Below are 72,089 nucleotides of genomic sequence, written 5' to 3' on the forward strand. Positions count from 1 at the left end.
GATGTCCAAATTAATATTGTCTTCATTCCTCCCTTGGTTGTGTCCAACATTGGAGCACATATGCCACTAAAATTCCTTATAAAATTTATATACTATTGAGCTAATCCATGGAAACTCCTCACATTTGATGCAGTCTTCAGAGTAGGCCAACATACGATGGCATCTACCTTCTCTTGGTCCATTTTTTGGTTACCTCAAGATAGAAAAAAGCCAAGATATACTAACTCTTGCTTCCTAAAGTCATACTTCTCCAAATAGCTCATTCATTTTTCATCATGCAATTACTTTAAAACAATCTACAAATGCCTAATATGCTCCTCTTTAGTATTGCTAAAAATCAAGATGTCATCTAAATAGACAACAAAAAACTTACCAATGTAATCTGCTAATACCTCATTCATCAGCCTCATGAATGTAGATGGAGCATTGGACAAAACAAATGCGATCACAAACCATTCATACAAACCTTGAAATATGTCTTCCATGCATCGCCTTCATTTATCCTAATTTTATGATAGCCAATTTTCAAGTGTATTTTGGTTAAATACTTTGCTTCCCCTAAATAATCCATTAGATCTTCAATTCTAAGTATTAGAAACCCATACCTAAAGGTAATTCTATTTATGGATCTATAATCCATAGAAAGCCTCCAAGTCCCCCGCCCACCCAACCCCTTTTTTCATGCTAAAATAGTAGTGGTTGCACATGAGCTCATTCTCTTCCTAATTAATCCTTGGTTTAGAAGTTCTTGGATTTGTTTAGCAATTTCTTAATTTTGTTAAGGAGTCATCTTATAAGAAGATTTATTTGGTAGGGTAGTTGCTAGGATGAAATTTATTTGGTGGCTAACAAGTTCTTTTAGAGGCAAGTTGATAGATTTTCCATCACAATTAATGGCCTTATACTCCTCAAGTAATTATTGCACTTCATGTGGTATCTCTGTCTTCTTGGCAACATTTTCAACTTTAGGTTTTAGAACTAGTGTAAAATGAACTCCATCTCCTTCTTCTTGGGTTTGCAAGAACTCCTTCTCATCAATCATAAGCACACTTGGTCCAGAGGTCTTCAACTCTCCTTCTTCTAGCAAGGATTGGATCTTGAAAGAAACTCCATTCTCTTTTAATGAATAGGAATTCTCAGTCCCATCATGTATAGCTTGATTATCAAATTGGCATGGCCTTCCAAGTAGAAGGTGGCATGAATCCATGGGATGAAGATCACATAGTACTATGTCCATGTACCTTTCCATAGTGAACTCTACCATGCTATTTCTCCAACAAGTATATGTTCTCCTTTATTTAACCATGTGACCTTCTATGGATTTGTAAGAGGGATTGTGTTTAACTTCAACTTGTTGAATATCTCTATTATCATCTTCTCTTTTATTCGTGTACTTGTTTCATTCTTTGTAGTTCTTCTTCTATGTACACCTTCCAACAATATGTCTTACTTCATTGCAATTAAAAAAAATGATAGGAAGCTTACCTTTGAATTTACATTTGCCTCTATGAAATCTTTTGGCCAATAATGCTTTCAATTGTTCCACATCTTTCTCATTTGTACTATTATCACTAAATGCATGTTTTCCTTTTCTATTCTTCTTCTTTGATTTCACCTCCTTAGTATCTTTCAATGAAAGCTTAGCCTTGAAAGCAAATTCAAGATTTTTTAGGTCTGTAGTTATCATAATTGGAAAACTCAAAAGCAGTGAGTCTCCCTACTATTCCTTCAAAAGTTAGCTAATTTCCTAGGACACATCTTAACTCTTGGATGGCTGAAACTCTAATAGCATAAATGGGGAGAAAAGTTCTTAAGTATTTTTTTTTTTGATAGTACCATCTTCCAAATGACCACCCAAACTTCTTATTGCACTTACTACTTCTTTCATTTTGGAGGCATATTGAGCAACATTCTCACCTTCTTCCATTTTCATGTCATCAAAATTTCCTCTAAGGCTTTCTCTTTTTTTCTCTTTGAACATTTTGATCTCCTCCATAGATATCTGACAAGGATTTCCACATCTGGAATGGAGAATTGCATCCTTTGATGTCATCAAATTCAGCATAGTTTAGTGCAGAGGCAATCTCCAACATTGCCTAGTTATGCTCCATCCTTTTGTTCAAATCATCTGCAGTAAGGGCTCCAACTGCATCTACATATTCAACTTCCACTTCAACTAAGGTTTTTGCATAATCACCTATTGATCCAAGGTGTAATTTCATTAGGCTTTTCCATGTAGTGAAGTTATCTCTATTGAGCGTGGGAACTTCTCTCTTTGACATCTTGATCTTCCTACTTCTAGTACCTTTAAGCTAAACAAGTGGATGGCTCTAATACCAATTGTTAGAAATGCTTTAGAATAAATAAGAGAGAAGGTGGGGAGGGTGAATCAATTTTTGAAGGTCCAAATATCCAATTAAATTTTTTTCATCAAATACACTGAGCCTATTAAACTGTTCTTGCATCCAATCTTAAACTTTCCTAGTTAGCAAGTTACTGTGAATAAACATGCAAACATAACAGATGAAAGATCAACACATAACACAATGATTTACGTGAAAACCCAATTAGGGAAAAACCACCAGTAACATGCTACTCAATTCTCACTCTTCTGAAGTGATGCCCTATGAAAGGCCTACCCTATTAAAGGTTACAACACACTATTAAATATGACTTGGTTAAAGGATTTATCTATCCTATTAGAAGTGGGCCTGGTTAGAGGAGTTTAGAACATTCACTTGGAATGTCACCTTGTTAAAGGATTTATAAATGGTTTTAAAACCAACCTAAGTCCATAGGATTTTACCCTAGCTTGCATAATTGTTAGAGAGTAACAACAAGGGCTTTTGACCTGATACAACTGACAACTTAACTTGCAAATTTCATATCACAGTTCAACTCTTCACAATTTTCCTAGTTTTCAGTCTATATAGTTTTGATAGCATGTCCTTCTTTCAAGCTTCATCTCCTTAAGTCTTCATGCTTCATGTACCAATGCAATCTTCTTTCTGACCACTTATCGAAGCAGAGTCTCTATGCTCTATTCTTCCTTCTCCTCTTGATGTCTTCTCCTTGACACCTTTTAATGACTTCACAATTTGGCACCCGCACAACTCTTACTTTTTGGCCTATGACTCCTTAAATAGAAGTCTATAATTCCTTTTCCCACTTGATTCTTCCCTCCTTTAATTTTAGTTCGAATGGATTAGGTAGGATTCATTGAATCTAACCCATATCTTTTTCTTTCTAGAAACATCATGGAGAATCCTCTTGAATTTGCTCAAAAATAGTTTACATAAAATTTTGTGCCACCAACTCATTATCCTTATCCTTCAACTAGTTCACAAAATTCAAGATAACAAACTTGTCTACTCAAATTTGGAAAATCTTTGACTTTTCAAATAATGCAACAACTCAGCACAATTGAAATTCTGGTGCTCGACACATACTATGTTACTCGACATCAACTACATTTTATTGATTCTTGGCACCTACTATGGATTCACTTGGCATCCACTAAGTTCTTCTAATGCTCAGGACCTGAACACGCTCGGCACCTTCTGTATCACTTGGCACACACTAGTTTTTTTCATTTGCTCAACACTAACTAAAAATCTACTCTGCTTGAACTAGCTTGCTTGGAACTCACTAATGAACTTAGTTAAGCTTTTTAGACATCCTTGTTACAACTTATTCTTCCAATGTTTCTAAGTGTGACCAAAATCTGCATCTTCAAGTATATTATCAATAGATCATTTTACCATTATCTTAACTGATCCTTTATACTTCATTACAAAATCATAACTCAACCTTTCACTTAGGTACTCTTGTTACATATTTTTGATTAAATCCTCTTCATCAATCAACTAAGTGATAATACTTGGATCTTATAAGCAATTGTCATAGCAGGTTTAAGATTTGACATCAATGACAAAACAATGATTGAAAACATTCTTTATCAACCATCTTCCTTCTTTGCAACAATCTCCCTCTTTGATTTTCAATTATATTTCCAACAATTATTCCAAGTTTAACCCAAGTTCTTTACTCCTAAGTCAAAGTTGCTCAAAACAAGACTACTACGCTTAGCCCTCTAACTTGAGTTTTGGGGTTTTATTTATAAATTAAACATAAGGAGGTAGGAAAAAAATTATATTCAAATAGCCTTTTGGGAAATCTTAAAGATTTTGTGGTTCTTAGATCTCTAAGGTGTCCATACACTAGAAAGAAACTTTATAGCCTAGTTTTAAGGGCTTTTTGCTTGAATAGCAGGGTTAGCTAGGGTTTGAACTTCTAATCATCAAACCTAGTCATGAAACCTTACCCTTTGGAATATATATGTTGGATACAAATTATTCATTATGTGTTATCTTTGATGTTACAAAAATTTAATATCATTATCAGTCAATATATGCTGAGCTCACTTGGGCAATAAAGACAATTTTCTATGTCTATCAAGCATTCCTATGTTTGCCTAGTTCAGAAGGCATTGTCTACCAAGTTCACTCAGGTGTCCAAGGAAAATATGCAGAAGATGAGTGTTAATTAAGCTCACTTGGTTAATGAAGGAAAGTTGCATGGAACTAGTGCTAATCAAGATCACTCAATTGCCAAAGGATTTTCATGAGTTTACAGTGTTAACTGAGCTCCTATTGATTAATAAAGGAAATCATTCCTGAGTTAGTTTCTACCAGGCTAGGTCAGCTAATGAAGGATTTTATCATTTTGAGATATTAAGCTTAATTGATTTACCTATTGATTACAGGAGACTAAAGTGATGAATATTAATTATTCTAAGTTGTATTTGAGCTAACTTCACAAAGTAGAAGATATAAGTATAAGGTCAAGTTGTGATTTCAAAGTGTGAGTGTGAGAAAGTATGAAGATGTTATTGAAGATTTAATGATAAGAAGATGAAGCAAATTTGAAGGATAAGTAGAATATCCTTATGGAGCAACAAAGCTATATTCAATCAAGAAGGATCAAGTACAAGCTAGAACAAAGATCTATAATTAGAAAATTAGTTACATTCAAATCAGGTTATATCATTGTTACTCTCTAACCATTGTAGTAGTGATCTAAATCTCTTAATAGAGTTGGCCAAACAGCTATTGCAAATCCTCTAACAAGGTGGCAATTCTATTGAATTGTCAAAAGACCTCTAACAAGACCACTCCTAATAGAGTGGTTAAATCATTTCACAGGGTCACACTTAACAGTGTGTTTTGTAACCTTTAAAAAGGTTTCCTCCTAATAAGGCTTACTTCAGAAGGGTGAAAAATAGTAACTAGTTACAATTGGTGGTTTTTCTCAAATTGGATTTCTATGTTAAATCTTGGTGTCTACTATGTTGAATCTATTTTCTTTTATGTGTTTGCAACTAAGTTAAAGTAATGGTAGTCACAAATAACATCTAAAGTTTATATGTCAACCTTTTATTGAACTAATTTAGTTATTACCGAGTTGCAAGATTTTATGTGTGCTTACCAAGTTTCAGCAATATTTAGTCTTTAGTTTGCTTTTCTATAATAACATCTAATGGATTTGGGATTTATTTTATTAGTAACTGATTCAGCCCTCCCCTCTCAGTTACTCCTCTTATATTTTTGACAATTGGTATTCGAGCATTTGGTGCTTGCAGAGAAGATTTCAAGGGCCTAAGCTAAAGATCAAGATGTCTTATAGAAGATAAATCCCCAAGCTAAATAGAGACAACTTTGCAGTATGGTAAGGACTTATGAGGTTACACCTGGTTACCATTAGTTACTTAGGATGCAAGTATCTTGATACTAAATACAAGACTCCTACTATAACATTATCTATTGAAGATATTTTTGAAAAGAGGAATCATAACATCATGATGATTGATATTGCATCTGCTCTTAGTTATGTTGAATTTGATAAAGTCAAAGATTGCAAGCCAACTTATGAGATGTGGATCAAACTAAAAGATATATATGGAGGAGATGACAATGTAAGAAGAGCTAAGGTTAAAAGTCTTAGAGGTCACTTTGATCAGACGAGAATGAGAGATGATGAGAACATTGCCAAATAAGTGGAAAAAAATCAAAGCAAGTGTGAGTGGAATCAAAGTATCTAGAGAGGACATTGAAGAGAAAATAGTTGTAAGAAATCTACTTAGAACTCTTCTTCCTATTTATGAAATTAGAGTATCTACTATTCAAGAAATGAGATGTGATCCAAATAATTAAATATCCATGGATGATATAGTTGGAAGATTTATGGCTTTTGAGTTAGATAACTTTCATAACTATGTTCCTAGTTCAAAGGTTATCAAATCTACTTTTAAAGCTAAACTCTTACTCAAAGAAAAGGGTAAGAAATCAAAATCTAGTCAATTAGGAAGTGAAAAAGAAGTAATGTTAGAAGAAAGTTTAGATAGTGATCTTGAAGTTGTTGAAGCCCTACTTGTAAGAAAGTATTCCAAAGGCAGAGGAAAGTATAATGGTAAATTTCCTGTAATCTACTTTTCTTGTGAAGAAGTTGGTCACATTGCTGCTAGGTGTCCAAATAAGAAAATCAAGGATGAAAAGAAAAGAAATAAGTAAAAAGGCAAGAAGGATTCCAAAAACTAAAAGAACTACAAGGAAAAAGGTAAGAAATCTTATTTTATAGCTAAAAATTCCGATAATAGTGAAGATGAAATAGTATATATTGTTGTCAAAGATGACTCTGATGATGAAGGGGATAAGATGGCACTTATCTCCCATGTTAGAAAAAATGATATATGGACTATTGATAGTGATTGTTCACATCATATGACTAGAGAAAAATTAAAAATTAAAATTTGAGCACATCGAATATTATGATCGAGGTAGTGTGAGATTTGGAAATAATGAACCTTGTAACATAAAAGGAAAAAGATGTATTTTATTGACTAAAGAACTTGTATGTGACAATGCTTACTGGGTTGAAGGACTAAAGCATAATCTACTGAGTGTGAATAGTTGAATAACATTGGATTCAAGGTAGAATTCATGAATGGACAAGCCAAACTACAGGATGGAAAAGGAAATCTGGTTGGATCTGCCAAGCAAATAAAAGGTAATCTATTTTATCTTGATCTCAATGATTGTTCATGTTTTGTTGCTCAAGTATAAGAAAGTTGGTTATGGCACAAAAGGCTATGTCATGTAAACTTTGATAATCTAATTAAAATAAGAAAACATAGAAGAGTAAGAGGTATTCCTAGTTTGAAGAAGCCTGACATGGGTCTATGCAACAATTGCCAAATTGGTAAGATGGGTAAGACTAGCTTCAAGAGCCAAAATTATCAGTGAGACTAGTCTTGGAAATTGTTCATACAAACTTATCTGGACCTATTGGAATAGAAAGCTATAGTGGAGAAAAAATTTTCATTCTTTTTGTTGATGACTATTTTAGAATGATGATACCAATGTATCTAAAAGAAAAATTAGAAGTCTTTCAAAAATTCAAGTGGTATCTAGCAAGAGTAGAAAAGGAAATTGGAAAGAGGTTGAAATGATTAATATCAGATAGAGGTAGTGAGTTCATCTCAAATGAATTCAATAGTTTGTGCATTGAAAGAGGAATCAAAAGACAAGTATTAACCCCTAGTACACCATAGAAAAATGGTAGAGTTCAAAAAATTAATAGATCTATCATGGATTGTGCAAGAACCCTAATGATTGAAAAGAAAATTTCTCTCAAATACTGCATGGAAGCTACAAAACTGCGGTTCATACCTTAAACAAAGCACAGTTGAAGAAAGATTCAAACAAAATTGCTTATCAGCTATGGTATGGCTATGAACCTAATGTATGTTACTTGAAAGTATTTGGAAGAAAATGTTATATCTTAAAAGAATCTAGAAAAGTAAAATTTGATGTAAAAGGTGATGAAGGCATTTTTCTAGAATAATCCTACAAAAGTAAATCATACAAATGTTTGAATTTGTTTACTCATAAGATTACATAAAATGCACATGTTAGAATTCATGAGTTTATTAGAAAAGAGTGGAGAAGAAAGCAACAAGGAGCTAGAACATTAGAGGAGATTTATTTACTATGAACTTGATACCCTACCAAATCTATTTGAAAGAAAAGAAGCTTCATCTCCCCAATCCCTAGAATCCCCAATAGTTACCAAGTTATAGACAGTGTAACCTGAGCTATAGTTAGAAGGACCCGAGTCACAATTAGAGACTACCAAGCTAGTTCAAACTGAGCATGACAAACTTGAGTCATAGGAAGAAGGACCTGAGCTTGAAACTAAAATTCAAGATGAAGATGGTGGAAATCACTCAAAGACCAAATAACCTATGTTAGCAAGATATGTCAAAAGGCATCATGCACCTATCATGCACCTAATTAGATCATTGGAGACAAATATGATGAAACAATGAGAAGAAGAAAATTAAAAGTTACATGTTTACTCGGTGAATTTGAACATATAAATCTTAAGGATGCTCTCAAAAATGAAAGCTAGATTGAGGCAATGAATGAAGAGATAGAACAAATATAAAAGGAAAAAACTTAGGCTCTTATTCCTAGACCCAAGGATACAAATGCAATTGGTACAAAGTGGGTATTTAGAAATAAGCTGAATGATGATGGAAAATTTTTAAGGAATAAAGCAAGATTGGTGTGCAAAGATTATTCTCAAGAAGAAGGTATTCACTATGGTGAGACTTTTACTCCTATGGAAAGACTAGAAGGTGTTAGAAATTTGCTAGCATATGTAGCACATAAAGGATTTAAAGTATATCAAATGGATGTCAAATCTACATTCTTGAATGGATTTCTTGATGAAGAAGTCTGCATTCAACAATCAAAAGGTTTTGTAGATCCTAATGAAAAGGACATGGTTTGCAAATTATACAAAACATTATATGGTCTCAAGCATGGTATGAAAGACTTCATAATTACTTGGTACAGATTGGTTTTCAAAGAACAAATGATAACAATAGTCTATATATCAAGGAAGAACCAAAAAAGAAGATTGTGTTGCTAGAAGTATTTATTTATGATACTCTATTTTAAGGAAATGATGACTTGTGCATAGTATTTTTAGAAGAAATGAGTAAAGAATTTGAGATGTCTATTTTTGGTGAGATAAAATTCTTTGTTAGATTACAGATACAACCTAGAATAAAAATGGTATCAACATCATTCAACTAAGTTTATCAAGGAAATACTAAAAAAATTGGAATGGAAGATTCAAGACCAGTTGGAACCCCTATGTCCACTGGACATAAGCTCTCCAAAAATGGTGATTCCAAAGAAGTAGATCCAACCACATATAGATGAATGATTGAAAAATTACAATACGTAGTACACACAAGGCTTGATATTGCTCTAGCAGTTGGAATAGTGGCAAGATTCTTAGCAAATCCCAAGGAAAATCACATGATGGAAATCAAGAGAATAATGAGATATCAAAAAGGTACTAAAGACTATGGTTTATGGTATAAACTTGGAAGCAATTTAGACTTGAAAGTATTTAATGATGCTGATTGAGTAGGAAGTATTGATTTTAGAAAAATCACTAGTGGTGGAGCATTCTTTCTTGGTAAAGAAATAGTGTGTTGGACAAGCAAGAAGCAAAATTGTACATCTCAATCCACAATAGAAGTAGAATATGTGGCAATAGTAGTTAATTTTTCTAACATTGTTCAATTTAATCAATTGTTGGAAGGAATGAAGATAGAGATCAAGGATCCAATAGTCATATATTGTGATAACACCAATGCAATCAACATATCAAAAAAATCTAGTGATGCATACTAAAACAAAGCACATTGCAATGAAATATCACTTCTTAAGAGAATTGGTGCAAGAAAAAGAAGCTAGATTGGAATATGTTAATATAAAGAAATAGATTATAGACATATTTACCAAGCCATTATCCAAGGATAGATTTTTGTATCTAAGAGGTAAGCTAGGGGTCATTTCCCTATTTGAAATTCACTAAATTAAGTTTTGTGATGCATCAACTAGAACTTGTTGAAGATCAATCAGTTGGTGCGGAATTGGCAAGGGCATATTGCAAGTGTATCAGTATTTAAGGTACATTGGTATTTATAGAATTATTGTCTTCAACATGTGTTGTCAAATAGGGAGAAGTTTTTTTTCATATCTCTAAGAAAATTTTGGAACCAGAATAAAGTAAGAACTAAAGAATGAGAAGTCTTCCAAAGAAGGAGAAGTTTACTATAAGAGGGAGAAAGTTCTGAATGAACTTGGTAGAAGTCATTGCAGACAAAGAAAGAATCCAATGAAAGGAAGAGTTCATACTAATAGAGGAATTTCTCAAAGAACCAATCCAAAATTTCATTATGCTATGACATGTTGTGTTGCCATTAATGCTAAAGAGGGAGATTGTTGGATGCAATTGATTAATTGTGTGTTGTCTTTGATATTACACAAATGTCATATCATTATCAGTTAGTATATGCTGAGCTCACTTGGGTAGTGAAGACAGTTTTCTATGTCTATCAAGCATTCCTATGTTTGCCTAGTTTAGAAGGCAGTGTCTATTGAGTTCACTTGGGTGTCAAAGGAAAACAAGTAGAAGATGAGTGTTAACTGAGCTCACTTGGTTAATGAAGAAAATTTGGATGGAACCAGTGCTAATTGAGCTCACTTAGTTGCTGAAGGATTTTCATGAGTTTACAGTGTTAATCAAGCTCCTATTGATTAATAAAGGAAATTGTTTCTAAGTTAGTTTCTATCGAGCTAGGTCAGCTAACAAAGGATTTTCTTATTTTGGCATATTAAGCTGAATTGATTTACTTATTGATTCTAGTTGACTAAAGTGATGAATATTAATTATTCTAAGTTGTATTTGAGCTGACTTGACAAAGTGGAAGATATAAGTACAAGGTCAAGTTGTGATTCAAGGTGTGAGTGTGAGAAAGTATGAAGATGTTATTGAAGATTTAATGATGAGAAGAGGAAGAAAATTTGAAGGATAAGAATAATATCCATATGGAGTAGCAAAGTTATATTCAATCAAGAAGGATCAAGTACAAGCTAGAATAGAGATCTACAATTAGCAAGTTAGTTGCATTCAAATTAGGTCATCTCATTGTTACTCTCTAACCATTTTAATAGTGATCTAAATCTCTTAACAGAGTTTTCTTAACAACTGTTTGTAAATCCTCTAACAAGGTGGAAGTTCTATTGAATTATCAAAAGACCTCTAACAAGGCCTCTCCTAATAGGGTTCTTAAATCCTTTAATAGCGTCACACCTAAAATTGTTGGCTCCTAATAGGGTTCACTTCAGAAGAGTGAAAAAAAGTAACTAGTTGGAATTGGTGGTTTTTCCCAAATTGGGTTTCCAAATTAAATCTTGGTGTCTACTATGTTCAATCTATTTTCTTTTATGTGTTTGTAACTAAATTAAAGTAGTGGCAATCACAAATAAAATCTAAAGGTTATATGTTAAGAATTTACAGAGCTAATTCAATTATTACTGAGTTACAACATTTTATGTGTTTTTACCGAGCTTGAACAATATTCAGTCTTTAATTTTCTTTTTTGTACTGACATCTAAGGGATCTAGGATTTATTTAAGTAGTAATCAATTCACGAATCCTCTCTCAGTTGCTCCTTTTATATTTCCAATAATAAGGTCACCACTCACCACTCCTCCTTATACAACACCTATTTTGAAGTATCTCTCACTTTCAAACCTCAAATCCTTTCTTTCTCCCCTATGATCACCTAACCAAGTGTCAAAACTTTCCTAGGCCATCACATCTAAAATGTTTTCCATGCTTTCCAGGGTAGAAAACATAGTATATATTATTTACATAGGCTCTACTATAATTTCCCTTGGAAAAATGAAGAAATCATGACATGAATTCATGGAAGAGCCATTATTACTCAAAAACCCAAAATTGGAACAACACACTAGCTATTTAGAGAAGACTTTCAAAACATAAATAAATGAACACTTAACACCTAGAAACTTGAAGAGAAAAGTAATGTACAAGAATAAGTGACCAAAATAAAACACTAGATAGGTCTGTTGAATATTGTCTGTACAGGTCAATCAAATGTATCAAACTATTTGGAAAAATGTTCATTCACTTGCTCAAACTTGCTTCTTATGATTCCCAACCCCTGGGATGTGTTTGAATGATGATTATATAGGTTTTCAAGGAGGTTGTGGATTCTTTTCATAACCACCAATTTCATTCTTGCATTTTGCAACTTTTTCCAAAAAGTTGTCAAGCAACTTTTCAAAAAGTTGCACAATCTTGACAACTTTTGGTTTTAATGACAAAATTCTCTCCTTCATGTTGGAAGCCCCTAAACTATGTGTATTTATACAAAAAAAAATTCTAAACATTATTTTGTCCCTAACAAATCAATATGCATGTTTTGAGGCTATTGTGCCTATTTGACAACTTTTGGTAATTATTGGCCAACTTGACATGATAGGAGTCCTTAGCCATAAAAAAGAGTTAAAACACACCATAGATGACAATTTTTCTTAAAGGTATGCCTTCTCCACACTTTCTAAGTTCCTAGACCTATGCTCCTTGACACAAATCAAAACTCATAAATAAACCCAAAATACCTATGTATCAGCTCCTAACTTACACCCCTAATTTTGCTAGATTCAGTACAAGCCAAAAACTAAAACAAAAATGAAAACTTGGACTAAACTTGGACTAGGTGCTCCTACACTAAACTATTTTATTATAGTTAGTAATCAACTTCTTCTTCATATTAAACTTTCACTATTCATGTTTCTTCCTTTAATAATCATGTTTATAGTTTTCATAAATGGAAAGCATACAACTTCCTTATGTGTTACATCTTGAGCTACCATCATAAGTTTAATAATCTCTCCTTTGGTACTAATGATAAAAATACCTTAATCCAAATAAACTATGCTTATCTTCCTTTTTCGGATATTCTTTTGCTTAACTAATTCTCTCAATTTATTTAGTCATGTATTCTCCCTTATCTTATTCTACACTTATTATCCTCTTTCAATTCTTACAATTCCCCTTTTCTTTGGTTATCCATCCCCTTTAAAAATAATGCCAAAGCTTTAATACTTAGCAATATGTAAAACTAATTTACAACCTATCAAAGGTTACCCTATACTTTATCTTTGACACTATATCTCTCCCATGTTTTTTTACATGACTTAAATCATTAATCTTACATTATGCATTTTTTAGCTATTTTATCTAAACTATCTATAGAATTTGTATTAGGAAATGCAAGTGTTTCTTATGTTGTCTTCATGTTCTATTGCACAACCTCCATGGTATGAGATATATGTGATTTTAAATCAACTAGATTCATCATTCTTTATTCATGTTCCTATTATATTTATCTCATCTTATGTTGTATATTCTTTACCTCTTTACTATATGCAATAGTTTAGTTTGACATAGGATCAAGTTGACTACATAGCTTCTCCAATTCCTCTTGTGATTCATCTTTCTATGATTCCAATTAATTGAGAATGTCTAAATTTTTGGATGTTTTTGTGAATAATTGTCCTTTATTTTGATTTCTTATGTCCTTTACTAGATCTATTAGATTCTCCCAATCTAAAGTAACTTTATCCATAAAATTTCTTACCATTTTCTTCTCCAAACTCTCCTCAACAATATTACCTTCAGTTTTTTTTCAAGCATAGAGCTTAGTGAAAGCTTATTTTAGTCAATGTGTTTAATTGATCTATTACAAAGGATTCTTCATTTTGGGATGTATCATGAACTAATTATGCTAAACTATTTCTATTTTGCATTGGGACTCTTTCCTTTTCTTACTTAAGCCTTACCTTATCTCATATGGACTTCATCTTTAACTTTCTAAATATTAAATTTTCCTTATGCTTAAACTTAGAGATGTCTACTAGTGTAGGAATGATTTCTTCTTCTCCTAAATCTTCTTCTTTTTTTATATGAAGCTACACTAGTTTGTGCCTCTTATACATACTCGTTTCAAGGATTAGATTTACTTTCACATTATACTAGATTATTCAAGTTTTCTCTTTTCTTTTTGTTTCTCTCTTTCTACAATCTTTTATTCCCTCTTCTCAAGTACCACTACATCTTTTTTTCCTTAGGTGATTCTTGTTAACTCATTATGTCAACTTTAGTTCTAGTTCCATGAGTGAGTGGGTGCTCCATACTTTGACTATTAATGTCATGTACCTATTCAAGAACACCATGAATAAAATCATCAATTATGTGTTCAACTATAAAGATGTCATCTATTTGAATAGGTGAGTACCCATCCTTTCTTCCTTTCCTCAATCATCAATATTATCTTCTACATATTAAATTTTCTACCACGTATACTTTGTGTATCCTTAATTTAAGAACTCTTCTTTCTCTATTTTTTCACACCAAACTACTTATTTTCATCTTCATACATTGTTTTAGCATCCTTGGAGCTTAGTTAAGGTTGTCCATTAATTATTTATTTGTCTATAACTTCTTTATCTTTATATCTATATAAAATGTATCTATCTAACATCAATAATTGATACAATTCATGAGGAATGAATGAATGTATTTCAAGGGTTGTTTTATTTGATAGAAATCTTATTGAAAAGATCAGTGATGAAGAAGATTGAAGAACAAAGAGGGAGATTTTTGTAAAGAAGGAAGTTGGTTGTTCAAAGAATATTTTCAATCATTATTTTGTCATTGATGTCAAACTTGTTATTTGTAGGAATAACAATTGCTTATAAGATCCAAGTACTCTCACTTAGTTGATTGATGAAGAGGATTTGATCATTAAGATGTAACAAGAGTACCTAAAGGAAAGGTTGAGTTATGATTTTTTAGTGAAATACAAGGATCAATTAAGACAATGGTTAAATGATGTATTGATAACATACTTGAAGATATAGAGGCTGATCACACTTAGAAACATTGGAGGAAAAATTTGTAACAAGGTTGATTACAAAGATTAACTAAGTTCATCAATGTATAGCAAGCAAGCTAGGTGGAGCTGAGAAAATTCTCAATTGGAGCCGAGAAAAAGGAAAACTTAGTGTGTGTTGAGTGAACTTCAGGTGCCAAGTAAAGTTCAAGTGCTAAGCAAAGTAACAGGTACTAAGCATCAGAAAAGCTTAGTAGGTGCCGAGTGAACTTCAGGTGCCAAGCATTAGTAAAAATGTAGTTGATGTTGAGTAACATAGCATGTGTTGAGCATCAAGATTTCAATAGTGTCGAGCTGTTGCATTATTGGAAATAAAGAAGATTCACCAAATCTGAGCTGACAAAGTTGTTATCTTGAAATTTGTGAAACAGTTGAAGGATAAGGATGATGAGCTGGTGGCACAAAATTCTATGTAAACTATTTTTGAGTGAATTAAAGTGGATTCTTCATGATGTTTCTAGAAGAAATAAAATATGGGTTAGATACAATGAATCCTATGTAATTAAAATTAAAGGAGGGAAGAATTGAGTAGCGAAAGGAACTCCAAGACTTTTATTTAAGGAGTCATAGACAAAGAAGCAAGAGCTGCTAGTGTGCCAAATTGCGAAGTAGTTGAAGGGTGTCAAGGAGAAGACATCTAGGAGAAGGAAGAACAGAGCACATAGGATCTACTTTGACAAGTGGTTAGAGAGAGATGATTACACTAGTAAATTGAGCATGGAAACTCAAGGAGACTTATCTTGAAAGGAGGGCAAGCTATCAAGAGTTGCAAGGACTGAAAGCTAGACAATGTTATGAGCTGAGAAGTGATTTGAGATCTACAAGTTAAGTTGTATGTTGTAATCAAGTCAAAGACTTTCTAATACTCTCTACCAATTGTATTAGATATGAAAATCCTATGGACTTAGGTTGGTTTAATAGCCATTTGTAAATCCTTTAATAGGGTGTCATTTGAAGTGAATGTACTAAAGTCCTCTAACTATGCCCACTTCTAATAGGGTGGTTAAATCCTTTAACCATGTCACATTTAACAGTGTGTTGTAAGCCTTTAATAGGGCAAGCCTTTCATAGGGCATCACTTCAGAAGAGTGAAAATGGAGTAGCATGTTATTGGTGGTTTTTCCCAAATTGGGTTTCCACGTAAATCTCTATGTTATGTGTTGATTTGCTTATGTGTTATGCGTGCATGTTTATTTACAGTAACTTGATGAATAGGAAACTTAAAGCTTGGATGAATGAATGGTTAAATGGGCTCACTACACTTGATAAAAGATTGAATTGGACATGGTGGACCTTGAATAACTGATTCACACTTCCCCCCCCCCCCCTCAGTTATTCTAAATAATTTCTAACATCATTGAACTTATGAAGATGCTAAAATTTTGAATCTTCAATCTTCCTCTTATCTTATTCACTTCCAAAAGTGTATTTTATCTTTAATAATTCCAATTGAACAATTTATATTATACCTCTTGTAATGTCATAAATACTAGGTTAAGATCTTCTATTTTCACTCTTCTTTTGTAATTTTGATGCTTCTTTAATTGATTTTGTTGTTTTCACTTGTTCACTTAATCCTTTTTTTTTAAATCACTATTCTTGTTTCTAGACATTCCCTTTATGGAGGAAGTAGATTGATTTTTTTTAATTGGTTTAGTCTTTTCTTCTTTGTCTAGTGATCTATTCTTCTTTCTTTTTACTTTTGTGTATATAGAAGGAATATTGAGTCTTCAATCACCATTTAATAGTTTCTTATGTTCTTGTTTCTTCACCATCAATTTTCTTGTTTCGATTGGTTGACATCCTTCCTATCTCTAGGGTCTTCAACTATTGTTCTGCTTTTAGCATGGGCTTCATAAAATATCCCAAATTTCTTTGTTTTCTTCTCCAAAAGTTTGGACCATAATTCATCAACATTTTCAGGCTTATAGAATCATCTTCGACCTCATAGCCCAAGGTGGAAGCCAATGAGTTTTAGTTTCTATAGCCTATAATATACATTAATAGGTGTCTACTAGGAAACCAATATCATTCTTATACTCTTCTACAATTCTACTGAGGATTCTTTCACATTGATGCATGTTAGATTAGAAATATTTAAATTAATCACACATAACATAATTCATATTTTCACTTACCTCTATTAATTTATATATTTGTTTGATCTTCACTCTGACAATAAGCCATGGATATAACTTTACCTTCTCCTAGAAAAGATTTTTGGGTGTAGAAACAAATACCTACCATTAGGGATCCTTTTTTTAAATATAGTTTCTTATCTTTCTTCATCATTATCATGTTTTGTAGTAGTTGAGTCATCAAATTTAACATAGATCATAAATTGAATGTCTTCTTATATGATCTGATTGGTTGTAGGAATAATTCTTCTTGGTATATTATTTGTTTTGCTAGATTGGAATCATATATAAATAAAACAAGAATATGAACTATTAGCTTGTCATACACCAGTTAGTGATGATAGTAATTCTCTTCACCAATCTTAATTTGAGTAAAATAATTGCTTGGCAATGCTCAAGATTGTTCACACATGTACAAATGAAAGTAAAGGTGAAAAATAAAATTTATTTCCTCTATTTAATGTTGTGAAATAAATATTTTGGTCATAAAGATTCTAAACAATTTGTTTACCAAGCATATGAATAGTTTATTCTCATTGATTAATGAAAAATATCTGGTTAGTGCTTCTATAATAGTTATGACCAATAATAGCTAGATGTATATCATGAAATTTTTTAGTGATATCATCATATTTTTATTCCCATTTCTCAAAATATTCATAGAAACCAACATAATACAATCTTACACCATAATATGTAAATTGATTATACCACTCTTGACTATAAAGGATCAATAAACAATTTTTATTTGTGTTATTGATTTGACTATGAACCCTTTGCTTCAAAGGATGGTTTTTTTTCATTCAAACAACTGTGCATGTTCTTTCTTTTTTCCCTTCTTTCTTCAATCGATTCTTCTTCATCTCATTTATGATTTCATCAAGGCTTACAAGATTCTTCATTTTTCCCTATTCTGACCAATTAGGGGATTGGTTCCCAACCCTACAAACTCTTACATTATGGCCAACCTTCTTCAAACAAAAATAAATTATTCAAAAATAATCTCCAACATTACCTATTTGTGCTCTTTTTTAAGGGAAAATGTGAATCAAGGAAATAACCATAACTTCATTACATAGCCTCATAGCTCAAGAGGATATGATCAAGAAGAATGATGCTTTCCAACCAATCCTCAAGGTGATTAAATATTAGTAGGTGAATAAAATCCAAATGATAATGGACCACTAACTCAAACCAATATCTAATGGTTATGAAGATTGGTAAAAGAATACACTATGTCCTTGAAATCCAAGTAGAATACTTATAAATCTATGAATTATAATGCAAAGGGAAGTGAAAATTACTAATTTGAAAAAAGAAAGAAAAAAGTAATCACCTTAAAGGATTCAAATAATTGAATCTACATTTATGTTTGTTCTATTGATCTCATTGACAAACAGAGTTGGATCTAGGCCTAAAACTATCAAATCTTCAAAACCCATAAGACTTTTGTCCTTCTAGAAGAGTCATCTTTTTTGAGAATAGATGACTTTCCCTAAGAAGGGAAGAATTAAAACCTTAACAAGTTGTGTTTGAGTCTGATTTTACACATTCAAAGTTCCACAAAAAGGGTACTTGGCTCTATACTTGATTCTACCTTTTAAGAAATGTTGATATCCAAAATATGATTTTTGGGTGTCTATAGATATAGGGGTATCTCTTAGTGACCCACATATTTTAGTGATTTTCACCTCAATGGATAGACATTAAATCAATTATAATGTGTGTGATGCTTGTCTATGAGCTTTGAATGTACAATGGAATGATCTTAATCCCTAGATCCAAACCCTGGCATGAAGTTTGAGCTCGAAGGATGATAAAGAAATAATTCATAGATTTCCAGATAACCTAGACAACATACCAAGCCCATAAGGCTAAAGTACTCTAGAAGACATACTCATAATTGGTATTTTATATTCTATAATTGAACCTTGAATGCTTAAATAGAATGGAGAAATAAAGAATTCTTTGTCTTCAAAGGAAGTTTCTAAGCCTCCTTTCTTTTACCTTGCAAATATACTAAGATGAATTGGGATGTCCATAATGCCTTGTCGACATAAAATATGTGTGTTTAATTTTTATCTCTTTCTTATTTGATTTCTTATGGAATTCTCACCTGCCATCACATGTGTATGTGCCAAATGAAGCAATTGAGAGTGCTTATAAAAGATTTTGGATTAATTTTCTCATGTCAGCCAATTAGGAAAGAAGTTAAACCTTGGATCAATCGCTAATGTATGACACAAAATGGGATCTAAAAAGGGAAATATTTGTGTCCCTGGTTGGTTCAGTAGGGACACATTGTATCGTTGATTGAGTAGAGATGCACTATGCCACTTCTAGTCACATGCAACAATCCTAAGAACTACCTTGGGGTCTGAGAACATGTCACAAAACTTAGAAATCATTTGCAAATTTTGAGGAAATCCACTTTTGGTGTTGAAAATGATTTAATATAATTGGAAGAATAGAAAGATGGTGATGTAAGAAAATAGATCCTACCTTGAGTTTTGTGTTATAAGATAGTAACAATAAGGAGGACCTATGAGGTCCTACCTAGATCCCATTTCTAAATAGTTGAAGGGAGATGTGCGAATGCAACTTAAATGCATATTCAATATTAAATTTCACTAAACAGGTGCCTAATGGTAATAAAGTAAAATGCTTCTAATTTAAGATGGTATGACTCTAAATCTGCAATTCTTTGTAAGATGTCTAAACTTACCACATCTTGCTCATGTAGGGTTAAACTACCACTCTCTTCTATAAAATTTTGATGTTTGGATAGGTGACCTAGGGACTTTAACCTTGGATCTACATTCCTTAGCTTTTTGTCCATACTCGTTGCATGTGTAACAATATCCATTGAAATTTATATTATTGGATCTACTTTTAGGTCAACATCCACACTCATATGTTGTATGACTATATTAACAATTATACCAATGACCTTCAAATAAATTGTACTTATTCACTTATTTTTTTCTATAACCATTTTTTGTATGACCAATCTTTCCATTGTTAGAAAGTGTACATTTGTTATATCTCTTACCTTATTTTTGTGAGGAATCCCTTTAGTTTTTGTGTTTCTTCTTGGATTCACCCTTGAATGCACTACCTATCATGAATGTTCCTTGGTTTGTGTAACTAAGACCAGTTATATCATTATGCCTCCTTTGTTTTTTAAATTGATTATCAAGTTTTCATAAGCTATACTATATTGCTTCATTTTTACATTTGCTCTATGTTTGCAGTCCCTTCTTCAAGTTTTCATTCTCTCTTTCAATCTTTGATTCTTAGTAGCCTTTTCATGAAGATATTCATGCATAATATATTGCTCTTGGGATATGTAGAGAAGTTGTTCATCATTTTCTTTTAATGCATTCATATTAATCCTCTTTGCATTTTCAATGGATTTCCTAGCGTTATTATTTTCTTTTTTTCCTTCAAAATCTTCATAAATCCTAACTAATTGGCTTTCAAGTTCTCTCTTCATGTTTTTCACCCTACCTTTGAGATTTTAATTTTCTTCCACTTATTCTACAATTAGTTCCTTAGATTCCTTGCACATGTCTCCTTGATAAAGGTGATCAATCTAGTGCTCAATTTTATTTTTCTCATCACTAATCTCTCTTCTTATGACTATAGACATTCTCAACTTTTCTTGTAGCTCTTGAATTATTTGGTTAGCATTTTCAAGTTACTTATGATAATTACAACTCTCCATGATTGTGGACCTATCCCTCAAGCTCTTAGGCTTACTATCAAGTGGACTAGAGCTTTGTTACCATTTGTTAGTATTCTAAAGTACTAGGGAGGAGGAGGGAACAGGGGAATAAATACAAACAAGTCATGTAAAACTTCAACCATAAATTTTCTAAATTGAAATATTAACTTCTATAGACACATATAACCAATGCTCAAAAATAAAAGATAACAATATCAAACCACCACAAACTCATCACACATAACATAATGATTTTGATATCCTAGAAACTTTTAATAGAGAGCAAAAACCATGATGGGGATGATACCCACAAGCTCACTATTGTAGTAATTGATTCTCTATTAGGAGCTTACAATAACCCTTTTTGAGGGTTCACCCTATTAAGATTAATTTGTACCTTGTTATGTACAAAAAAATCTTCCAATCTTTACCTTGTTAGAGGATTTCAAATGCTTTCTTAAGAGTGTGTTTAATTAAGGGATTTATAACTTGATCTTGTTAGGGTTGACATGATTCAAGTATTTATTTATTGTAACTATTAGGAAACAAATAAATAACATATTTGGATATGGCTCTCCGTTCCTATTTGATCTAATAAATAGTCTATTCTTTTGTAACTATTCACTTCTCTCTTCTACTCTATATCTTGATCAAAATTTTCCTTCACTTCACTAATCTCTCTATTCATGCATTTTCCTATACTAAAAAACACTAAGCATTTCACATATATTAATGTCTCAGTATATTTTATCCTAACTATTTCGGGCTTGAAGATCCTTTTTGTCTATTACTTAAAATAGTCACAACATATTACCTTTCCACTAGGATTAATGATCTCAAATATTCTAACTATCCTCATTCATAATCTTCCTTTTTTCAATACTTGTGATACTGAAAACTTTTTACGCAAATCAACTAATTAGGTCGTGGTCCTAACTATGCAATGAGATAATCATGTATATATTTTACATAAGATCGCATCTCTAGATTTCTCTTCTACCTTGACTACTGTAAAAGAGCTCTATATATTGTCAACTGATCTGTTGCAGTCATCGATCAGCTTCTATCTTTGTGCTACTTTCACTAATCATGTTCTTTACTTCATCGATCATGTTCAGACTTAGTTCTTATCTAGATAGTTGTCATAGTTGCCATCAATGATGATAATACATCTTAATTGTGCTTTTCATCAATCTTCCATCATAATGGCAACATAGGTATGAAGCTTGAGGTTTCCAAGAATAATGATGTATGTATTTGAAAGCTTATTATACATTTAAATATAGAAAAGAAATTGAAAATATTATTTTTAATGGGAAGACACCAATCCATAAAGAAAAAGTAACTTCAAGTCATAAATTGAAAATATTGTTATATTATATTGATGTGCTATCAATAAACTAAAAAAATATTAAAAACAATAACATCAGAAAATTACAAATGAAACTTGTTAACTACTAATTACATGTGATAAACTTCGTCTTCAAACTAAACTTAATGTATACAATCACCTCATGAATCTTACTATTGATTCTCATTTGTTTATAATAAGGCTATTTGTGGGGTTAGAATTGCTATTGTTTAAACAAAAACAAACAGCACTCGGCTCTGAAAGCTATCATTGAAACGAAAACGAGCCCTCCATAATTGGAAAGGGATGTTTGATAGCATTTTTCAATTTTATATTCATTCTTTAATGTTACATTCCTACTCAAAAATCTCGACGACTTGACCAAAGTAACTTCCATCGTTGAAAGCATTGATGTTTCAACAGAGGGTCCAGATTCCCGAACGGTAGTTGCATTTTTCTCTTTTACCTATAAGAATGGCAGTTGAGAGTGCATTCTCTTGTTTTATTTCATCTCGTGCTCTTCCCACGTTTATTATACACGTACAAAACTTTAACAAGTTTTGCAGAAGACAGGACATTCTGAAATGAAATACTCATCCCAAACATTTATATCAGAGATTTGTTTGTAGTACCTTGGAATCTCGTTTACAGTGCCAAATTTGAATTTTTTTTGCCGTTGTCACTGTCAAAAATTAAACACCCATTAAGCATTGAAGAATTTGAGGCATTGTTGACACTACTTTGGTTCTTCTAAAGCAGCCACTTCAGCAACACTCTAATCACCAAACCAAGAGTTAAAATTATTTTATTTTCTAAACAAAACTTTTAAGAATCCATCAAACCATGAGTAAAAATAATTTTATTTTCTTAGAAAGTTAATAAACAAAACTTTTAATAAGAGTTAAAATTATTCTTTTAAAGCTAGAAACAAAACTTATAAGAATCCATTCTTCTGAGAGTGTGACCATCATAACATGTAACTCGAATGTCATTTTAATGTGCACGTAAATGGACGCTAAAGAGCATTCACATTTATCACATGCTCACCAACTCGTTTGTTGCTGTTTGAATTCAACCCTGTGCTCCATAGGTTGGGTATATATATAATGGGTTGGAAGAGAATTGAATTTGTCTAACAAAGTGGGGATTTGTCTACTTTGAATACACTCAATTACATATTGGGCTTATAAAATGGGTAGAGCTCCTTGCTGTTCCAAAGATGCAGGCCTCAATCGTGGGGCCTGGACTGCTGAGGAAGATTTGATTTTGAGTGAATACATTGCAATTCATGGCGATGGCGGATGGAAATCTCTACCACAAAAAGCAGGTGAATTATAACTTCATTTCATCTCAGATAGACATAAGCTTGACAGTTCATTAGAACCAACTTACAAGTTCTCTACTAGGATTTTACTTCAAGAGTTTTGAGGATTATTTGTTTGGATTTCAGGTTTGAAGCGGTGTGGGAAAAGTTGTAGATTGCGTTGGTTGAATTATCTGCGTCCAGACATTAAGAGGGGAAACATCTCGCATGATGAAGAGGAGCTCATCATGAGAATGCATAAACTACTTGGCAATAGGTCTTCACAGAATTCTTTGTATTAGTACTTGAGCTATTTGTTAAATTAGATAGTTCTTAAGAGGTTTTTTGTGGGGTTTTTTCAAATTTGTTTTTAGATTTTCCTGTTAATGTTTTCTTGCTTTCCGATTAGAATGAGATTAAGAACTGTCACACAGTTTATTTTTTAAGTAAGTAGAGAACTATAAGAAATTAAATACGTAAATTAAGAAGAGCTCAGTCTAGTTTAGATTGTGAAAACATGATATATATTATTCAATTCTCCCATGTGACATTAAGTTTGTGTGACTATGCAGATGGTCTCTGATAGCTGGACGGCTGCCTGGTCGAACAGATAACGAGATAAAGAATTACTGGAATACCTGCTTGTTCAGAAAGATTGAAAGAAGAGAATCAAGAGCACCTCATGAAGAAAAGTTTATTGGAAAAGCCAAATGTCCATCTCATGATCCAAAAAATGATGATCATGTTTTCAAAGTTGTTCCTGTGAGAACAACTGTATCAAGAATAGATAATCTCCACAAAAGAGGTTTGAAAAGGAGTACTTCAGATCATAACATCAAATTACATAGTAGTAGTAATACAAATATTTCCAAGTCATGGTGTGAGTTATGGACAGATGAATTAATGGCAGATGAGTTGGTCGACATTAAGCTTGATCAGAATTCAAACTCTCAGCCGATTGAAGTTAGTGAGAAAATCTCTCACTTTCTTACTCCCAATTTAATAGATGACCAATTCCCACATTCTGCAGAAAATGAAACTTATAAACACAATACCTCATCAAATTTAAATGAGATTTCTTCTGATAGGTGTGATCTCTTCTCATCTATGAATGCATTCTCAGATGATTTCAGAATGGGAGAGTCAGAACCAAGGCAAACAAATGGTATAGAGAAAATATATGGTCTACATGGTGGTGAGGAAAAGTTTGAAACATTTGCAAACTGCAGAGACCAAGTGATGGAAGAAACATTTATTGATGTTGATCAGGTTGATTGGGTAAAGGAGTTACTAGACTGTCAGATATGAAGGTTTCGATTGAAAGAGTTCCAATATACTTTCAAGATGTATATGTTTATGTGCATGTCAGTTCAAGAGAAAATCTATATGATTCCATGAACTTTTGCTATAATGTTGACAATGCTTTTCTATTGTGCGTTCCAAATCTTGGGTAATCTTTTTTCTATGGGCGTTGATGTTGATATATCTTTGGACGGTTCTAGCATTTTTCATCATTCACATTTGGAATCATCTTTCTTGACGTATAGAATTTGAAATATGATTGGAAACATTGATCAAGGAAAAAAATCTCATGTTTATTATGAATTTTATACTGATATCAGACTTTAGTTGTGAATGATTAATTATCTGAAATAATAGTTGACAATATTGATGGTGAAAAAGAGTAGATGAATAAATTAAGCAATTTGTCAATATTATTTTGAATAGTGATGTATGAGCCTTCATTATTAAGATTTCAGAATAATACTTCATAATCCTTTTGAAAATGTTGATGATAAGAAGAAAAACAGTAATAAGCAGAAGGGAACTTTGTGCAAATGGTATTTGACAGTGCGAGGAAGATCATGTGAAAACAACGAGTGGTAAATAGAATCACGTGAAAACAACGAGTGGCAATCAGAGCGGAATCACGTGATGACCTAATCGCTCGCATCAACTTGGAATATTGCAAAATCTATTCTTTGAGCGCTTTCTTCAAAATATCAGATCTTGGTTTTATTTAAGTCTATGCTGTAGATGGTGGTTTTATTTTAATGCGTAATTTGTTCTTTTTAAATCGTTTATATAGATAGTACAGTTCCTTAAAATATAAAGTTTTTAGTTTTTAAAGTATAAATTTTGTTTAATTAGTTAAATTAAGACTATTTAAAAAGTAGAAATTTATCATTGTCATCAAAGTTTACTATATGATAGAAGTGAAATATTTCATGCTTATTCAATGTATATTCTCTTTCTTCATTTTTTGGAGGGATAATTTTAGTGGTGAGTACTTGTCAAATGGCAAATTTCTCTTATGAAAAATTTGCATGATAAATTAAATATTTTCGCCTACAATTTTTGAGTCATGTCTTATTTGATGGTCACATTCACTAGAGACTTGACAAGTGTCTCTATTCTAAAACTTTCCAAGGAACTTTGTGGTTTCTAGGTATTTGTACTTTTGGTCGTGAAATTTTCATTGATAGAAAAAAAAATGCTAATAATTTTTTTTTCTATTTTCAAAAAAAAATCTTGAATATAAATTAATTTTTTTCTCCTAAAATAATGCCAGATTCCCCATGATTTTATACATTTATCCAAAGGGAGTTTTGTAAAGTTATCCATATTTGTTGTTACAATTTGTCACTATAATTCTTAAAATGAATTGATTTAGGATTAGGTTACAATTATGAAAGCAAAAGGTATATCTCACTCCCATATCACTTACTTTCATTGGTGGTTGATAAAAAATTGATTTAGCTTCAAGCACATGCAGATAGGAAATATTTGAATGCAATCTGGTTTGTCAAAGATGCACTCCCTTTTTAGTTGAATTTGACTTTTGATAATGATATAATAATAAGACTAGGTAAAAGATATCTAAAACAATAGTAAATATAAATAGACATCTACAAGTATAATAAAATAATATACAACTTAGATTTTTTAAGGAGAGTTAAAGAGGATCTCATGACAAAACATTGGGTCAAAATGATTGCAATAATGTGCATGGTGAAATTTCATAGTATACACAAAGATGATATTATCTATTAATCTTGAATTGGAACATCATTATAGTGCATTCTTTAAAACCTGTATGAAAAGGAAATTCCAATTAAATAAATAAGTGTGGACTCCATGTTGAATTTGGAAGTGTTCTAGTTTCATTTCCAATTTCTCAATCTTCTTGTCTGTCTTAAGCTTTTCTAGATCTGAAACCTATAGATGAGGGATAATTAAATTTTTTGTATAAATGCTTTCCTAGATTAAGCCTTAAGAGAATTCAATTTACTCTACAACAATTATATTTTAAAATGCTATGACATACAAAGTGTAAAATGTTGAATCACAGTTATGTTGGAAATATAAGAGTAACTAAAATAAATCTCAAATCCCTTAGATGTCAATTATACAATTCAAACTGATCAAACTGATTATTGTTGATACTCGGTAAAAACACAGAAATTGTTGTAAATCGGTAAATGCAAAGTGTAAATTATTTTAGCAAATCTTAAGATGCTAAAAGAAATTACTTGCAAGCATGAAAGAAATAACATGAACACAGGAGACACCAGGATTTAACGTGGAAACCCAATTTGGAAAAAACCACCAATGCAACTAGTTACTGTTTTTCACTCTTCTGAAGTGAGCCCTATTAGGAGCCAACCTTGTTAAAGGTTACAAAACACACTATTAGGTGTGACCCTGTTAGAGGATTTAATCACCCTATTAGGAGTGGCCATTAAAAAGGTCTTGAAAAAATGGTTAGACCTGATTGTGATGCAACTGAATTGCTGATTACATATCTCTATTTTGGTTCATACTTGATTATTTATGATCAAATAATACTTTTCTACTCCACAAGGACACCTGCTTATCCTTCAAGTTTTCTTCCTCTTCTTATCTCTTTTAATCAACTTATTAAACTTGCACACATCACATACTTTGAAATTACAACTTGACCTTTTACTTATACTTTTCATATTGTCAAGTCAATTCAAATACAACTTAGAATAACCAATATTTATCACCTCAGTTGGCTAGAATCAATAGGTAAAATAATTAAGCTTTATATGCCAAAGTAAGAAAATCCTTTGGTAGTTGACCCAGCTTGGTAGAAATTGATTCTGAAGTGATTTTCTATGTTAACCAATAGAAGCTCGATTAACACTGTGAACTTACGAAATTCCTTAAATAACTAAGTGAACTCAGTTAACATTGAATCTATTCAACTTTCCCTTCGTTAACTGAGTAAGCTTGGTTAACACTCTTTTCTGCTTAACTTCCTTTTACACCTGAGTGGGCTTGGTAGAAACTACTTTCCACACAGAGTAAACTTAGGAATGCATGGTAGACTAGGAAAACTATCTTTACTAACCAAGTGAGCTCAGCATGCACTAACTGTCAACTAATATGACATTTGTGTAATATCAAAGACAACACATAATTAATCAATTGTATCCAATAATCTTCCTAACACAACATGTCATAGCACAATGAAATTTTTAGAACAAGAATCCCTCTATTAGAAAGTTTCTCCCTCTTTGATTTTATGTAGAAAGATTATCCTATAGTATTCTCCCTCTATGAACGAACTTCTTAACTTCTCCCTTTGGAAAATTTTAGAAAGATATGACAGTAAATTTCTCCCTCTTTGACAACACATGCCAAAGATAATTTTAATTGGTATCAATGTACCTTGAGTACAAATTCATTTGCAATATGTCCTTGTCAATACTGCATCAACTGATTAATCTTCAATTTGGTTCTTGTTGGTACATCACTAAACTTTATTTAGTGAGCTTTAGATAAGGGAATGACCCTTATCTTACCTCTTAGATATGAAAATGCGTCCTTAGGTAATGGCTTGGTGAATATATTTGCAATTTGTTCTTTTATATACACATATTCAAAAATAATTTCTTTTTCCTGTACTAATTCTCTTACAAAGTGATATTTGATAGCAATGTGCTTTGTTGTGAAATGCATTATTGGATTCTTTGATATGTTGATTACACTTGTGTTATTACAATACATTGCTATTGGCTTTTTGATTTCAACCTTCATTACTTCCAACAATTGTTTGAACTAAACAATGTTAGAGCAATTCACTGTTGCTACTACATATTCTACTTCTATTGTGGATTGAGATGTGCAATTTTGCTTCTTGCTTTTCCAAGATACCAATCTTTTACCAAGAAAGAGTGCTCCATCATTGGCTCTATTTCTGTCATCAAGATTTCTTGCCCAATCAGCATCAGCAAATACTTTTAGGTGAAGGTTGCCTACAAGTTTGTACCATAAGCCATAGTCTTTAGTACCTTTTAGATATCTCAAGATTCCTTTTACTTCCATCATGTGGTTTTCTCTGGGTTTAGCTAAGAATCTTGTCACTATCCCAACTGCTAAGGCAATGTTAGGCCTTATATGTACCACATACTATAATTTCCCAACCATTGATCTATATAAGGTCTGATCTACTTCTTTGTATTCATCATCTTTTGTAAGCTTAAGTCTAGTACACATGGAAGTTCCAACTGGTTTTGAATCCTCCATTCCAAATTTCTTGAGTATCTCTTTGATATACTTAGATTAAGTGATATAGATACCATTTCTATTTTGTTGTATCTGCAATCCAACAAAGAATTTTATTTCACCAAACATGGACATTTCAAATTGTTTATTCATTTGTTCTAAAATTTTTTTTGCATAAGTCATCATTTCTTATGAATAGAGTATCATCCACAAATATTTTTTCCAACACAATCTTCTTGTTTGTTCCTTCCTTGATGTATATGCTATTGTTGTAATTTTTTCTTTGAAAACCAATCTGTATCAAATAGTTGTGTAGTCTTTCATACCAAGCTCTAGGAGCTTGTTTTAGACCATATAGGGCATTGTGTAGTTTGCAAACCATGTCCCTTTTGTTTGGATCAAAAAAATCGTATGGCTATTCAATGCAGACTTCATCAATAATTTTGTTCAAGAATGCATATTTGACATCCATCTGATATACTTTGAATCCTTTGTGAGTTGCATAAGCAAGTAAAGTCCTAAAACCTTCTAGTCTTGCAATAGGGGCAAATGTTTCTTCATAATCAATACCTTCTTCTTAAGAATAGCCTTTACATAACAACCTTGCTTTGTTTCTTCACACTTTTTCATCTTCATTTAGGTTATTTCTGAATACCCATTTTTTGCTAATTACATTTTTATCTTTGGGCCTAGGTGCAAGAGTCTAGGTTTTATTCTTTTCTATCTGTTCTATTTTTTCATTCATAGCCTCAATCTAACTTTCATTTTCCAATGCATCTTTAAGACTTCTAGGTTCAAATTCAACAAGTAAACATGTACCTTTTAGTTTGCTTCTTGTCATTGTTCCATTTGATTTGTCTCTAATAATCTGATCAGGTGCATAATGCCTTCTGACATATTTAGCCAATATAGGTTCTTTGGCTTTTAAATGAACTACACTATCTTCATTTTGAATTTCAACTTCTGGCTTGGGTCCTTACATCCTTGGCTCAGGTTCTTCAGACTCGGTATGCACTAACTTGGTAGCCTCTAAATGTGACTTAGGTCCTTATGACTTAGTTTGCACTTCCTATAACTCAGTAGCTGATGGAGATTTGGAGAACCTAGGAGATTAAGTCTCATTTTTGTCAAATGTGTCTGGAAATGTATCAGGTTCATAGTAAAAAAATCTTATGTAGTCTTCTGGTTCCTGTTTGCTTTCTTCTTCAATCTTTTCTGCAAACTCATCAATTCTCACATGTGCACTTTCTATGAATTTGTGAGTAGACAAATTTAGACATTTGTATCCTTTACTTCTATAGGAATATCCTAGAAATATACCTTCATCAACTTTTACATCAAATTTGTCTTTTCTAGATTCTTTCAAGATATAACATTTTCTGCCAAATACTTTCAAGTTACTTACATTGGGTTTATAGCCATAGCACAGTTTATAGGGAGTTTTGTTTGAGTCCTTCAACTAAACTCTTGTTCAAAGTATGAATTATAGTGTTAATAGCTTCCTTCCAATATTTTATAGCAATATAATTTTCTTTTGATTCCTCTTTCAATGCAAAAATTGTTGAATTTATTTGAGATGAATTCACTACCTCTATCTAATCTTAAGCATTTCAATCTTTTTCCAGTTTCCTTTTGTACTCTAGCAAGATACCATTTGAATTTCTCAAAAGCTTTTAATTTTTCTCTAAAATACATAATTGTCATCACTCTAAAATAATCATCAACAAAAAGAATGAAAAACTTTTCTCCATTATAAGTTTCCATTCTAATCTCCAAGACATCTTTTAACTAATAGATTTTGATTTTAAAACTAGTCTTTCCAATTTTACCAATTTGGCAATTTTTGCATAATCCAACATCAAGTTTCTTCAAATTAGAAAGACCTCTTAGTCTTTTGAGTTTTCTAATCTTGACCATATTATCAAAGTTTACATGACATGGCCTTCTGTGCCATAACCAACTTTCTTCTATGTGAGCAATGAAATATGAACAATCACCAAGATCAAGATAAAATAGGTTACCTTTTGTTTTCCTGTTTGATCCAATCATATTTTCTTGGTTATCCAATAGTCTTGCTTTTCCATCAATGAATTCTACCTTGAATCCAATGTTGTTCAGTTATGCCACACTCAACAAATTATGTTTTAGTCCTTCAACACAATAGACATTGTCACATACAAGTTCATTGGTTAATGAGATTTGACATTTCCCTTTTACATAACAAGGTTCATTGTTCCCAAACCTTGTACTACCTCCATCGTAGTGTTCAAAATGTTCAAACTTAGTTTTGTCTCTAGTCATATGGTGAGAACATCCACTATCTATGATCCATGTGTCATTTTTGCTAACATGAGAGACAAGTGCCATCTTATCTCCTTTATCATCAGATTCATCTTTTATAGCAATATACACTATTTCATCTTCTATCAAAATATTTAGCCATAAAACAAGTTTTGTTACCTTTTTCTTTGTAGGATTTGTGACCTTTGAATTCCTTCTTGTGGCCTTTCTCCTCTTCCTTGCCTTCTTTGTTTTGACACCTAGTAATAATATGACCAATTTCTTCATAAGAAAAACATATTAGGGGGATTTTACCTTTGTATTTTCCTCTTCTCCTAGAGTATTTCTTTGCAAGTAGAGCTTCAACAATTTCAAAATTGTTGTCTAAACTTTCTTTAGTTTCTTCCTCACTTTCTGATTGATTATCTTTTATTTTCTTTCCTTTTACTTTGAGTAAGAGTTTAGCTTCAAATGCAAATTCAATATTCTTGGATGCAGGAACATAGTTGTCAAAGTTGTCTACCTTAAAAGTTATCAATCTTCCTACGAGGGCATCCAAACTCAACCTTTTATTTGGATGACATCTCTTTAAATCTTGAAAGGTAGATACTCTAATTGCATAGATGGGAAGCAAAGTTCTGAGTACTTTACTTATAATAGTTTCTTCTTTGATTTCTCCTCTAGATGCTCTAATTGCACTAGCACTAGCCTTGATTCTTTCCACATACTTTTCAACATTTTCATCTTCACTCATCCTCATTTGATCAAATTGTACTCTAAGACTTTCTGCTTTGGCTCTTCTTACATTGTCATCTCCATCATAGATTTCTTTCAGTTTGTTCCACATATCAAAACCAGTTTTACAATCTTTCAACTCATCAAATTCACCATAACTGAGAGTAGATGCAATGTCAATCATCATGATTTTATGGTTCTTCTTCTCAGTAATATCATCAACTAATAATGTTCCAATGGGAGTTTTATATTCTTCATCAAGATATTTGTGTCCTAAGTCACTGATGGTAGCCAGATGAAGCCTCATAAGTCTTTTCCATGCTACAAAGTTGTCTCTGTTCAATTTTGGAATCTTTGGCTTAGGTTCTTGAAACCTTCTCTACAAGCACCAAAATCTCTAATACCAATTGTTGGAAATATAAGAGGAGTAAATAAGATGGGAGTGAATAATTTACCACTAAAATAAATCCCAGATCCCTTAGATGTCAATTATACAATTCAAACTAATAAAATTGATTATTTTTTATGCTTGATAAACACACAGAAATTAATATGACTCGGTAAATGCAGATTGTAAATTATTTTAGAAAATCTTAAGATGTTATCAGAAATTACTTGCAAGAATGAAAGAAATAACATGAACAAATGAGACACAAGAATTTAATGTGGAAACCCAATTTGGGAAAAAACTACCAATGTAACTAGTTACCATTTTTCACTCTTCTGAAGTGAGCCCTATTAGGAGCCAACCCTATTAATGGTTACAAAACATACTATTAGGTGTGACACTATTACAAGATTTAATCACCTTAATTCAATGGAATTGCCACCTTGTTAGGGGATTTACAAATGGCTATTAAACCAACTCTATTAAGAGATTTTAGATCACTGCTACAATGGTTAGAAAGTAACAATGAAATGACCTAATTGTGATGCAACTAAATTACTAATTACACATCTCTATTCTAGCTCATACTCAATCCTTCATGATTGAGTAATGCTTTTTTTCTCCACAAGGATACTTGCATATCCTTCAAGTTTGCTTCCTCTTCTTATTTATTTTAATCAACTTATTCAACATGCACACATCACATACTTTGAAATAACAACTTGAAATTTGACTTATACCTTTCAAATTGTCAAGTCAGCTCAAATACAACTTAGCATAACCAATATTCATCACTCTAGTCAGCTAGAATCAATAGGTAAAACAATTAAGCTTTACATGCCAAAGTAAGTATAGCAAACCCAACTTAGTAGAAATTGATTTTGAAGCAATTTCATGTGTTAACCAATAGAAGCTTAGTTAACACTACAAGGTTACAAAATTCCTTTGGAAACTGAGTGAACTTGGTTAACATTGACTCTGTTCAACTTTCCCTTCGTTAACCAAGTGAGATCGGTTAACACTCTTTTCTACTTAACTTCCTTTGATGCTTAAGTGGGTTCGGTAGAAGCTTCCTTCTACATAGAGTAAACTCAATAATGCTTGGTAGACTAAGAAAACTATCTTTACTAACTAAGTGAGCTCAACATGCACTGACTATCAGCTGATATGACATTTGTGTAACATCAAGGATAACACACAATTAATCAATTGTATCCAACAAGTTATATACATTCTCTAACAAATATTCCATCCCCTCAAGGCTTTCAAAAAATAATTTGATGCTAGAACTTGATGTTAGATGCCATCTTCAATTGTAACTCATTGAATGCTTGAATATGACTTATGAAGTGTTATAGAAAAAGGTTAATTTAATTTAAAGAGGAGCTCATGAAAAAAAATTGGGTCAAAATGATTGCAATAATGTGCATAGTGAAATTTCATAGTATACGCAAAGATGATATTATCTATTAATCTTGAACTGGAACATCATTACAGTGCATTCTTTAAAATCTGTATGAAAAGGAAATTCCAATTAAATGAATAAATGTGGACTCCATGTTGAATTTGGAAGTGTTCTAGTTTCATTTCCAAATTCTCAATCTTCTTGTCTGTCTTAAGCCTTTCTAGATCTGAAACCTACAGACAAGAGGTAATTTGATTTTTTGTATAAAGGCTTTCCTAGATTAAGCCTTAAGAGAATTCAATTTACTCTACAACAATTATATTTTAAAATGCTATGACATACAAAGTGTAAAATTTTGAATCACAGTTATGTTGGAAATATAAGAGGAGTAACTAAAATAAATCGTAGATCCCTTAGATGTCAATTATACAATTCAAACTGATCAAACTGATTATTGTTGATACTAGGTGAAAATACATAAATTGTTGTAAATCGATAAATGCAGAGTGTAAATTATTTTAGCAAATCTTAAGATGTTAAAAGAAATTACTTGCAAGAATGAAAGAAATAACATGAACACATGAGACACCAGGATTTAACATGGAAACCCAATTTGGAAAAAACCACCAATGTAACTAGTTACTATTTTTGACCCTTTTGAAGTGAGCCCTATTAGGAGCCAACCTTGTTAAAGGTTACAAAACACACTATTAGGTTTGACCCTGTTAGAGGATTTAATCACTCTGTTAGGAGTGGCCATTAGAAAGGTGTCGAAACAATGGTTAGACCTGATTTTGATGCAATTGAATTGCTGATTACATATCTCTATTCTGGTTCATACTTGATCATTTATGATCAAATAATACTTTTCTGCTCCACAAGGACACCTGCTTATCCTTCAAGTTTTCTTCCTCTTCTTATCTCTTTTAATCAACTTATTCAACTTGCAAACATCACATACTTTCAAATTACAACTTGACCTTTTACTTATACCTTTCATATTGTCAAGTCAATTCAAATACAGCTTAGAATAACCAATATTTATCACCTCAGTTGGCTAGAATCAATAGGTAAAATAATTAAGATTTGTATGCCAAAGTAAGAAAACCCTTTGGTAGCTGACCTGGCTTGGTAGAAATTGATTCTGAAGCAATTTTTTGTGTTAACCAATAGAAGCTCAATTAACACTATGAACTTACAAAATTCTTTTAATAACTAAGTGAACTCAGTTAAGACTGACTGTAATCAACTTTCCCTTCGTTAACCGAGTAAGCTTGGTTAACACTCTTTTTTGCTTAACTTCCTTTGACACCTAAGTGGGCTTGGTAGAAACTGCCTTCCACACAAAGTAAACTTAGGAATGCTTGGTAGACTAGGAAAACTATCTTTACTAACCAAGTGAGCTCAGCATGCACTGACTGTCAATTGATATTACATTTGTGTAATATCAAAGACAACACATAATTAATCAATTCTATCCAATAATCTTCCTAACACAACATGTCATAGCACAATGAAATTTTGAGAACAAGAATCCCTCTATTAGAAAGTTTCTCCCTCTTTGATTTTATGTAGAAAATTTATCCTATAGTATTTTCCCTCTATAAACAAACTTCTTAACTTCTCCCTTCGGAAAATTTTAGAAAGATATGACGGTGAATTTTTCCCTCTTTGACAACACATGCCAAAGATAATTTTAATTAGTATTAATGTACCTTGAGTACAGATTCATTTTCAATATTTCCTTGTCAATACTGTATCAACTGATCGATCTTCAATTTGGTTCTTGTTGATACATCACTAAACTTTATTTAGTGAGCTTCAGATAAGGGAATGACCCTTAGCATACCTCTTAGATACGAAAATGCATCCTTAGGTAATGGCTTGGTGAATATATTTGCAATTTGTTCTTTTATATACACATATTCCAAAATAATTTCTTTGTCCTGTACTAATTCTCTTACAGCGTGATATTTGATAGCAATGTGCTTTGTTTTGAAATGCATTATTGGATTCTTTTATATGTTGATTGCACTGTTGTTATCACAATACATTGTTATTGGCTTTTTGATTTCAACCTTCATTCCTTCCAATGATTGTTTGAACTAAAAAATGTTAGAGCAATTCACACCTGCTACTACATATTCTACTTCTATTGTGGATTGAGATGTGCAGTTTTGCTTCTTGCTTGTCCAAGATACCAATCTTTTACCAAGAAAGAGTGCTCCATCATTGGCTCAGTTTCTGTCATCAAGATTTCCTGCCCAATCAGCATTAGTAAATATTTTTAGGTCAAGGTTGCCTCCAATTTTGTACCATAAGCCGTAGTCTTTAGTACCTTTTAGATATCTCAAGATTCCTTTTATTGCCATCATGTGGTTTTCTCTAGGTTTAGCTAAGAATCTTGTCACTATCCCAACTGCTGAGGCAATGTTAGGCCTTGTATGTACCACATACTGTAATTTCACAACCATTGATCTGTATAACGTCCGATCTACTTCTTTGAAGTCATCATCTTTTGTAAGGTTAAGTCTAGTAAACATGGAAGTTCCAACTAGTTTTGAATCCTCCATTCCAAATTTCTTGAGTATCTCTTTTATATAGTTAGATTGAGTGATATAGATACCATTTCTATTTTTTTGTATCTACAATCCAACAAAGAATTTTAATTCACCAAACATGGACATTTCAAATTGTTTATTCATTTGTTTTGAAAATTTTTTCCATAAGTCATCATTTCTTATGAATAGAGTATCATCCACAAATATTTTTGCCAACACAATCTTCTTGTTTGTTCCTTCCTTGATGTATAGACTATTGTTATCATTTGTTCTTTGAAAACCAATTTGTATCAAATAGTTGTGTAGTCTTTCATACCAAGCTCTAGGAGCTTGTTTTACATCATATAGGGCATTGTGTAGTTTGCAAACCATGTCCCTTTTGTTTGGATCAAAAAAACCTTATGGCTATTCAATGTAGACTTCATCAACAATTTTCTTCAAGAATGCATATTTGACATCGATTTGATATACTTTGAATCCTTTGTGAGCTACATAAGCAAGTAAACTCCTAACACCTTCTAGTCTTACAACAGGGGCAAAAGTTTCTTCATAATCAATACCCTCTTCTTAATAATAGCCTTTACATACCAACCTTGCTTTATTTCTTCACACTTTTTCATCTTCATTCAACTTATTTCTAAATACCCATTTTGTGCCAATTACATTTTTATCTTTGGGCCGAGGTGCAAGAGTCCAAGTTTTATTCTTTTCTATCTGTTCTATTTCTTCATTCATAGCCTCAATCTAACTTTCATTTTCCAATGCATCTTTAAGACTTCTAGGTTCAAATTCAACAAGTAAACATTTACCTTTTAGTTTTCTTCTTGTCATTGTTCTATCTAATTTGTCTCTAATAATCTAATTAGGTACACAATGCCTTCTGACATATTTTGCCAATATAGGTTCTTTGACTTTTAAATGAACTACACTATCTTCATTTTGAATTTCAACTTCTAGCTTGGGTCCTTATATCCTTGGCTCAAGTTCTTCAGACTTAGTATACACTAACTTGGTAGCCTCTAAATATGACTCAGGTCCCTATGACTTAGTTTGTAGTTCCTATAACTCAGTAGCTGATGGAGATTTGGATAACCCAGGAGATTATGTCTTATTTTTGTCAAATGTGTCTAGAAATGTATCGAGTTCATAGTAAACAAATCTTATGTAGTCTTCTGGTTTCTATTTGCTTTCTTCTTCAATCTTTACTACAAACTCATCAATTCTCACATGTGCACTTTCTATGAATTTGTGAGTAGACAAATTTAGAAATTTGTATCCCTTACTTCTGTAGAAATATCCTAGAAATATACCTTCATCAAATTTTACATCAAATTTTTCTTTTCTAGATTCTGTCAAGATATAACATTTGCTGCCAAATACTTTCAAGTAGCCTACATTAGGTTTGTAGCCATACTACAGTTTATAGGAAGTTTTGTTTGAGTCCTTCAACTGAACTCTTATTCAAAGTATGAACTACAGTGTTGATAGCTTCCTTCCAATACTTTATAGCAATATTATTTTTAGTCATTAGTGTTCTTGCACAATCCATGATGGATTTGTTTCTTCTTACAGCTATACCATTCTATTCAGGAGTACTAGGGGTTGATAATTGTCTTTTGATTCCCTTTTCAATGCAAAAATTGTTGAATTTATTTGAGATGAATTCACCACCTCTATCTAATCTTAAGCATTTCAATCTTTTTCTAGTTTCCTTTTCTACTCTAGCAAGATACCATTTGAATTTCTCAAAACCTTTTGATTTTTCTTCGAAATACATAATTCTCATTACTCTAAAATAATCATCAACGAAAAGAATGAAAAAAATTTCTCCACTATAAGTTTCCATTCCAATGGTTCCACAGAAATCAGTATGCATAATATCCAAGACATCTTCTAACTAATAGATTTTTATTTTTAAACTAATCTTTCCAATTTTACCAATTTGGCAATTCTTGGATAATTCAACATCAGATTTTTTCAAATTAGAAAGTCCTCTTAGTCTTCTGAGTTTGCTAATCTTGACCATGTTATCAAAGTTTACATGACATGACCTTCTATGCCATAACCAACTTTCTTCTATGTGAGCAATGAAATATGAACAATCACCAAGATCAAGATAAAATAGGTTACCTTTTTTTTTCCTGCTCGATCCAATAAAATTTTCTTGGTTATTCAGTAGTCTTGATTTTCCATTAATGAATTCTACCTTGAATCCAATGTTGTTCAGTTATTCCACACTCAACAAATTATGTTTTATTCCTTCAACCTAATAGACATTGTCACATACAAGCTCATTGGTTAATGAGATTCAACCTTTCCCTTTTACGTAACAAGGTTCATTATTCCCAAACCTTGCACTACCTCAATCATAGTGTTCAAAATGTTCAAACTTAGTTTTGTCTCTAGTCATATGGTGAGGACATCCATTATCTATGATCCATGTGTCATTTTTGCTAACATGAGAGACAAGTGCCATCTTATCTCCTTTATCATCAGATTCATCTTTTATAGCAATATACACTATTTCATCTTCACTATTATCAGAATCTTTAGACATAAAACAAGTTTTGGTACCTTTGTCTTTGTAGGATTTGTGACCTTTGAATTACTTCTTGTGGCCTTTCTTCTCTTCCTTTCCTTCTTTGTTTTGACACCTAGCAGTAATATGACCAATTTCTTCAGAAGAAAAATATATTAGGGGGAGTTTACCTTTGTATTTTCCTCTACTCCTAGAATATTTCTTTGCAAGTAGAGCTTCAACAATTTCAAAATCACTGTCTAAAATTTCTTTAGTTTATTCCTCACTTTCTGATTGATTATCTTTTATTTTCTTTCCTTTTTCAATGAGTAAGAGTTTAGCTTCAAATGAAAATTCAATATTCTTGGATGCAAGAACATAGTTATCAAAGTTGTCTAGTTTAAAAGTTATCAATCTTCCTACTAGGGCATCCAAACTCAACTTTTTATTTGGATGACATCTCTTTAAATCTTGAATGGTAGATACTCTAATTGCATAGATGGGAAGCAAAGTTCTGAGTACTTTACTTATAACAGTTTCTTCTTTGATTTCTCCTTTAGATGCTCTAATTGCACTAACACTAGCCTTGATTATTTCCACATACTTTTCAATATTTTCATCTTCTCTCATCCTCATTTGATCAAATTGTCCTCTAAGACTTTCTGCTTTGGCTCTTCTTACATTGTCATCTCCACCATAGATTTATTTTAGTTTGTTCCACATATCAAAACCAGTTTTAAAATCTTTGACCTCATCAAATTCACCATAACTAAGAGCAGATGCAATGCCAATCATCATGATGTTATGGTTCTTCTTCTTAGTAATATCATCAACTAATAATGTTCCAATGAGAGTTTTATATTCTTCATCAAGATATTTGTGTCCTAAGTCACTGATGGTAACCAGATGAAGCCTCATTAGTACTTTCTATGATGTAAAGTTGTCTCTGTTCAATTTTGGAATCTTTGGCTTAGGTTCTTGAAACCTTCTCTACAAGCACCAAAATCTCTAATACCAATTTTTGGAAATATAAGAGGAGTCAATGAGATGGGGGTGAATCATTTACCACTAAAATAAATCCTAGATCCCTTAGATGTCAATTATACAATTCAAGCTAATAAAATTGATTATTGTTGATACTCGGTAAACACAGAAATTAATGTGACTCAATAAATGCAGAGTGTAAATTATTTTAGAAAATCTTAAGATGTTATCAAAAATTAGTTGCAAGCATGAAAGAAATAACATGAACAAATGAGACACCAAATTTTAATATGGAAACCCAATTTGGGAAAAGCTACCAATGTAACTAGTTACCACTTTTCACTCTTCTAAAGTGAGCCCTATTAGGAGCCAACCCTATTAAAGGTTACAAAACACACTATTAGGTGTGACACTATTAGAGGATTTAATCACCCTGTTAGGAGTTGTCTTGTAAAAGGTCTTGAAACAACTCAATGGAATTGCCACCTTGTTAGGGGATTTACATATGGCTATTAAACCAACTCTATTAAGAGATTTTAGATCACTGCTACAATGGTTAGAAAGTAACAATGAAATGACCTGATTGTGATGTAACTAAATTATTGATTACACATCTCTATTCTAGCTCATACTTGATCTTTCATGATTGAATAATGCTTTTCTGCTCCACAAGGATACCTGCTTATCCTTCAAGTTTTCTTCCTCTTCTTATTTATTTTAATAAACTTATTCGACTTGCACACATCACATACTTTGAAATCACAACTTGAACTTTTACTTATACCTTTCAAATTGTCAAGTAGGCTCAACTACAACTTAGAATAACCAATATTCATCATCTCAGTTAGCTAGAATCAATAGGTAAAACAATTAAACTTTACATGCCAAAGTAAGAAAATCCTTTGGTAGCAGACCCAACTCGGTAGAAACTGATTTTGAAGCAATTTCATGTGTTAACCAATAGAAGCTCAATTAACACTACAAACTTACCTAATTCCTTTGGTAACCAAGTGAACTTGGTTAACATTGACTCTGTTCAACTTTCCCTTTGTTAACCAAGTGAGGTTGATTAACACTCTTTTCTGCTTAACTTCCTTTGACGCCTACGTGGGCTTGGTAGAAGCTTCCTTCTACATAGAGTAAACTCAGTAATGCTCAGTAGACTAAGAAAACTGTCTTTACTAACTAAGTGAGATTGACATGCACTGACTATCAACTGATATGACATTTGTGTAACATCAAGGATAACACACAATTAATCAATTGTATCCAACAAGCTATATACATTCTCTAACAAATATTCCATCCGCTCAAGGCGTTTGAAAAAGAACTTGATGCTAGAACTTGATGTTAGATGCCATCTTCAATTGTAACTCATTGAATGCTTGAATATGACTTATGAAGTGTTAGAGAAAAAGGTTAATTTAATTTTATTAATTAAATTACCCTTTTTCCCTTCTTAATAGTTTGCTTTATGTACTTCTTGGTTTCTCTATTTAATAATGAATTAGTAAATATTAAATAAATTTTATCATTAAGATACCCTTTATAACTTTGAGGTTACCCTTTTCAGGTTACAATCTCTTTTTATAAGGACTAAGAATATAGTTTGCATGGTTTTTACAGCGAACCCTTGCCTCTTCTTGTCTTTTTCTTCTTTATGATAGGTTTTATACATGCAAGTATTCAATGGCTTTATGGAGTTGATTAGCATATTTTCTCAAATCCTTCATGGTATCAAAGCCAGATCTATTCTAGCTTGTTTAGTATTTGGAGAAAAATGGAGAATAAGTGTTTGACAGATCAGATCTGGAGTTTTTCAAGTATTTCCTAAGAAAATAGGGGGTCACTAATTTTTGGACTAGCTTGAGGCCAAACAAACCTCACAGATGGATTCAGAAGGCATCAAAACCCCTATTTTCATATAAAGTTTTTATGTTTTGGACAATGTTGATCCGAGAGGCAAATTTTTTTTGCCCAAAAGGCCATACAACCTTCTACACACGCTCTAGGGAAAATTTGTGGTGAAAAATTGCAAAAAAAACATTTTGACTATTTTTGCTTGCTATGGTTTAAAAAACCACCAACAGTCACTCAGACCAGTAGTAGTTGATAGTAACCACTAGCAGTAAACTGTCGATGGTCCCACTAACCACAGTGACTTCCAGCAACCATTGCCACTCAGCAATCCTCCTTCCCTCTACCCCCACCATGGCTCTACCACCCAAAGAGCTTCCAAACCACTACTAAGCCAATGGCACCTTTTTCTAAAATGGTTTTTTTTTATTTGACAAATAGTGTCCTTTTCTATTAATAAAATATACTCAGATTACAATTCACAAAAAAGGGCCAAGGGATACAAGATCACCTCGTGAATGAGTTCAAACACTCAAAGCTAGACTAGAAACACGGGCATAGCCAAAAACAAAAACTATTCATAAAAAAAAAACATATAAGGCAACCTCAGGCTGCCAAAGCAGTGCCTACCGAGGGTGGTGGATCATCTTTGTCTTGAAAACCCCAATCATCTTTAGGATTGGGGGGGTGGGCTAGAAACAATCCAACCATCATTAGCAGTATCAGTAATAGTGGCAACCTCCACATCTTTAACCTCTAGCCATAGAGGAGAGATTGCCAAGTCTAAGTGAGGCCACTTCCTAGAATGTGCATAATGAGTACCAAGAGGAGGAGTTGTGGACCAACTAGAACCACCACAGGGTGTGGAAGCTAAGTGGTGCCTCCATCTACCATCACTACCACTAGGAGAGTAGTGGCAGGAAGCTTGGGAGTGCAAGGTGTGCGAGTGGTAGTTAGAGGAGTGATGCTGAGGATGACAGCCATGAGGCATCGAGGTCTATGTTGAGGCATCAGGAGGAACTCTAGCAATAGTGCATGGAGCATTGCCCAAGTGATTCAGTAGCTCCTACAGGTGAGCTACCTTGAGTGCAACTTTGTTAGCTTGCACCTAAATCTGCATAATTACATTATTACAAATGCATGCCTTAGTGTACATAGTAATGTTAACATCCAAAAAACTGTTTGTGAAAAGAATAACATTCCTACCTTTCCACAAAGAAAAAATAATCTCTAGCCTTAAGCTATGCCAAATTTGGGTGAACTTTTGAGAAAATCTAGGAGATTCACCCAGTAAAATCATGTGCCAAGTAAAAGACTATGGTTTGAATGCCTTAAAAAAATCATGAATTGAGTGCCAATAATTCTAAGCATGCTTACAAAACCAGAAAATATGCAAAAAACACACTGGTTGTTTACAGAAGGGGCATCTAGGATCAGGAACCCCAATGTGTTTGAGTCAAGGCCTTAAGGGAAGACCTTGAAAGGCTAGGCACCAAGAAAAATGTGCAATCTTAGGTTTAGTTATAGCATTCCAAATGGTATCAAAGCATTTTTTTGCATTGAGAAAGAGAAGTTTGTAGATGCCATTTGTGGTTTAATGTATCCACCATTAGAAGATGAGGCAAAAACCATATGTAGCCCAAACTTGGCTTGTAATTAGAAAAAGGAGTGGCAGGATGCCACTTCCAATCAAGCCACCAAGGGTGAGTAGACTGAATCCCCACTTTGTGAACTAAGTGAATAGGGATGGAAGAAAGAAAAAGGTCAAAAGTCTGCCAGTCTGAATGGATGTGGTGGTACTATACTTGCATATCTTCCCAGGTCCTGAAACTCATTGTAACCCTTGAAAAGAGGTCCCTAGGAGTTATGATACCATGTTTAGAAAAACACAGAGCATTGGCCCCTTGAGTCTTGGTAAGGGGAGTATCCTAAATGGAAAATAGGGGAGGCGACCAAATGTTCTACTGATTCAAGGAGAGGCTATTGTAGAATTCATCTCCAGCCCATCAAAGTTAGGGTTTAATAGCCTCCCCAGATTTCCAAATTCTCTTGATGATGAATGAGCCCCGGATGACCATGGGCTCATGCATGATGAGAAGGGTTTTGAAACCAATCCCCTTCCAAGTAGGGTTTTGCCACTTACAAAATTAGGGCTATAATAAGTCGTCCAATAGGAAAAATAGTAGCCAAAACCTTTTACAATATAAAGACATTTTTTAATTTGAGGGTGCTACCCTAGAAAACCCCTACAAGGGCATTTCCCTCAACCCCACCCTGTACTATGATAGGGAGTACACTTGGGCTGTTGCACTAGGACCCCATATTCAAGAATATTCTCATATAGATTTTAGAGTGTTTTAATTATATATAGCATATTTTAATTTAAAAAGTTTACGAGCATGTATTTTAACACTCGAAATGATTTCGATTTTGAGAAAGAAAAGAATATTAAATCATCTAAAAAAATAATTTAAACCTATATGATGGTCTAGAGGAGAGAGTCCTCTTCTAGAATGTATAATTTTTATTCTGGCCAGAATAGATTTGTTTTGAAAAATATGGTGGGAGATGAAAACTATTGGTTTTAGGTGACTTGAAATTTGAATCATTATAAAAGAGAAAATATAGGTCTAAGGACAATTTTTATTTTTGAATGTTCTATGTATCTATGTTATCTATAACATAATATTAGATCAAAGGGGAATAAATTTATCTCCATATATTTTCATGGTGGGAACTAGACCCCTAATTTTCAGCATTTTTTAGTAATTAAAAAAATTTCTATAAAAATTATGAAAATTTATGAATTCTTATTCCAAATAATTGTTTAAAATTATAATTCTAAACTTGATCAATTTCTATACATTTTATTAGTTTACTTCATTTTCAATTTCTAAATAATCATAGCACTTTTATATCATTGGAGGCGAAGAGATATACTTTTGTTAGCCTTTTCCTCTACAAAAGGGTGACACAGGTTTGTGCTTTTACCCTTCAATGGTATGTCATATGTAGCTCCAAACTAATCAAAGGCAATTGTTCATAAAAAAAAATAGCTTAAGAACAAAAAGGACACACTCATGGTTTCTGTCTAATGATCAAGGTACATATACTTAGGCTTTAATTGTACAAGAGATGCCAACAAGTTTAGGACAATAATGTACTGCAAACTAGTCTAACGTTAGATGTTAGGCTTAGATGTAGGGGAATGCCTCTTATGCCATTTTTGGTGGAGAGGATTTTTGTGGAAGAAATAAGAGGAGCAATAGTAATGCAGCTATGCATGTCATGGACCTAGGGATAGAAAAAGGGGAAACAACACTTGTTCAAGATCAGAGGGAGTGAGAAAATTGCAAGAAGGAAAAAGAGTCTAAGGCTATTTCTATATCAGCTCAAGTTAAATCTTCAAGTTTAGCAACTCAAACACAACCCTACAAGGAAGAAATCAAAGTAAGAAAATGAACCCACTTCCTTTTTATATATCTTTAGTCATAGGAGATAAAGTAGTTCATAATTATATGATAGGCTCTAGTGTTTGCACCTCAGTCATCCTTAAGAGGATTGTTGATTAGCTAGGCATTAATTATGAGCCTGTGACCAATGGGATTATTCAACTTGATGGTAGTTCTTATAGAACTGTAGGAGTATTCAAAGATTTAGAAGTAACCCTACATACATGTCCTAGTTACACTATATTGTAGGATATAACTATTGCAGATCTCCCTACACATTCTACCATTTTCTTATCCATGGATTTCACTACTAAGATTAGTGGTGGATGTATTGCTGCTGATTGGTCCCAAATCTTTTTCAATGATAGGAATGGCACAAAGACCTTCATAATGGTAGAGGCATTAAATATCAATCACATTGAGCCTTACATGATTGACTCTTCAAATATGAATTGTACTATTTTAATAAGGGAGAGGATCATTGGTATTCTTTTAAGAATAAGGATTAAATTGAGCCAGTGGTCTATGTTATACATGATGTAGTGCCTGCCCCTAGTTCGCATTTTGTTATCATTGCTGAACTCTTTTAGGGCTAGTTTTATGTTGATGGTTAGCAGCATTGTTTTGAGATTATCAGATATTCTACTATGGATTCAGTTTATTATGTGATGAGATTACTTAAACTTTACATTTCATGTATGTATGATAGTTATTTTTAGTGTTCACAATTATTGATGATGATCATTACATTGCTTTCAGTTATTAATGATGATTAGTTAGATGGTTTATTATCATATGTGTTTTATTATGGATACTTACCCCATACTTGCATGTGTATGGTGTGCATGTTTTCTTTGCGTGTTTTCTTTTGTATGGCGTGTTTGATGTGGTTAAGGAAGGAAGTCGTAGTCACCTGCTAGTCGGGATCTACACGATGCACCGCTTCCTGCCATTGCTTGTTTATTTTAGTATATATTGTGCTTGTACATGCATGGATTTTATGCAAGTTGCAGGTACCGGGTTTTGACTTCCCTGAATTTGTCAGGATGAGCGTACCCTATCATATTATCTCAATGATAAGAGAAGGGAGATAAATTCTCAAGTCCAAATCCCAACCCTTTTAAGCTATTTGTTCTAATTGAAAAATTAAGACAAGTATCCAAGTTGAGTACCCTCCGAATATGTCGGATGACATAATTCATGATATAAACCCTTGCTTTGATTTTGTATGTATTTTGGCTATGATGGGTTTTCATATTTTTACCTTGAGAGTCTTTGATGTATTTTCTATTAATTAAGCCTAATTAAAAGATTTAATTAATGGTTTAATTTAATGGAAAATTAATATGATATTTTAATATTTATTTTATTTAATTAATTGGGAAATTAATTAAATAAAATAATTAAATTTGAAGATAAAAGTTAAAAGTTTAAATTTGGAATGTGACTATTTATTTTAATAATAATATATTTGGAGTTCATTTTTAAATAAATGACTAAATAATATTATTATTAAAGCTAATAAATATTTTAGCAATTAAGTTTTGGAAAATGAAATTTAAAAGTGAAAAATATATTTTAAATTAATAAAAGATTCTAAATCTCATGTGATTAAAATACAAATATATTAAGATTGAAAAGTGGAATTATTAAAGTTAGTGCATGAGATTTAATAAATAAATTAATTAAATTGGGAAGAATAAATTAAATATTATATTAATTAATGTGCATTGTTTCAATATTTGCTCACATAGGAGTTGGCAAATTCTCAAGAGTTGTCATGTAGACAACACTGGGGTTTGCACTCTAAGAATGCACAAGTTGTCTACACTTAGAAGTTAGCATTTTATTTGAGCACATGGTGTCTACAACCTTAAGACTCATCTAGAAGGTTGGAGAAGACCCATGCTTGGTTGTCATACTTATCTTCTATTTGTTTCTAGAGACACTCTAGATGCATCTTAGAGGCCTTTAAATAGAGGCTCTCCTAGTGTGTTTGAAAAAAAGCTGAAGTAGAAGCTGAATGGAAGCTACAAGTTACAAGCTCATATTCTTCTTCATATGCTCATGCTTCTATGCTTCTTCTAGCTCTTCTAGTCACTTGGAGGATTCGATTGGCTGGATCTTGGAGGAATTGCGAATGATAGAGAAGGAAGGGATTTTCTATGGACTTCTGAGGCATGGTAAAATTAGCATCAGTGTCCAGGTGCACTCGTGATAATCACATATTCTCTTTGCACTATTTCTCTTCCTATCTTTATCATATATGTTATATGTGTCTGATTACTCTTTGTGATTGAATCTACAATTGAATCGGAATCTAGATATTTTGTTGGTTGAGTAGAAAACAATAGAAGAACCCTAGATCCAATTTAGGAAAGAAATTAGATCTGAATCGGGTTTGGGCACGAATTAGAATCAATTTGGAAGAAAAAAAAAAAGAAGAGAGAAGAAGAAGATGATTTATAGTTTAACCTATTGGATGGAATTAATGGATATGTTTAGAAAACAATTTAAAAGGAAAAATACTTATTTAGAAAAGTCCTTTAAATCTAAGTATGCATTTTCTCTTGTAAATCTGCATATAAATAAATACATATATCTGTATTTTATAAATCCAGATTGCATGGTATAAATTCGCATTGAAGAAACATTTATTGAAAACGTTATTTAAAATAAATTTAACATAAAATATGGGAGGGCGAGGGGTTTTACCCCACCCCACCCCGCTTTAATTGTCAGCGCCTCTGCTGTTGGGGCAGCAGTGCTACCGCGATGCCGCGTAAAGCGGACAGGTCGACGGGCCTTTATAAACGCTTTTATATAAGCGTTTGGTATTATTTATAAAATTGTTTTAAGTTTTATTAAAGTTTTTGTTATATATATATATCTATATATAATATAGCAAATTCGATTTTAAGTATGATGAGATTATTAAATATTTATATATTATATATATGTATATATATAAATATGTATATATATATATATATAATATTAATGAAATTTATAATATTATATTAATGTAATTTCAATGTTCGGGTTAATTAACTATATTGTTTGATATTCAGATTTGACAAATTTATGTAATTGGAATGAGTTCAAATAAAGATTATTTGAATTATTGTTGGGTTCTTGAAATTGAAAATGAACTTATTGGAAAATTTGTTAATAGATATTATCAAGTTATAATTAAATTATTAATTCAAATGAATTGGAATATAGTGATTTAATGAAGTTCACATTAAATTAAGAGATGTTAATTTTAAATTTAGGCTCACTAATAGATGAAGATTAGGGGTTGATATATCAAATTATTTAATGTAATTGGATCTCTCAACCTTGGATATTGGATAATAATTTTGAGTGAACATTTGGATTAATAATACCTCAAAAAGAGTGTTCTCGCTTGAAATAATTCATTTAGCTAATGATATAGTTGACTCTTAATATCTAATTTAGAAATGGTGATTTATACTATGAGACTTTAATGAAAGTGGATAGCATCATTATAATTTGAGTTATTAAACAGATTATTAGTACGTCTTAATAGTGTTAACAGTTAGTTAAATATTAACTAATGAAGTTTATGTAAGGATCTCTAGAACGAGTAATAATAGTTTTGATGAGTTTATTATTTATTAATGTTTGTTTGGGTTTAGCAAATTATTAATAAATAATAGTTTAATGATCTAAATGATTATTGATAATGTGGATTAATTAAGGAAACATTAGTATTCATAAGGAATGATGAATGTGATCTATAATAAGATTCCCATTATAGCTTGTCATTAAATATTAACAAGTTATTATTATTGAACTTATTAGTTAATTAATATTCATTGGGTTGATGGTTTGAAATTATTTATTAAATCAATTAATTAGAGTTAATTGGATTTAATACTTAAGTTATGTAATGTAGATTTAATTAATATAAATATTTTGACGAGATTGTAAATTATCTATATTGAGGTTGATAAGTCTTATGACTTGAATTATGACTTTAGATATTATATGATTGTCAATGATGATAACGATTGAATTAAAGGCTTAAATTTTAATAATATTTAATTTAGTCTTAATTAAGAATTATTAGAATGATAATAGGTCATAGATGGTGTGCCTATGTTAATTGATGGATTTAATTAATCATTCTAATTAAGTTAAGATATCTTACTCAAAGAATGATAATTGGTTCTCTTATAATTTAACGAATAATGATCCTTGATTTATGTGAAAAGTTGAAGTAACATTGTAGGAAAGGTTAATCAATTAGAATACGGATCTTAGTTAAATAAAGAGAACAATTTAATTAAAGGTCAATAATGATTAGTTTAGTGAATATTTACCCTTAAGTTATTCTTAGAATGTAATTCTTAATAATGGAAGGATAATGCTATCGGGGAACAAATGGGTTGACTTGTAGGTCAAATGATGAAACTTAAGACACTTGAAGTATACTTGAAATGAAAACTGAAGCTCTACACTTAATTCAACTATGAGACAATAGCAAAACCAAAACATGTGTTTGCATCGTGTATTCTATATGCTTCTTGTTTTGGGTTTTTGGGTTAATTAGTGTTGACCAGTCCTAGGTTGTTACCAGAGGCTCGAGGGTTATGAGATGTGATGGCATGTTGATCTTATTTGGTCTCGATCTTTATAAGCCCAACCATGGTAATGTGATTGTATGCTCTATGAAATGTTTGTTATTGTTTACCAGTCTTCATGTGTGAAGTTGAGATGTATGAGACACTTGAGCTAATCATTTTTGAGTCATCGATCAGTTATCCTTGGATTATTTTCTAGTCGCCATGATGGGACTGAAATGTTGATTTATTTCTTGATGATGTCATGTTGTGACATGTTTTGACTCAACCATTTTGGATTCTTCGATCAGTATGATTTTGAGATATTCTTGGTTGCTTGTTGAGAACCAATGGATGTGATGATTTATTTTGGTTATTGAGAACCAATGGATACTTATGATTATAAGTGATGCCTTCAGTTGCCAATAGAGAACTGTTATGGTCATGATTTTCTATGGATGTTTTTTTGGATGCTCATGGAGATTTTGATGATTCTTATCTTGGAGATTTGATGATTCTTATTGTGGATATTTGATGCTTATATTGTGGATATTTGATGATTCTTTTAATGGATTATCTTTTGGATTTCTTTACAGTCGCTTGTACAAGACTGTGGTGATTATGATTCCATGAGCATTAGGGTAGGTAATCTACTTGTAGTGTCGGGAAGTGACTTGCAATGGGGGTCGGGGCCCTAAGTGGCTGCCAGGGTAACTCATTGTAAGTTTGGTTAGTAAGTGATAACATTTACACACTAAATGGAGATTAAATGAGCCTAAAAATATAAGAGTTTTGATGTTCTCGCCCATGCCTTGAGCGCTTGTACAGGCTAGGATGGGAGTAGTGAGATGCATGGTTGCAACCTTGCATTCCATAGTATGCTTCGTCAGTATGAGAGGATACTAGTGGCCGCATGAGATCTGTATGGACCCGTGGAGTTTAGCTAACTGCCAGGGTAACTTGTACGAGATAAATGCGATGACACTTTTTTGCTTGCATAGTAGGTTCCTGCATGTCATTGTGTGCCTTTGGGAATAAGATGTCAATTTTGTGTGTGTTGGAACCTTTGAGTTAGTATACTTTTAGGATTCCTGGACTATAGAGATTTGTGCTATGTGTTATGGATAGCTTGTTTGGGAATTGAGATTATCTCCTCAGCACGGTGGGAGTGGACCATTTAGGTTCCACGTGGTCGGGTGGTAGTGTTTTATCACTCTTATCATTTGAGATCCATTGAGACATCGTGGCTGGAGTATTATTGGTTGGTATTTATCTTCATTCTATTCTTAGAGCATTATGATAGACGATATACCTTATGATGGATGTATTTATTGGTATGTTTCTTATATTGATGATTTGCAATATGTTAGATGATGTTATCTTATGCTTTACTTTGCATGTTAGTAGGATGTTTTAGGAGTGACATTCCTACTATGTTAATAGAGGATGATCTCTTCGGTGCTTTGGAATGTTACGCACGGAGGGATGGCTAGGATCCACGATGGTCTAATGATGCTATTAACGGTTGGGAGGAACTGTGCACTTAGTTAGTTATGTTTGTGATATATGGTTATCTTTTATGATGGAATTTTACATCTTCTATGATGATGTATCATGTATGGTTTATGGTTTCATTTATGTTATTGCATCATGGATTAATATTGGATGATGATGTACTTTATTTACATGGATGTTTATTCTTTTAAATTTTTCATACCCTGTGATATGTATGGTGGATGATTGAGTAATCTGAAAATGTAATTTATGAACATTGAATGTATCATTGTTATTTCATTGTTAAGGATGTAATGTTAGATGAATAAGTTATGATTAGAATTAATTCAACGTTAAGGGATCTTTAAAGAATGTAATCTGTTATGTTATGTTATTTTCAGTTGGATGTTACTATTGCTTCCGCGAATGTGTATGAATAGTTTTACTTTCATGTTTTAAAAAAAAAATTGTTTGGCAAACTTGGTGAAATTCTTTGGATCCCTTGGTGGGGCATTACACTTGAATAGGATTCTGTCATTCCAAATCTGATCTAGGCTACAAATGAGGAATTTCTACCCAATTCATGACTAGTTGGTGGCTTGAGCATCAAGAAAAAATAGAGAAAATGGGAGAATCATGGTCCTCTCAAGGGTTTAATGATGATATTTTTGTCTTCAAAGACATTAAGGATGATTCTACTCATTAGGATGAGAAGCATGAATGCAATGGTGAGCCATCTTTTGTATCAGATTCTAGTGGAGTATGGTACTATGGTCAACAACTTATCGGTAGGAGGATAATGTTTGAACATGTCCAACATTCCAAGCTTAGAAAGAAAGGAGGTTATTTTAGTAGACCAATCAATGGTTTTGTTTGAAATACCTTTCTCTTTAAATATTTGTACATAGTAGGGTAGCTTTCAGTGCTTTTCTATTTTCAAAGAAGTGTAGGGTGCACATGATGTTGTTCCTCTAGAATGATAGTTTTGAAGTCTTGTACAGAGTGCAGATGCAAAATTTTCTATTTTTGTAGTTCTAGAAATCATATTTCTTCAATATTTCTAGTTTTGTAGAATGAATCTTCATGTTTTTACAACTTTTTAGCCCAATGGATGTTGAGGGTCACTTATTCTATGCATAGCAGGCTTACATCCCCCCCAAGTCATCAAAATTGTTAGCTATATTTTTCCTCTTGCCAAAACTGAAATATTTGAATAGAAAACATAGTTAACCTTAACATATTTGAATATTCAAATGACTGTTGTCATAAAATATATTTTTAAACCTTGGTTATACACATCATATCCTAAGTCCCGAGGTTAAGTTTGTCATTTAATATTTTAGCTAGTCCATATATTCTCATCTATCAAATGCAAAAGAATAAATGAACGTCACTTTGTCACCATCAAAAATTGTAGGGCTTTTTTTCATAGTGACAAAGTGACAACACAACATGTAGCATCATGTGCCCCTTTCTCTTTTGGTTCTGCCTAGTTATGAGTGAGGTTTTCTATCCCTCGTTTGATCTTCTAGGATCTACAATCATCTCTTTCTCACTTTGCAGAAAAGCACAAACTTTTTTCATGTAACAAAGTGACATCATGGCATGTATCCATGGTGGGCCTCCTTTCTTTATGGTTGATAAAATTGTTAGATAGGGTACAATTGGCAATGTTTTATTTTCTCTTTGCATTGTGGGCCATCTTTTTAGTGTGATTTCATCCACCATTAGATCAAAGATCATCCATGGTTGTTGCTTTGTCATTTTCTGAAGATGCATAGACTTTACTTCACGTGAGAAAGTGATGGTGTGACATGTGGGATGTGGGTCATGTCTTCTTTGTGGGCTGCAGGAAAGGTGGAAAATGTATCAAGTGAGTTGGCAAAGGGGCATCATTTCTATTGGATGAAGTGCTGACATATTTTGATGCATCTTCAGGACTATCAAAGGGAATAAGATCGAGCATCATCGTTATGTTGCTAACCGAAAATACACAGACTTGATTTCATGTGACATAACAGTAGACATACATGTGTTATAGTAGACCTAATTAGAAGGTAACAACAATAGGTAACTCATGTTTAGGTTGCAATTTCATGAAAAAGTTGAGGTTAAAGTTTAAAAGGTGGCATGGTTAAGGTGATAAGGCAGCCAAACTCATGAAGACCTTGTAGAGTGGCAAAAAGATAGAACACCATTGGTCCATGTGGTGAATTCTAAGGGTTATCTCCAGTTGAATTGCTAACTTATCTGATTCGGCATGTCAATAAAAAAGAAAGACAGTCTTTTGATGGAAAATATGATCTTCTAGGTCATTCACAACCACTTTCATCATTCTCTAGGCTTGATAAATATGAAGTACATTCCCTCCACTACCTAGTTATCCATCTACCCAGTCAAAATGAATAATGGCATCGTTTCATGTCATCTTTAGGGTTCTTCCATTTAAGGTTTGATGATTTTCATGCCTCTGAAGTTGTACTAGATTAAATCTATCATCTAGATCCCAACTATCACCCTGTGATAGTCTTACAGGCATTGATGAAGTTATAAAGGAATCTAGAAGTCATATTGGAGCTATAAAGACACATTTCAAAACCCTTATAATAATCAACCCTTCTCTGTTTTCCTTGGCATTACTTTGCATGCACATTGTAAATTCTCTTTGACTTGGAACTTCATAACATTCTATTTTATCTCTTTTAACCATTGATGTACTATGTAAGATTCATTTGCCTCTCATCAATGTATTATGGTTATCTGTAGTTTTCATGGCTATATCTCTTTTAAACCCATGAAGGATATCTAATGAAACTCTTCTTCCCTGTGTCACTCATTTGGTTATTTGATGTACATGTGATTGCTAGATTAAAACAAATTTGAATCTATATATTTTTTGATTTCATGATAGTTTAATTGTGCATTTATGGGAGGAGATTGGGTTGAACACTCTATTTTGGTGCATCACCTCCTTAGGATAGATTAGGTAAATGTTTCATGCATGTTTTCTTTCCTTTCCTATTCAAGTGTAGTTTAAGTGCACCATGATAGCAAAGGAAGCCGACCTTTCTTCAAAGACTCAACCTCATTGTTCAAGTCCTTCAACTTGGAGGTTGTTTCCATGTTTCACAAGATTGCCTTTAGGCAAGGGTGTAAACTTTTGTAACAACATTTACTTACATTAGTATTTGAGGTAGTATTTATTCATGTTTCCAAAATTATTTTAATTTATCTTATTAGTAAGTAAAGGTTCTATTCAAATTTCAAGATTCATTTTGGTTAATGATATTACTTTACTTTAATATAATGATTTAATTTAATTTGGTTTAGTTAGGGCTTATTTTCAATATACATAGTTTAGGTTATACAATTCAATGTTTAGGAAAAGTTTTTAAATTTTTTTAAAGGTTTTAAATTAAAACAAAAACAATATGTTAAGTTAGGATACTAACATTATATTTATATTATCAATTAAAAATTATTTTGAAATTATAAATAATTTTATATTAAAAAATATTTTAGTTTTAAAATACTTAAATGTGATTTTAAAAATATAAAAAATTAAATATTAGAATTTTTAATATATTAGATACAATGAAAAATATTAAAATTTTAATTCAATAATATTAAATATTATCATCACCATCAAATAAACTGATGATTCTTTTATAATTATTAATTATTATGTTTAATATATATTCTATCTAATTAAACTATTAAATTAGGAAAAATATAAGCCACTGCATAGCACTTGTTCAATGTGAACTTGTTTGTTTACTCGTTCTCACTATAAAAATATACCAATATTCATATAGTTACATATATTTTTCATTGCCATTTTTTATCCTAATTGTTCTAGTAATAAGAAACCATCGTTATTAAAAAATAGAAAGATGATGAAGCGTTTATTTCATTGTTAAAAATAGATTTTGAAATGAAAACAAGTGACAACTCTATTTAATTCATAAATCTGAAGGATAACTTTTTTAACCATTTAAATATTACTCTTTGCTGATAGCATTAGGGATTATTCTTTCTTGTAGAACTTTATAAAATATTTTTCGCACAATATTTTTTAAACAAACAAATAATAACATATTTTAGATATGTCAAAAATAGCAAACTTATTATTCTTGCAATGAGACGGGGTTACTTTCCATTGTAAGTTCAATCTTGTGTTCATTTTTCATTTGCATATTCTCAATATAGTATTTCCCTTTTAGAGATATTTTTATTCTACAAATCTCCTACTATGCTTCATTTGGGTACTAAATACATCCTTCGTAGTTGAGACTAGCATAGATGTTATTAAATGTGATGAAATTACCCACCTTGTTATTACTTTATAAGTGTTTTAAATTGACTAATTCAAACTTCCTTTAATTTTGATAAAATATTCTATACTTCTATTATTGTTTTACACCGAGTATGAATTCCCTCAGACTTGTTCCCAGTAGTTTAAAATGTGTTGCGTACTTACAAGATTAGTTAGTAGTTAGTTCATATCCCCCTTTAGAAGATTACTGTATATTTAGCACATATCAATTTTGTAGAATAGATATGTTTTTCTGTACATTCTTATTGTGACAATATTCTTATATTTTCATTATCATGATTGTTCCAACAGTAAGTTTCTAATAGTTGTTAGAGGAAAAATTATAGCCTAAGATACTGAGAATTTTGATTTATTAGAAAAATTGGCTATTAAGGAAGGTAACTAACACTAAAATAGAATTAATAAATTTGAAAAACATATAGAAGAAAATGAAGATTATTATTTTCTATCTGTGAAGTTGAATGGTTCTAATTGAACTCTCCACCGATCAAAATCTTGCTTAGTGTAATACTATAAGAAAAGGTTATTTACTTGTGTGATTTTTAATAACATGTAGACTAAAATATATTGTATAATATAAGTACTATATATTTGATACCAAACAATTTATGGATTGCATAATGAAAAAAAGCTGTTGAGATACATGTATACATAATAACTTATTTACATATAATTCTCCTATATTAATATACTATTTTAAAAATACACATATTCCTATATTCATATTTACTGTTCTATTATTATGATTAAAGTATTTTATAGAAGAATATAAGATATTTAGTTTGGCAATCAGTCATTGTTAAAAGTATTTTGGAAAACATGTTTTGTATCATTTTAAAGGTAAAAGCTCCTATGCATGACAGTGATTTATAGCTTACCATTTGAGTGGAAAGAAATGGACAGCGTAATTGCATAATCATAATGATGGTGAATGTTGCTGTCATGGAACATGCTCGATGTTACATTACGGAGGAGAGTTTCCTCAAATAGTTAATATTGATACATTCAAGTCGATAGCAGAACATTTTTTCCGCGATACGCTTCTGCATCTGCTTTAACAAAAGTTATTGTCAACTTAAAAGATGCTACATATTTTTCAAATTCCAATTTATTTATTGTCAACTTAAACGACACTACATATTTTTCAAATTACAATTTATTTATTGTCAACTTTAAAGATAGATACATATTTATACTTCATTAAGTTGGGTCCCGCCTATAATTATAATGAATGTAGTAGTGAACCACCTCGCCTCATCAATGTTATTTTTTATTTAATAAACAAATTACAGCCACTGGTGTTCAACGGCAGCGTCTATGCAGCCCACTAAATTCTCCTCAACAAATCATTTTTAACCATATAATAATTAGTTTTAAAATTATTTTAAAAGGGTTTGTTATTATTTATTTAATAAACAAATTACAATAAAGCTTCCATGATCATTTGACTTATGTGTGGTGGGAAGAACATAATCTTGTATAATATAATTATTTTCGAACAAGACAAAACAGGAATACATGAGTTTTTCATATAGATGGGAGGTTAGATTTTTTCATATACTTGATTTATACATAGTATGTGTAACATATGGGTAGAGATTCTTGAAAGACATAGGTTGGAGAATTTTTTTTTTTATCATTTAGTGATCTTAGTTAAATGATGGAAAATAATTTTTATGTTAATTTAACATTCTTATTATCTATCTAGTTAATTTACCAAGTTTTTTAAACTGGAATATTCAAACTTAACTTTGATAAAATATTATTAATCTTTTTAGTCTTAATTTATAACAAGAATGAATTCTCTTACACATATTCTAAGTAATTTAAGATGTGTTGGATTCTGAAAGTGTTACTATGCTTGCCATAAGCTAGTATATTGTATTCAGATTGCATTTTTACTCAATTAGATTAACAAATATGCATCAAGTGATTTGCTTTTTTTGTTGATCAAATAATCATAAAGTTTAATAACAATTTATAAATATACTTTATTATTGAAATTATTTCTCTCAATCATGATTGGTTCATTGTTTTCTTATAAGTCCCTTTTTTTGTGGAGGTCTCCACCATATGCTTTATTTTCGGCTATATATATATATATATATATATATATATATATATATATATATATATATATATATATATATCTATATATATATATATATATATATATATATATATATATATATATATATATATTCACCTAATTTATTATTCTCATGAAATTATTTATAATTTTTGATAATGAATTTTATCTACCTTTTTATTAGTTGATACTTACTTTCTCTCATTTCAAAATCATATAAAACATTACTATTTCAAATTTATTTTTTATTAATTTGTTTGTTGATTAAATAACATGTTATGTATTATATTTTGTTTAATTTTTTACTATAAATAGTGCATGGTAAAAAATATTAAGATATATTCATTAACAAACAGTCCTCTCATTTGAAAAATAAATCAACTAACATTAACTTATATTATTTTATTTTAGAATATATTTTATAATACTATACTACATAATTAAAAAGAATGATTTATTTATTTCTAAATCTTTCTTCTATTGTATTATATTGATTAATTATAATACTAATATTATATAACTATTTCTATTACAATACATTTACAACAACTACACACCACTATGTGACACTTATTTAATAGTATATTATATCTATCTTAAAGAAGGTATGCCATTGTATATTTAGTGCACATACTCTAATTTATATGGTAAAAGTAGATTTTGTACATTAAAAATATAAGAGTATGAATGGATGTAATTTCATTAAAAATCGTACATTATGATAACATGTAATTTTTATTTTATTGCTCAAAGCAACTATTTAGTGAGAGAACTTGATACCAAAATAGAATTAACGAGTTCAATAAAGAAAATTATAGTCATATGAAGGTTGGTACTTTAAAGTAGTGTAACACACCACAAACAAAAAATAAAACTAAGCTATGAACAAACATAAAGAACAATGGAATTTTTTTTATTTAATCATCAAATTGCAAGATCAAGTACAAAGATTGAATCATTCTCAGAATTGTAAACCTCAACATAAAAGAATATATCATCAAAATATATTTCCATAAAGATGTCTATACATAATGAGTTCAGTACAATATTGATGAATAGTATCATTCAAAGACGCCTAGGTCCCACAAATGAAATTTACAAGTATCAAAATCAGTTTCATCAACTATAACAGTCTTCCTTCACACTAGATATTCAACTTGACCACTTGAAAATAACACAAACATGCAACATAACACATAGAGGGCTCAGTACACACTGAGTTAAAAAGCGTAGTCCACCTACATACATGCCAAAATTAACATATATAAAACCTTAAAGAAGATGTCTAACCACATAACCTAGTGCAATTCTAATATTACTATGCAAGAAGCAACACCTTCTAAACAATGCAAAATTAAAGTCGCACTAAGAATAACTGGTTAATGAACCATATATATACTAAGGTGTCATCACTATGGTGCTAAGATACTACATCCGTATATGGTAAGCCTTTAGACAAAACATAGTGGGGTTCTCTATAATACTCATGAAACGATGCAATAGAGACCTGCCTTGTTCTCCGTACTTAACCTTACTGGTTTAAGTCATAGGTAAGGCCAATTATCTTTTATTTATAATCAACCCTCCCAATTCATCTTAAAATTATCACTGAATTTAATTAAGTGAATAGAATAAATCGATATTCAGCCACCTCGATATACATTCACTACAGCTATCCTTAACATACACATCAAACAGATATTCTAAGAATGCACATGTAACTAATAACAAGTCAGTTTTCTCGTGATATTACATTCTTCATCTTTTAAAACTCTCATCTTCTACTGTCAATTTGAAAGTAAACTTAAGTTATTTTAATAATAGAAGTAAATACTACAATATTACAATCTCGTAAATGTCACTAAACTACTACATCAGTTGAATGATATTTACCAGTCGCAGTACTGTACTACTTATCTCTACTATTATAACAAACTAAGCTTAACCTCCGAATTGGCCAAGATAATAATACAATGAACATATGATACCGTTGTTTCATCACACCAACATATATCATAATCTGTCTCATACCTTAATACGACTTTCCATTTTATCTAAGAATAGAAAAACATCTTATTTCAAAACAATCTGTAAATGCTTATTAAAAAACTTAATAATAAAATCAAGTATTACTAAATCCAAGTGCAATCAATGCTGAACAAAAGATAACCTACAAGGTTACTAAATGTCCAAGTGTCTTTTGATGTTTCACCACTGTTTAACGGTGAGATACCACCCAGTTATATCTACAATCAACATTTAAAATACAATATCTAAATTAAATTTGAAAAATGACTCACAAATATGTAATATAACTTACATTACATCAATGACCAAAAAAAAATGAATAAGATGCAAAATCCCAAAAACAGTAAGATGCTCACAAGCTGTTCGCATAATAACCTTGGTGATACAATAGCAACTACCTATACTTATGCTCTCAAAATAATGTCTTGTTCATTTGCAACCAATTCCACAACAACAATTATTCATAACTCAAGTCTCCATCATAAATTATGGAAAAATTTATACTATCACAGAGTTTCCTTTTCGGAACAAGTTTTCTTTTAAAACATTTGACAAAATGTCATTTCCAAAACCATCACCAACTGTTTACTAAGTTACTGTTTTCAATAATTTAACCATATTATCAGATTCGACACTTTAAAAAATAATAATAATGACAAAACCCTCGTATTACTCATCAATATCATAAAACAAAGTAACTTTCATAAGGAATTCGAACTAACAATCTTTAGACATTATATCGACCATCTTTCATGAAGGTATTTCAAAAATTTCATTACCCATAAAATGCTATGTAAATAACATGATAATTTAACATTGTTATGGTTTCACACAAATCTTTTGACAAAATGCCTCTGCCCTCGACAGCAGACACAAGCCCATTTTTTTAAAAACATTCTCAAGTCTGAGGCCGAGCCACTCCCATTTTGATATATATTACCAAATAAGCTGGAGGTATGGGTTCTCACAAAGCTCATACCAAAGGGAGCACAAAACTTGCTCGCAAATAACACTACAACCAACATGCTCACTGCTGCATCCATATGTTTCTCACAAAACTCAACTTGGTGGGAAACATATGTTTGAGGCGAAGCTAAATAAACATAAATGAAGCAACTTCCAGTCAAATTTCTCCACAAATTCCACATTCAAAGGTGAATATATTCAGAACTATACATTGCACGCAGTGCATATACTCATCCCTGAATGTTAAATTTTAAAATATGTAAATCTGATAACTTTTACATTATGCAAAAAAGAAAGTAACATGGCATTTGCAAACATAGTGAAATAGTAGGGTAAGAAATTGCCCCCACCTCAAAAATTGAAGATGGAAGATTGTTCTTCAATCCAACTTGATGTCAAAACCCCAAAAACTGAATCCAACACTAGTGAGCAAACTCTACAATGTCGACTCACACAATTCGCAGAAGACTTCACAATGGAGTGAAGCAGAAACCTCATAAACAACAATAGCCAACTACTGAGAAATAACTCCATCGAGTTAAACCCAATATGCAAGTTAACCTTCCAACCAACTCCCATAAAAATGCCGATATCTCAGCACAAAATCATAGATCTAAAATCAATAGAGAAATATGGCTCTGAAACCGGTCCATAACCAGCAAAAAACTCGACTCAAATCAAGATATGGCCAACTGAAACTTCAGTGCCATAAGTTCGGCAGTACCAAGTCCACTGCCATGAATTTGGCCCAAACAAAATAACAATGTTACCCTCCTTCATAGCAATCGATACCCATTTAGGGTTACATCAATGCTATATGCTTAAGAGGTGATTTAAATCTTTTTAAAAAAAAAAAAAAAAAAAATACAACTGTATATGATATCCTCCACCTAAGGTGTTAGACCTTTAATCATAAGAAAACACATATATAAATATATAAATGCAAACCATGGTTACCTCAATTAACAATTCAATATGAGTCATGAAATGAAACCATCTTAAGGTTAACACGATCTAAATATTTAATCCCTGTATAGTAACATATATGAAAGTACAATGAAGGATCCTGAATAAAAACAACATATAACCATTTCAGTATATCTGCAACATCAAGTCAACATACAGCATGAAATAGAATGCAGTAAACAAAGAGTTAAAAACATAATAACATAATCAATAATCTATCAATTTGAAATCAATGATATGCCAAATTGAATTCATAAAATCCTAAATCACATTTATTGCTAAAACATAGTTCTTCACAGAAAATACGTTCAGCATCAGTCTCATGATTCAACAATAGTATTATAACCAAGTTCTACAGAAATTCAATCATAACATCAGAATGAAATCTTAAAACAAAAAAGTCCTAATTTGCAAAAAAACCCGAAGTAGTGGTTAGGCATGACACCCTCCCCCTCTAGGTTTCAACTTTCTCTTGGAAGTCAGTAAATAAGAACGAATGAGCTGCTCTAATCATTTCAGTGTCCTCCCAAGCAGCAGATGTTTCATCATTGGGGTCCCATAAGACCTTTACCTACCTTATTTCTCTCCCTCTTAAACCCATAGTTTTTCTTTGAATGATCTGCACTAGTTCTAGCATGATTTGTCCATCCATGATCTGCAAATTTTTCCAATCAAGAATGTGAGCAATATTACGTATATACTTAGGCAGAACTGAAATGTGAAATACATTATGAATGTGTGAAAGACTCGGTGGCAAGGCAAGTTTATAGGCAATTGGTCCAACCCATTCCAAAATTTCAAACGGACCCACAAATCGAGGTGCTAACTTGGATCCCTTTCCATATCGAATTGGACTTTTACGCGATCTTACGGAGAGAAACGCTTTATCACCCACCAAGAATTGATAGTCAATTCTATGCTTATCAACATATTTCTTCTGTCTATCTTGAGCAGTAATAAGGTGCTCTCTGATCCTTTTAACTTACTGCTCCAAATCTAGCAACATATCAGGTCCTAAAAGAGTCCTGTCCTCCAAATTATCCCACCTGAGAGGTGTCCTACAAGGTCTACCATACAATGCTTGAAATGGTGCCATACCTATGGAACTGTGATATCCATTATTATAAAAAAACTCTACCAAATGTAGATACTCCTCCCATTTATTTTGTCTATCCATTATGTACATCCTAAGCATGTCTTTCAGAATCTGATTGACACGTTTAGTTTGTCCGTCTATCTCTGGGTGACAAGCTGAACTAAAATTCAGCTGAGTACCTAACTCTCGCTACATGGATCTCCAAAGAGAAGATGTAAACACTGGATCCCTATCAGAAATAATCTTTTTAGGAATACCATGTAACTTAACTACCTATTCAATAAAAATCTTGGCAACCATTGCCGCATTATAGGATGATCTAACTGGGATAAAGTGGGCAACCTTAGACAAATGGTCCACTACCACCATAATAGCATCATGCCTACGAGTTGTAATAGGCAATCCAATAATAAAATCTATAGAAATGGTGTCCCATTTCCATTCTAGAATATTGTGTGGTTGCAATAGTCTCGTAGGGTGCTGATGTTCAGCCTTAACCCGCTGACACTCCAAGCATCGAGCCACAAAATTTTCTATGTCTCTCTTCATTCCAAGCCAATAATAATGCTGCTTAAGGTCAGCATGCATTTTCTTGACACCTGGGTGAGCTGAATATGGTGCTTTTTGGTCCTCAAACATAACCAGATTTCTCAGATCACCCGAATCAGGAATGTACATACTTCCTCTAAAAAGCAGTAAATATTCAGTATTTACTAAATACCCCTCAAAATGCCCTTCCAAGATGCTGCCACTATCGATAACTACCTTAACATCCTGAAACCAATGGTCTGAGGAAAGGTTCTATAAAATCTTATCCTTGAGATCCACTGTTAAGATCAAAGAAGATAATTCATGTCGCCTTCTGCTAAGCGCATCAGCAACAACATTCTCCTTGCCTTGCACATAACTAATCCCAAAGTCATATTCACACAAGAACTCCATCCATCTTCACTACCTAGCGTTGAGGTCTAGTTGTGTGAAAAGATACTGAAGGCTTCGGTGATCAGAATGTAACTCAAATCATTGTCCCAAAAGAAAATGCTGCCACTTGGTCAAAGCATGCATGATCGCTGCAAGTTCGAGATCATGAGTAGGGTAATCACCTCATAACTCTTTAGCTTTCTGGACTCATAAGCTATAACACATCCTTCTTGCATCAACACTGCCCCTATGCCATCCAAAGATGCATCAGTGCAAACCACGAACTCCTTAGCTGAATCAAGGACTACCAAAATGGGTGCACTGGTCAAACATTCCTTAAGTTTTTGAAATTCTACCTTGCACTCGTCTATCTAGAAAAATCTCTTCCCTTTTCTTTGAAGATACGTGATAGGATGCGCTATTCTAGAAAAGTTTGACACAAATTTGCGGTAATAGCTTGCTAAGCCCATGAAACTACGAACCTCGGACACATTAGCAGGTGCTGGCCACTCTACAATAGCCCAGATTTTGGATGGATCTACATAAATTCCATCCCTAGAAATGATATGACCTAAGTAACAAATCTCAGACTTGAAGAATTCACACTTCAAAGGATTGGCAAATAGTTTGTTCCTATGAAGGCACTCCAAAACTTGCTCTAAATGTTGATCATGCTCCTCCGCAGAGCAAGAATATATCAAAATATCATCCATAAAAACCACTACGAACTTATCAAGGAAAGTTCTAAGCACACTATTCATAAGGCTCATAAAAATAGAAGGTGCATTAGTTAACCCAAATGGTACTACCGTGAATTCATAGTGCCCATACCTGGTGTGAAAACCTGTCTTATGAATATCCGCTTCCTGGATTCTCAGTTGATGATATCCAAATTTCAAATCAATCTTTGAAAAGACTCGAGCACCCCTGAATTGATCAAAAAAGTTATCAATTCTAGGCAAAGGATACCTATTCTTAACAGTGACCTTGTTTAACTGTCTATAGTCTATACAAAGTCTCAAGGAGCCGTCTTTCTTCTTGACAAAGATTATCGGAGCACCCCAAGGTGATACACTAGGACAAATCAAACCTTTCTCCAAAAGCTCCTCCAACTGAATTTTAAGTTCAACCAGTTCTTGAGCTGTCATCCTGTAAGGAGTCTTGGAAATTGGTTCCGTTCCTGGTACTAAATCGATCTAAAAATCAATTTCTCTTCTCAGAGGTATTCCCAGAATTTCTTCAGCAAAAACATCCGAAAATCTTTGCAAGATTGGATGATCATGAGATAAACCTTTATCCATGGAATCATCTAAGTCATTTATCGCTATGGCAAACAAACTGGAGCCTTTTCGAGCACACCTTGCCAATTGCTTGGAAGAAATTGTCCGCAAAGAGATGGGTCTCTTGATTACATCAATAACTCTAGCTAATCCAACATCATCCAAACAAGTGATTATCTTATCCTTGCAATCCAAAATAGCTTGATGTTATTCTAACCATTCCATTCCCAAAACTATGTCATACGATCCTAAAGGTATAACCCTAAGGTTCGCTGAAGTAGTAAAAGGTTTCATTTCAATCTTACAATCAGGAGCAACTATATCAGCGTTCACCCTAGAACATAATGCTAACTCCACTAGCCATCTATTCCTTGCTTTAACCACAGGAATTCCACTATAAGTAACTAAAGCAGAAGAAATAAAGGAATCTATAGCTCCAGAGTCAAATAAAATAGATACTTTCATACCTTGAGTATTATCCTGAGCTTCAATAATCATGTTCTGATGTTCTACTTGCTTCTAATCTAGGGTAGCGAAAACATGGTGGTTCCTAGCAGAATCACCAACTGTCACTTCAGACCTAGCTAGCTTAGGTCCAACCTTCGGTTTGTCCCAATTAGGGCACTGAGACTAGTAATGACCTATCTGACCACAATGATAACAATCAACAGATTTTTGAAATCCCATATTCTAACCAGAAAGGTTAGGAGATGGGTTATTACTTTGCACACTTTGAGGTGGTTGAGATGGTTTAGGCTATTCACCCTTGGAGTTCTTACCAAACTTTCTCTTCTTGAATTTCCCATCAAAAAATCCTAATTTCGAACTATTCTGAGGAGGCTTTTGATTCTTATTGACATTTGGGGTAGGTAGATCCATGCTAGTTTTGTATGAAGTCCCATGATAGCCAGACTTCATCTCAATTAGCTTTGCTCGCTTCGAAGCTTCCTGCATAGAAACAGCTCTGAAAGTTCTCACTTCCTCCCCAATCTTGGGCATAAACCCCCTAATTAAATGTTGTATCATGGCTTTATCATTTTCTGCCCAGCCAAAAAAATTCTTAAGCTCGTAGAACCTACGTTCATAAGCTTCCACTTTAGAGCTAAACTGCATAATCTAAAAGAACTCCTCTATAGGGGCCTGTCGCCAATATTCTAACATAAACCTCTCCTTGAATCACTCTACAAAGAGCTCCCAAGTAACTAGAGAGATATCAATACCCAACTTCTCCAACTCCTGTTCCCACCACAAAGAACTGAATCCCCTCAAATGCATAACCATCCATCTTACTTTGACGTTACTCAAGTAACGGTGTAAGATAAAGCACCGCTCAATATTCAGCAACCAAGACTTTGCTACTATACCTTGTTCCGTACCATAAAATAGCGGCCCTTTTACCTTGGAAAGATCCTTGAGCTGCGCTCTAGCCATTGGATCATCCTATATAGGAAGGTTAATACCCTGCATAAGAGGTACCCACACATTTTCACCCCCACCAAGAATCTAGTTATTAGTCTCAATATTATCGAGACATTCCAGTATTCGTTGAAGTACCATAGCTTGATCTACCTGGTTATCTTGATTGTTTCCAACCCCAGCATTTTGATCAAACTGATCATCCCCAACATTTCCTTGGTACCTAGGACCTCTACCATTGACCCTGCCTCCACCTCTGCCTCTGCTAGCAAGGTTATCTTTAGGAATACTGCGACCTCGAGTTCCTCTAGTGATGGGAGGCACGATAACAACCTAAAACAATTAACTGTTAATAACACATCAAAAATGAGAAAAACCCTAAAACCCAAGAGTCCTGGTTAATCTAACCTTTGCTCTGATACCAAATATAACACACCACAAACAAAAAATAAAACTAAGCTATGAACAAACATAAAGAACCATGAATTTTTTTAGTACAATATTGATGAACAGTATCATTCAAAGATGCATAGGTCCCACAAATGAAATTTACAAGTATCAAATTCAGTTTCATGAAGTAACTACAACAGTCTTCCTTCACACTAGATATTCAACTTGAACACCTAAAAATAACACAAACATGCAACACAACACATAGAGGGCTCAGTACACACTGAGTTAAAAAGCGTAGTCCACCTGCATACATGTCAGAATTAACATATATAGAACCTTAAAGCAAATATCTAACCACATAACCTAGTGCAATTCTAATATTACTATGCAAGAAGCAACACCTTCTAAACAATGCAAAATTAAACTCGCACTAAGAATAACTAGTTAATGAACCATATATATATATATACTGACGTGTCATAACTATGGTGCTAAGATACTGCATCTGTATATAGTAAGCCCTTAGACAACACATAGTGGAGTTCTCTATAATACTCGCGAAATGATGCAATAAAGACCTGCCTTGTTCTCCGTACTTAACCTTACTAGTTTAAGTCATAGGTAAGGCCAATTATCTTTTATTTATAATTAACCCTCCCAATTCATCTTAAAATTATCACTGAATTTAATTAACTAAATAGAATATATCGATATTCAACCACCTCGATATACGTTCACTACAACTATCCTTAACATACACATCAAACAGATATTCTAAGACTGCATATGTAACTAATAACAAGTCAGTTTTCTCATGATATTACATTCTTCATTTTTTTAAACTCTCATCTTCTACTATCAATTTGAAAGTAAACTTAAGTTATTTTAATAATAGAAGCAAATACTACAATATTACAATCTTGTAAATATCACTAAACTGCTACATCAGTTGAATGATATTTACCAGTCGCAGTACTGTACTACTTATCTCTACTATTATAAAAAACTAAGCTTAACCTCAAAATTGGCCAAGATAATAATACAATGTACATATGATACACTTGTTTCATCATGCCAACATATATCATAATTCATCTCATATCTTAATATGACTTTCCATTTTATCTAAGAACAAAAATACATCTTATTTCAAAACAATCTGTAAATGCTTATTAAAACACTTCATAATAAAATCAAGTATTACTAAATCCAAGTGCAGTCAATGCTGAACAAAAGATAACCTACAAGGTTACTAAATGTCCAAGTTTCTTTTGATGTTTTACCACTGTCTAACGGTGAGATACCATCCAATTATATCTACAATCAGCATTTAAAATACAATATCTAAATTAAATTTGAAAAATGACTCACAAATATGTAATATAACTTACATTACATCAATGACCAAAAAAAAATGAATAAGATGCAAAATCCCAAAAACAATAAGATGCTCACAAGCTATTCGCATAATAACCTTAGTGATACAACAGTAACTACCTATACCTATGGTCTCAAAATAATGTCTTGTTCATTTGCAACCAATTCCACAACAACAGTTATTCATAACTCAAGTCTCCATCATAAATTATGGAAAAATTTATACTATCACAGAGTTTCCTGTTTGGAACAAGTTTTCTTTTAAAACATTTGACAAAATGTCATTTCCAAAACCATCACCAACTCTTTACTAGGTTACTATTTTCAATAATTTAACCATATTATCGGATTCGACACTTTTTAAAAAATAAAATAATGACAAAACCATCATATTACTCATCAATATCATAAAACAAGGTAACTCTCATAAGGAATTCGAACTAACAATGTTCAGACATTATATCGACCATCTTTCATGGAGATATTTCAAAAATTTCATTACCCATAAAGTGCTATGTAAATAACATGATAATTTAACATTGTTATGGTTTCACGCAAACCATTTGACAAAATGCCTCTGCCTTCGATAGCAAACACGAGCCCATTTTTTAAAAAATATTCTCAAGTCTGAGGCCGAGCCACTCCCATTTTGATATATATTACCAAATAAGTTGGAGGTATGGGTTCTCACAAAGCTCATACCAAAGGGAGCACAAAAATTGCTCGCAAATAATACAACAACCAGCATGCTCACTGCCGCATCCATATGTTTCTCACAAAACTCAACTTGGTGGGAAACATATGTTTGAGGTGAAGCTAAATAAACATAAATGAAGCAACTTGCAGTCAAATTTCTCCACAACTTCCACATTCAAAGGTGAATATATGAAGAACTATGCATCGCACGCAGTGCATATACTCATCCCTGAATGTAAAATTTTACAATATGTAAATCTGATAACTTTTACATTATGCAAAAAAGAAAGTAACATGGCATTTGCAAACAGAGTGAAAGAGTAGGGTAAGAAATTGCTCCCACATCAAAAACTCAAGATGGAAGATTGTTCTTCAATCCAACTTGATGCCAAAACCCTAAAAACTGAATCCAACACTGGTGAGCAAACTCTACAATGTCGACTCACAAAATTCGCAGAAGACTTCACAATGGAGTGAAGCAGAAACCCCATAAACAACAAGAGCCAACTACTGAGAAATAAATCCATTGAGTTAAACGCAATATGCAAGTTAACCTTCCAACCAACTCCCATAAAAATGCCGATATCTCAGCAAAAAATCATAGATGTAAAATCAATAGAGCAATATGGCTTAGAAACCAGCCCATAACCAACCAAAAAACCCGATTCACATCAAGATATGGCTGAGTGAAACTTCAGTGCCATAAGTTTGGCAGTACCAAGTCCACCGCCATGAATTTGGCTCAAACAAAATAATGATGTTACCCTCCTTCATAGCAATCAATACCCATTTAGAGTTACATCAATGCTATATGCTTAAGAGGTGATTTAACTCTCTTTTTTAAATTTAAAAAAAAAACAAATACAAATTTATATGCCAACCTTCACCTAAGGTGTTAGACCTTTAATCATAAGAAAACACATATATAAATATATAAATGCAAACCATGGTTCGCTCAATTAACAATTCAATATGAGTCATGAAACGAAACCATCTTAAGGTTAACACGATCTAAATATTTAATCCCTTTATAGTAACATATATGAAAGTACAATGAAGGATTCTGAATAAAAACAACATATAACCATTTCAGTATATCTGCAACATCAAGTCAACGTACAGCATGAAACAAAATGCAATAAACAAAGAGTTAAAAACATAATAACATAATCGATAATCTATCAACTTGAAATCAATGATATGCCAAATTGAATTCATAAAATCCTAAATCACATTATTGCTAAAACATAGTTCTTCATAGAAAATACATTCAGCATCAGTCTCATGATTCAAGAATAGTATTATAACCAAGTTCTACAAAAATTCAATCATAACATCAGAACGAAATCTTAAAACAACAAAGTCCTAATTTGTAGAAAAACTCAAAGTAGGGGTCAGGCATGACAAGTAGTATTTTAGAATTTTCTTGCTTGTAAAAAGTATATCATTTTAGACTTAAATATGTTACAAATAGATCAATTTTTTTCATATCTTAACAATGAATATTGCTATAAAGAAAAATTATTTTCCATGTAAATTTTTGTAATATCACAATTTATAGTTCACAAATTTCAGAATGTCAATTTCACATATTTCACACTACATTTTCCATATAATTTCCCTTCACTAGTTTTACATATAATTTTCCTTTATTTACATTCAAATTAAAAAATCCCCAAACAATTGATCTTCCTTTAAGAATCCTTTTGTGAAACATTAGTTGTTTCCTTTTAAAGTTAGTGAATGAGGCCTATTCAACATTACATTAAAGACCCTTAAGAGCATGTCAAATAGCTATTGTTCATATACAAGTCACACTGTTTGTTTGTATGTAAGTTTAAACAAATGTCATATAGTGGCATGTACTTGTTGTCGTTATAATAAATTGTAATAGTAATAAAGATTTTAGTTTTAAAAATAATTCAATCTAATAAAAATAATTTATTATATAAGAGAAAAGTTATCAAAATAATGAAATTATATGACATCACAATAAAAATCAAACCATCAAAAAGTTTCTAAAGCATTATTTTAAAATAAAAATTTAATTTTTAAAACTCACAATGTTTAGAATTTTAGAGAAGAATAGTATGATGGAAACCTATTTGAAACATATTGATAGAGGAAAATATTTACTTAAAATGCTTTAGTTATACCTTGTTTACAATCTAATTAAAACTAGACCTATAATTTTAAACTTTATAAAGCTAGAGCTTAATTATATGTAGTTTTTTAAATTTAAAAAAAAAACATTATTTTTTTTATTAAAAAAATACAATAAAAATACAAAAAACGCTTAATTGATAAATATTTATTTTGGAAAATTGATGAACATTGCATCATTTTCTCAAAAAATATAATTAAAGACTTTACATTAAATAAAAATAAAATATTACTTTGTAAGAATTTGTTTTATAGATCAAAGATTAATTTAAAACTACATATTGGTTGAATTGATTGAAATTAATTCAATTTGGGAGAGAGTGAATGCAATAGTATATTGTGTACTGCAATTACAATGAGTACCACATAGTGGATTAGTACTTTCCTTTAGCTTTTATATAAATAAATATATAATTTAATAAATATATATTATAATGCATACTATATCTTGCTTTATAAAATTGTAAGAATAAAATATTTATTATTATTATTATATAAAAACTTATTAATTGTTATTTATAAAGTATAATATAAACATAATAATATATAATAATATTTCTTAAATGATTATATAATATAAGTATATATTATTTTCTAATAATTAAATGAATGACCAAAACTATATTAGAATATATAGAATATTAAAATGATAAATATCTAAATAAATGTGCTTACATTCAAAGAATATTTAAAAATAACAAATAATTCTACAATCTATTAAATCCTGCCAATATAAGACTTAAATGGATTCATCCAATTAAATTATAGAAACATATTTTCTGAAAATTATAAAGTTAAAAATCTTGCATCTATGTTATGCACAATGTATTAATTTGATAAGAAAAATAGAAAAATATAAATTTCAACTCACAAAAATGACAAGATTTAATCACTCATTAAAGCATGAAATTTAAATATCATCACAATTGTACATATCCTATGGAAAGTACCAATAAGAAAGTGTGACCAAGAGACTCCTACATATGTCCAAACTTGTTTATATCAAATAAATACTTCAAAAAAAATTGTCCCAAACACAATGAATGTAATGACTATCACCTTGCCTTCTCAATGTAATTGTTACCATTTTTCAAATTGTCATTGTTTCTAATTCTCTAAATAGTTTCTAATTTTAGA

The 72,089-nt window shown here is 31.9% G+C and overlaps 1 protein-coding gene across 1 annotated transcript; it reads left to right on the top strand.

Moving 5' to 3' along the window:
* Nucleotides 1-23,242: 23,242 nt before the first annotated feature.
* Nucleotides 23,243-24,871, top strand: LOC149532988 (uncharacterized). Its single transcript, XM_089806755.1, has 3 exons — nucleotides 23,243-23,451; nucleotides 23,575-23,704; nucleotides 24,000-24,871. The coding sequence occupies exons 1-3, from the start codon at nucleotides 23,316-23,318 to the stop codon at nucleotides 24,733-24,735; spliced, it is 1,002 nt and encodes a 333-aa protein (XP_089662881.1). The 5' UTR covers nucleotides 23,243-23,315; the 3' UTR covers nucleotides 24,736-24,871.
* Nucleotides 24,872-72,089: the final 47,218 nt, after the last annotated feature.

Source organism: Cupressus sempervirens, chromosome 10 (assembly GCF_028749045.1).
Source record: "Cupressus sempervirens isolate cs-2001-9-10 chromosome 10, ASM2874904v1, whole genome shotgun sequence".
Taxonomy (NCBI): domain Eukaryota; kingdom Viridiplantae; phylum Streptophyta; class Pinopsida; order Cupressales; family Cupressaceae; genus Cupressus; species Cupressus sempervirens.

Excerpts from the sequence above, each read along its gene's own strand:
- LOC149532988 (XM_089806755.1), top strand. The coding sequence starts at position 23,316 with ATGGGTAGAGCTCCTTGCTGTTCCAAAGATGCAGGCCTCAATCGTGGG. Across the intron at positions 23,452-23,574 it reads ATCTCTACCACAAAAAGCAG|GTTTGAAGCGGTGTGGGAAA; the intron begins GTGAATTATAAC and ends TTTGGATTTCAG. Across the intron at positions 23,705-23,999 it reads CATAAACTACTTGGCAATAG|ATGGTCTCTGATAGCTGGAC; the intron begins GTCTTCACAGAA and ends GTGACTATGCAG.